The sequence below is a fragment of the Lissotriton vulgaris genome, chromosome 3_1 (assembly GCF_964263255.1).
Source record: "Lissotriton vulgaris chromosome 3_1, aLisVul1.2, whole genome shotgun sequence".
Classification (NCBI taxonomy): domain Eukaryota; kingdom Metazoa; phylum Chordata; class Amphibia; order Caudata; family Salamandridae; genus Lissotriton; species Lissotriton vulgaris.
Genome location: NC_141689.1, coordinates 1099882497 through 1099954585, shown reverse-complemented (window position 1 = coordinate 1099954585; position 72089 = coordinate 1099882497).

Below are 72089 nucleotides of genomic sequence, written 5' to 3'. Positions count from 1 at the left end.
ATTCGACCAGTGATGTACCTTGGGCAGATAAGCAAGGAGGTTGGTACCTGTCTTTTCCTGGTTCTCAAAGTAGTCTTTAGCCAAAACATTTTTAAGTTTCCACTTTTGGATGTTGGCTATCTAGGCACATTTAGCACCATTTCTAAAGGTCTAGGACTGGTGGGACACCACTTGGAGAGTCAGGATTCAGTCAGGGATGGGTGAAGGTACTTGTTCAAGATGGAGAAATGCCTTTTGTGTCCCTGTGGCTCTGAACAGGAAGGTTAGCAAACTAGGGGGGATAGGTATAAGGAAGTGGTGGAGCGTGTCGTTAGCCTCCTTGGCTTAACGAAACGGTTTGCCACTTCTGAAACACAAGGCTGTCCCGAATCTACAAAAATTAAGTGCAGCCTTGGGTTTCCCCCTGCTTTGATGCTAAGTTTGGCAACTTAGCGCCAATACAGGCACTCTTGCACCAGAGTGCAAGGGTGTCTGCGTGCAGGGGAGGATTGTTTATGTATAGGAAGGTGTCCCTTCCTGCATATAAACAATGCTAAAATGCCATTCTGTCACTTTCATGTGTGCTGCTTCTTTCAGCACAAATGAAAGTGATGAATTTGCATTTTTTTAAAGGTTTGTGTTGGACTTGGCCCTTTTGGCAGGTTCACCCCCAAACATTTTAGCTTTTGCCTAGCCTGTTTCTGTAACCTGGTGTTGGTGACTTTAGGCCTCTGCGCACTTTTCCCTGTGGTCCAGGTGTAAAGTGCCTGCGCTCTCTGTGTATGTGTGGTGAGAGTGGCCTGCCCTCCCATAGGAATGCATGGGGACTATGTGTGACCATGGTAGTTCCTGATTTGTGGGGAGTGCAGGGTCGAGTTTGGTATGTGCAAACTCGTGTGATTAAATGCTGTGCGATGATGTGCGCAGATTTATTGTGTCTAGTGTGGAAGTGCCACTTCTAGAAGTTGGCATGTTTGTGCAGTGAATGTGAATTGACTTTCTGGCTTGTGATTGGCTGGAGCTGGCTGGTGTGCCTGGCTCCAGGAGTCAGGATGGGTCTGCCCCGGTGGTGAATGGAGAGATCTGCATGTTGATGGGATGGAGGAGTGCACCTAGGACCTGAATAGGGCTGGGCCTTCCCTCCACAAAACTGGCTCCACCCCCTGTGGTGTGTCTGATGTCCCTGACCCATCCTGTGAATAGGCAGAGGGGCTGAGCAAAACAAAGTGTTCAGGAACCAGTTGCATCTGGTTCGCCCCTTGCCTGCACATTTGGAAACAAAGGATTTCAGTGTGTAAAAGAGGGGCTGTGACCCCAAGTAAATGTTCTTGTTCTTGTTCCTGACTTAAATCTGCCAGGGGAGTGCTACTGATGGGGCCCAGGGGGGAGGCTTGCCTCCCTGGGCCATGCCCTGCCCCTGGCTGCCCTGCCCCTGGATGCTGGAGGACTTCTTCCTATGCTGGGGGCTGATGTGCCCCACCCTGATGCTCCAAGCCTTCTGGGATCCTGTTGGGGCTTTGTTGCTCAGCGCCCTGGTAGGGTGTTACTTTATCTGCAGGACAGCGCTCTGATTACAAGGAGGAGCGCTTTATTTTTACTGGTGATTTGCCGAGCTGCGTAGGAGCCCCGGGCTGCGCAGCACGATGCTGCTTGCCTAGGGGGAATCCCCGGCGTGGGGTTTCCCCCAAGATTGCCGGGACATTGCGGGTGCCAACCCCGCTTATTTTGATAATTACTGGCAGGTGCCCACCCTGCATGTCTCGTTGTTGTGCCCGGTGCGCAGGTGCCCACCCTGCGTCTTCATTTTGGTGTAATGGACGGCGGGTGCTCACCCGCGACTTTGGCCTCATTTTTATTGGGAGACTTGGAATTATGGGTGCCCACCCCGTTTATTGAAAAAGGAACGGGAGCCTACCCCGTATTGTGGCCCCAAAAAGAGGGAAGATTGCCGCCGCTGCCACCCGCGGCCCGCCTGGTTGGGGGCAGGGCCACTGGACGGAAGGGGAAGTGCGGCGGGAAGCAAGGAGAAAGCTGGAGCCTGCCCTGCTGGGCTCCTGTATGCCGGTGGGAGCCCTGCCCAATGCCAGGTGGAAGTGCTGATGGTGAGGCGGCCCCCCCCCCTGTCACCGAGGGTAGCCCCGTGTGTCTCGGGCATAGAGAGGGGCGGCATGCTTCGATGCCGCCTCCCGAGGTCAAGCGAGTGGAGAGCTGCCGGTATCCGCATGAGAGAGCGTGGCGTGAAGTGTCCTGCCCCCAGAGCAGGTGAGTAGTGCTCCGGTGGGGCTTTGTGGTGTGGGGGCCTGTTCCAGGCACCGTGATGGTGATGGGCGGCCCGCCTCACAGAGGGCCGCCCCAGCGAGGATAACGGAGGGCCAGTGAAGGCCCCCTGGCAGTCAGACCGGCCCCCTAGCAGCGGGCCACTCCAAGGGCATAGTCATCTACGGAGCCAGGGGGCTCCAACGCTCTTAGGTTATTCTAGGGGCCTGGCTGCTCCAACGTGGGAGAAATGTATGCTTCTCCGAGGGCCCAGGCTTTAAGGGCATAGAGCCAGAGGGACCTTTCACCCCATGTGCTGTGATCCATTGTGGGGGTAAGATATTTCTAGAGCCCCATGTGGCTCCAATGCTTTAGGGGGCATGTTTGTTTAAAGAGCCTGTGTGGCTCTAGCCTGGCCTTATTTATTTAAAGCGCCAGCACACTCCCTATACTGCGCCTAGTTAGTTAAGGGGCCCGAGGGCTCCAAGGCACATGTTCATTTTCAGAGTCTAGAGAGCTCCACCGTGTTGCACCATTATTTTAAGGGCCTGTGTCCTGTCCCCAATATTTGAGGGGATCTGCTTATTTTCAGAGCCAGATGGCTCCAACGTTCGGCGCAATTTATTCTGCGGGCCAGTGAGAGCCGGTTCCGCAGTTTTACTGATTTCCAGCTGCCCTGCAAGTAGTGGGCAGCTACACCATTTAGGCGCCATTGGAGTGAGAGTCCCTGAGAGGGACAGTGGTGACACAGTGGTGCCAGGCCTTCCACAGCTGCGCAGCACTTAGTGACAGCTGCAGCTTTTAGGCCCCGTATGATGGTTCTCAGCTGCCCAGCAAGTAGTGGGCAGCTGCAACATTTAGGTTTGCGCAGATGGCTCACCCCTGACTGGCACTGCCCTGGCAGCGCGCCCTGGACATTCTGGAAACAGGGCATTTGAGCCCCTTCTTGAGATGGCCAGTTGGCCAGGGGGCTGGTGTGGGGATAGGGCGCAAGGCCCTAATGTGATTGATGTGTTCTAAATGTGGTGCTAGGAAATGTATTTTGTATAGTATGTTTGGTGCACCCTGTATCTGATAACTCTAAATCTGTGGTTTATGATTATGAGGTTGTTTTACCTATGTAGGTTTGTGTTAGTGAGATTGTACTTCACTCTGTGCTTTACGCCCCTAAATGTGAGTTATACTTAGGAGGTAGGGTCTAACATGTTTAGACTAGTGAGGAGATTGCATAAGGTTTTTATGTAGGTGAGGTTGGCGCAGGATGTAATTGCGCCTGATGTGACTGTACATAGTGTAGTTTATGTTACAGGTTGAGGTGGAGTACAGCGAATGCCAGTAGTTGCTGGTTGATTGATGGTTTATAATTTATTTTTACTTGTACCAATTCATGCTAAGCGTTGATCCTGACAGTGGCCCACGTGGCCCTGTCCTGTGTAAATAATCCCTTGTGAATATTACCTGTGCCAGTTGGCAAATTGTATATTGTGTGATTACTATCTGATGTGTTTTGAGAATAGAAAAGTTATTTTTATATAACCTAGTGTGGAGTCCTTTTGTAGTGTGCCTGGGATGTTGTTGCTTTGTGCGTGCGCAAATGCTTTACACATTGCCTCCGGGATAAGCCTGACTGCTTGTGCCAAGCTACCAAGGGGGTGAGCAGGGGTTATCTTGGCGTGTAACTCCCTTGCCCTGACAAGAGTGGTGGTTTCTGCCTGAGTTTGGCGCAAGCCTTAGCCAACCAGAAATCCCAGTTCTAACATTGGTGATCAGCGGTGAGGATTAGGACTTGTGTTTGCGCCGTACCACAGCGACAACTGGCTACATTACAAAACTCTGCATTTTAGATAGTCACATGTTGGGGATTATTGTTTTTGATTTTGTTTTTCCTCAAGAGTATCATTTTCAAATGGTGTTCCTGCGCTTTATGTTTAGTGGCAGAAGAGAGAAAATGGCAGGGCGGGACGCCAGTAGACAGGGAGTTCATTCCTGGGTCCAGTGTCCAATCCCTGTTCCTGTCCCCAGAGGTGTGGATAAAAAAGAGAGAGGGAGTGTGGAGGAGAAATGGCTAGCTCAGGAGGGTGGTTATCGCCTGAGTGTAGTATGTGTGTCTGAAATCCCTAGTATGGTAGGATTCAGTGGTGGCAGCTAAAATGTGTCCAGTGCGTGAAGTCCCATTCCCAGTTCCCAGAGTATGGTGCCTGGTGCTCAGTAAGAGGGGTACAGGTTGAGAGTCAGAGGCAGTGAGGAACTGTCTCACCATTGTGGAGGGGGAATGTGTGTATGAGTGGTGTGTTGCCCTGGAGGAGTAGGTGTGAGTTCTTTGCTTGACAAGAAGCTTGCACTGGAGGTGTACCTCTGGTGGTGTGTGGTAGGTCCTGCAGAGGCCCTGGAGGAGTAGGTGTGAGTTCTCTGCTTGACATGAAGCTTGCATGGGAGGTGTACCTCTTGCGTGCTCGAGGTCCTGCAGAGGCACTGGACAAGAAGGTGGACCTCTGGCGGTGTGATAGGTCTTGCAGAGGCATTGGGGAGTGATTCCAACAGGATTGACGTGTGTATCTTCTTGTCCTGTGTGGGAGAAGAGGTTCATGTGTAGCCCAGCTAGGTCCCAGTAGAATGGGAAGGGTTGTAGGGGCCGACGTCCTGTCTCTGATGGAGAAGGATTGAGAGGGACTGCGTGTCTCCATGTGCGCCGAAACCCTGTCTCAGGGCCTGGAGGGTTCCCTAAGGGAGCGCCAGGTCCGGGACCTAGGCTGTACTTACAGGTCATTTGAGGAGGATCTTCCTGTATCTAGAGGACGGGGAGTTTCTGTAACTAGAACTCCAGTGGTCCTGGTGCTGGGCAGTACCGCTCCTAAGTGGAGAGTGCAGAAGTCCTGAAAAGCCCCAGTGGAAAAGCCAGTGGGTCAGGGGCCAGCCAGAAGAGCTGAGCCCCCCGTGAGTGACCATGGTATCACCACTTCTATTCTGAGATAGGCAGACTTTCGCCCGACACATTAGTGATGTGTCACCCTCAAGGGGGGGCATGTATGCTCCCCATGAAGTCCTGGTTCGCTGGGCATTCCCCGAGGAGGGGAAGACCAGGTTCGGGTTGTGGCCTGACCTGGAAGGCAGGGCATCTGTAACCAGAGTCCTGGCCAGGTTGCCTTCTAGGGGTACCCCTGTGAACATAGGAAGGACCCATCTGAAAGAAGAGGGAACCTGTGTTTCCCAGAAGGGGTTGTGCAGGCCTCGCCGGGATCCTTAGGGTCCCAGGCTGACTAGGGTAGTACTGCTGTGAGAGCAGGGAGGGCCCATCTTAGAGGAAAGGGACCCTGCTCTACAGTGGGAGGTGCAGAACTCTGAAAGGGGGTGCAGAGGGAGGGTGTCCTCGACTCTGACCCCGGTGCATCCGGTGATTGTAGATCCCAGGCGGTAGACCAGTTATGGAGAGCAGTCCTAAACTGGTGGGAGAGTTGTGTTCTGGTGGGTGCTTCCCTGGGAGGGTGCGGAACCCCAGAAGTAGAGGTAGGTTGGGGCATTCTTGCCCATGACCTCTGGTCAGCCTGAGGGTACGGACCCTAGGCTGAAGGATCAGTGGTAGTTGTAGCTTCACTGAGAGGAAGAGTGGAGAAGGCTATTGTGTGCCAGGGGTTACTGCCCCCACTCTGTGAGTTGGTCAGGACCTGTGACATCTGAATGGCGTTAGGCCTAGTCCTGGCCGTGGACCACTAGGGAGTACCAGTGGGGTATCCTAGTTGGGCCAGAGAGTTCTTGTTTGGAGGAAACCATGTGGGTTCAGAATGGCTTAGAGTCGGAGGGTGTCCCTGCCGTGCGGGCCCGCATCCGTGTTCTATCACCCAAAGCAGGGAAGCCCCTCAAGGGAGTGATTGGTCTACCCTGCGTTTTGGCTGGAAGGGGGTTGTGTTGGACGTGGCCCTTTTGGCAGGTTCACCCCGAAACTTTTTTGCTTTTGCCTAGCCTGTTTCTGTAACTTGGTGTTGGTGATTTTAGGCCTCTGCGCACTTTTCCCTGTGGTCCAGGTGTAAAGTGCGTGCGCTCTATGTGTATGTGTGGTGAGAGTGGCCTGCCCTCCCATAGGAATGCATAGGTAATATGTGTGACCATGGTAGTTCCTGATGTTCGGGGAGTGCATGGTTGAATTTGGTATGTCCGTACTCGTGAGATTAAATGCTGCACGATGATGTGCGCGGATTTATTGTGTCTAGTGGGGAATTGCCACTTCTATAAGTTGGCATGTTTGTGCAGTGAATGTCAATTGACGGTCTGGCTTGTGATTGGCTGGAGCTGGCTGGTGTGCCTGGCTCCAGGAGTCAGGATGGGTCTGCCCCGGTGGTGAAAGGAGAGACCTGCATGTTGATGGGAGGGAGGAGTGCACATAGGACCTGAATAGGGCTGGCCTTCCCTCCACAATGCTGGATCCACCCCCTGTAGTGTTTCTGATGTCCCTGACCCATCCTGTGAATAGGCGAGGGGCTGAGCAAAACAAAGTGCTCAGGAACCAGTTGCATCTGGTTCGCCCCTTGCCTGCACCTTTGGAAACAAAGGATTTCAGTGTATAAAAGAGGGGTTGTGACCCCAAGTAAATGTTCTTGTTCTTGTTCCTGACTTGAATTTGCCAGGGGCGTGCTGCTGCTGGGCCCAGGGGGAAGGCTTGCCTCCTCGGGCCCTGCCCAGCCCCTGGCTGCCCTGCCCCTGGATGCTGGAGGACTTATTCCTATGCTGGGTGATGATGTGCCCCACCTTGATGCTCCCCCCGGCATGGGCATTCCCCCGAGATTGCCGGGACATTACGGGTGCCCACCCCGCTTATTTTGATAAATGCTGGCAGGTGCCCACCCTGCTTGTCTCGTTGTTGTGCCCGGTGCGCAGGTGCCCACCCTGCGTCTTCATTTTGGTGTTATGGACGTCGGGTGGCCACCCCGCGACTTTGGCCTCATTTATATTGGGAGACTTTGAATTACGGGTGCCCACCCCGTTTATTGAAAAAGGAACGGGAGCCTACCCCGTATTGTGGCCCCCAAAAGAGGGAAGATTGCCGCCGCCGCAGCCCGTGGCCCGCCTGGTTGTGGAATGGCTGCTGGACGGAATCTGAAGTGGGGCCGGAAGCAAGGAGAAAGCTGGAGCCTGCCCCTCAGGGCTCCCGTATGCCGGTGAGAGCCTTATGCAATGCCCGGTGGAAGTGCTGACAGTGAGGCAGGCCCCCCTCCTGTCACAGAGTGTAGCCCGCGTGTCCCGGGCATAGAGAGAGGCGGCGCGCGTTGATGCCACCTCCCGAGGTCAAGAGTTTGGAGAGCTGCCGGGAGCCGCATGAGAAAGCGTGGCGCAAAGTGTCCTGCTCCCCAGAGCAGGTGAGTGGTGCTCCGGTGGGGCTTGGTGGTGTGGGGGCCTGTTCCAGGGACCGTGATGGTGAGGGGCGGCCTCGCCTGACAGAGGGCCACCCTAGCGAGGATAACGGAGGGCCAGTGAGGGCCCCATGGCAGTCAGAGTGGCCCCCTAGCAGCAGGCGGCTCCAAGGGCATAGTCATCCACGGAGCCAGGGGGCTCCAACGCACTTAAGTTATTCTAGGGGCCCAGCTGCTCCAACGTGGGGGCAATGTATGTTTCTCCGAAGGCCCAGGCTTTAAGGGCATCGAGCCAGAGGGGCCCGTGACCCCATGTGCTGTGCCCCAGTAAGGGGGCAGGTTATTTCTAGAGCCCTGTGTGGCTCCAACGCTTTAGGGGGCATGTTTATTTAAAGAGCCTGTGTGGCTCTAGCCTGGCCTTATTTATTTAAAGCACCAGCGCGCTCCCTATACTGCGTCTAGTTAGCTAAGGGGCCTAAGGGCTCCAAGGCACATGTTTATTCTCAGATCCTAGAGGGCTCCACCGTATGGCACCATTAGTTTAAGGGCCTGTGTCCTGTCCCCAGTGTTTGAGGGGACCTGCTTATTTTCAGACCCAAATGGCTCCAACGTTGGCCGCAATTTATTCTGAGGGCCAGTGAGAGCCCATGCCACAGTTTTTCTGATTTCCAGCTGCCCAGCAAGTAGTCGGCAGCTGCAACGTTTAGGTTTGCACAGATGGCGCACCCCTGACTGGCGCTGCTATGGCAGCGCGCCCTGACATTCTGGAAACAGGGCATTTGAATCCCTTCTTGAGATGGCCAGATGGCCAGGGGGCTGGTGTGGGGATAGGGCACAAGACCCTAATGTGATTGTATTGTGTATAGTATGTTTTGCGCACCCTGTATCTCATACCTCTAAATATGTGGTTTATGATTATGAGGTTGTTTTACCTATGTAGGTTTGTGTTAGTGAGATTGTACTTCACTCTGTGCTTTACGCCCCTAAATGTGAGTTATACTTAGGAGGTAGGGTCTAACATGTTTAGACTAGTGAGGAGATTGCATAAGGTGTTTATGTAGGTGAGGTTGGCGCAGGATGTAGTTTGCGCCTTATGTGACTGTACATAATGTAGTTTCTGTTACAGGTTGAGGTGGAGTACAGTGATAACCAGTAGTTGCTGGTTGGAGGTTTATGATCTATTTTTACTTGTACCAATTTATACTAAGTGTTGATCCTGACAGTGGCCCATGTGGCCCTGTCCTGTGTAAGTAATCCCTTGTGAATATTACCCGTGCCAGTTGGCACAATGTATATTGTGTGATTACCATCTGATGTGTTTTGAGAATACAAAAGTTATTTTTATATAACCTTGTGTGGAGTTCTTTTTGTAGCGTGCCTGGGATGTTGTTGCTGTGTGTGTGTGCAAATGCTTTACACATTGCCTCCGGGATAAGCCTGACTGCTCGTGCCAAGCTATCAAGGGGGTGAGCATGGGTTATCTTGGCGTGTAACTTCCTTGCCCTGACTAGAGTGGTGGTTTCTGCCTATCTTTGGCGCAAGTCTTAGCCAACCAGAAATCACAGTTCTAACAGTTTGTTTATGTACAGGAAGGGACACCTTCCTGTACATAAACAAAACATGGCATTTTGCTTTTTCCATGTATGCTGCACAAGGCAGCACACATGGAAATAGCAAAAACTAGGAGAAATAATGCATTTCTCCTTGTTTGGCCAACTTAAGCCCAGGGTCCTCCTGGTCTTAAATTTGCCGCTGCCTCCTATGCACGCCACCCTTGTACATGGGGGGGGGGGGGAAGCGTCAAATACAATGGGTGTTGTGGTGGAACGCCCACCACAACACCCACTGCATGCCCCTTTCACGCTAACCATAGTGTGAAAGGGGGCCTTATGTACAAGGCAGCGTTAAGCTACGTTAAGTGGCATAACACTGCCTTGAACATAAGGTGCAGCCTCTATCACCACCACAACATCCGTAAAAGTGACGTTGTGGTGGCGATAGGGGCTTGTACATATGCCCGTAGCTCTCATCTGTCACTTTGAAATAAATGAAGCATAGTAATTGGATATAAGCCAATGTAACCATGTTTAATGGGAGTGAGCACAGGTAATTAGGAACTGGTTAGCAGTGGTAAGGTGTACAGAGTCCTAAGGCCAACAAAAATAAGTCCAGCAAAAAAGGAGGCAGTGAGGCAAAAGTTTTAGGGGAAGACCACCCTATGGTTGACAGGTCTAACAAATGTTAACACTTATTTGAATACAATTGGAATACCAACTTTTCCTTATGACAGATCTGCTAAGAAATTAAACTCTGTTTTCATACCCAACTAATAATGATTTTGTAGTCATTGTTGAGGTCACAGGAAGCTTCTTTTAGGTCAGCCAGATAAGGTCAATTCTTTCAATCCTCAATTTCTCCATGCTCTGTGATTGGCTGTTCAGTGAATTAGCTCCTATGCTCCCAATTAATTTCTAGCAGAACTGGCATAAGGAGAAGTTGAAAAGCCAACTTTTTTTTAAATCTATTTGTTTATGGATTTTGTAGTGTACTGAAAATGAAGATTGAATTACACTGTACTTTGGAGTGAGATTTATTTTACGATCGAGAAAGCAAAAACGAGATGATAAACATCTATGAAGCTGATTAGAAGTAGGGACTAGAACGAACAGTGAAGAAGTAATGAAGCATTAAATGCTTTTAAGTGATCTCATTACTATGGTGGTTATTTAAAATTTGACGGATGCAGGACAAGAGGTTTCGAGAAAGAAATGGTCCTTAATAGGACCACCTCGAGTTAAGGGCCTTTTTTTAAAGTTTGAAAAAACTGAAAAACCTCCGATACGGAGCAGAATTCACTGGTCGAATTTTCCCCACAATATTAGCCCTAAGAGGGAGGAATGAACTTTAGTTACCCAACTGAAGAAAAATACCAGGAAATGCAATTCATACCAACACTTGTACAACTTTTATAAAAGCAAGTAGAGTTTGACGGTCCTAGGGAAATCTGAAAACAAGTGATTCTAGCCTTAGTTATGGAAACAATATACACTAGACAAGCAAAGTAATACGTAGTAAATAAAACGGTCTCCACCGGAGCCTATCTAAATGTCTCTCATACATTACAGCTATTTGGTTTTGGTATCGATCTAATAATACAAGCTGGCACACAAGCTTTTGTTCACACGCAACAAGCGTGCAAATAGTTAATCTGTTAGTCAGAACTGGCTTGAAAACGTGTAAAGCGTGCTGTTTGCCATTTAGTTGTTTAAACTTGTCGAGGGTTGGATGGTGATGGTGAAACTCGAATTTTTGCATCTTTCTGAAATTCTACACTCGCCTTTGATTTTCTTTCAGTTTTTCTTGTCAAGCCCTTTTTACCGGATTGTTAAAGATGACGACGTGCTTTGTAAAACCTCTCCTCTTGATGGTTCAGCAGAGAGTGACTAAAACTCAATAATGATACTTACTTTGCACGCTTGGGGCTATGGGTTCTGTGTGGTGTTGCCGTGTCAGGGCGAGCAATCCTTTTTATAAGCTGAAGTACATGATGAGAAATATCTCAAATTTATGTCTTAAAAAATGTAATGTTCAGTGGTAATTGCGAGTCAAACATGCCAACATTGTGTATTAATTGAATTAATTTTGTAATTAAATTTACATTCTTGCACTATCGGTCCTTCCTCTTTTTTTTAAAAAATTTTGGTACTTCTCTGTAATTGGCAAAGTTCAAAGAGACGAGAAAATGAATCATAAAGGTGGCTACATTTATCACGCGCACTGTGAAAAGTGACTCATTTATGGTCGCTAATAACAGGTTTTATTTGTATTGCCTGATTTGTTGTCACTCATTTTTAACGAGGTGGAAAGGATGAGAGGCTACCTCACTGGCAGATTGCATAGGGGCGCTAGAGAAGCCAGTTTTACAGCAGCAAATCGATGGGCCAGAGTGTGCAATGAAGATCCATATGGGTAAAGGTGTAATAGTTGAGAAGACACATGGAGGCAGATTTACTATCAAGTCACACAACTCAGCAATACAACTTGCTGCGCTGTGTTGCATGATGGGTAGAGGGCAGAAATACCCCATTTCTACTAAGATATGGCACATATTTGTTTTTTCCCTACACTGGTGCACTGAGAGTAGTCTGGTGCCAACGCAGGACCCCATGCGGCCTCAATGCAAGGGTGCCTTAGTTACACCTTCCTGCTCAAAGACAATCTTCTGAGACTTTTTTTCCACACGTGGAAAAAAGAAATAGTGAGGAGAAAAACATATATTTCTCCTTGTTAAATCTCATCTGTGACGGCACAGCATTTTGACGCATTCTCAGGTTTACTGTTCTTAGTAAATATGCAAATGTGCCGAAATCCATGGATTGATGCATGGGAAAACCCGCGCCACCCACTGCATGCCCTCCCAGGGCAGAGTAAAGCAAGGCAGTGACTTGCGCTGTGTTGTGTTACTCCAGATTTACTAAGCCAAACTCCTCCAGAAGGCGAGTCCTCCTCCCCCCACCCTCAATTTTAACTGTGTCCTTTTGCTTCTAAATTACACCACTGACAATGTGCTTTTGGTGCCTTAAAAGGTCCCCGTTTATTCAAACATACCATGATTGTACATTGTGCAATTTTATTGGTCATTCATAAACATTCATTGTCTTTGTAATGATCTTTGTACATTCCTTGTCGTTATGCACTCCCAGATAGTCTGTTTGTGGGGGGCCCAATTATCCGGGCCTCAGTGTCTGAGGTTCCAGGCTTTAACTTGCTACCGAATTTGGTGGGTGTCCGTCAGGACCTGCCCGGTCTGCAAGTGCCGTTCCGCTTGACCCGGACCCCTTGTTGGCCCCTCGCCTACTCCTCAGGGCTCCTGCTGTGTGGCATTCCAAGGACCCTGTGTGAGCATTTCATCTGTTCTGCCTGAGGCTGTATCCTGACATTTCACTCCCTCAGTATCCCTGCCGTGAGTCATCCCAAGGACCCTGTGGGAGCATCACATCTTCTCTGTCTGTGGCAGTGTGTCAGAATCAGAATCAGAAAAATCTTTATTCGGTTAATTACACAAAACAACCATAAAAGCACAATTTAGTAAAAACATCATCATAAAAAAAACAGATATCTAAAATCCTCTTATCCAGAAATAAGAACACATTTGATCTAGTACAAAGATTTACAGAGTTTCTAGGCATTTTAACCCTCCATACTGTTTCTAAATTTTAGGGCTAGTTTTCAAAAGCTGATTACAAATAAAGTGCATTCATCTTTTAGCAGCTGTAGATAGCAAAGTGCAGGTCTAACCTGGGTAAAATTCAATTTTTTAAGAAGAGGTTTGAGATAAATCCTCCGAGGTGTATCATACAATGAACAAATAAATAAAAAGTGCACCAAGTCCTGCGGAGACACATGGTTGCAGCCGCAGGACGGTAGCACTTGGCCTTGATGGCTACCTTTAGGGACTGCTAGCTGTAAATGAAAAAGACCCAGACGAAACCTAATTAACAAGAAACAATCAAAGCTTGACATTGGCCAGGACAAGTAGGGTTCCATACAGAATGTGGTTTGTAAAACAACATATTTTCGGACACTACTTTTATTTAGTTCAACCTCCTCACGCTGTAGGTTCTGCATGAGAGAAAATGTGTTCTTTACAAACTCTACATCAGCTATAGTAATAGAGTCAGGGTTCAGAAAAAGTTCAGGGCGCACTAAAGCCAGGAAGCAATTTTTCAAATATTTTACCATGGGATTATTAACATATTGTCCCATGATAAAACTTCTCTCAAAAGCTGGTGGTTTAACAGTAAATCCTTGTTAAGCCAACATTTCAACCAGCATGTTAAGGGTCGTAGTGCTATGATGTCACTTAAATAGGGAGAACCAAGTTCTTCGTGCACTATAAAGTTGGCAGTTCCCCTCGGGACCCCCAACAGCTGTTTCAAGAAATTATTTTCAGCTACCACCAAATCATTAATAGCTATGTGCCCCCATAACTCACTTCCATAACAGCCTATTGCCACGCTCTTGGCCTGATAAATTTTTAGCAGCGTGGCAATTGGCCGTTTGCCCATTTTCCTTGCAAAATTAAAAATAGCCGCATTATCTCCCCCTTTTTCCTCTGTATGGCAGGTCCCCATTTTAGTTGGTTGTCAAACAGGACCCCCAGGTATTAGAAGGTTTTTGTTGTAGGGATCTTCTCCCCGTTTACATGAAATGGGAGCGTCTTATTATGTCCTTTACCTACATTCATTACGAAGGATTTTGAGTTATTAATGGCAAAATCCTGGGTTTTCATAAAACTGAAAAAAGGTGTCAAGCAACAATTGGAGACCTTTCGCGGTCCTAGCCAACAAAACAGCATCGTCCGCATAAAGGAGGACCGGTAACCCTTTGCGCCCAACATAAGGGTAATCAGCGCCTGTATTTAAAAGATTGTTCTCTAAATTATTAATATATAAGTTAAAAAAAACGGGGCCAAGATACAGCCCTGTCTTACACCCCGGTGTACCCCGAATTCCCTGGTTACCTTCAAGTCTTGGGAATATCGAACATTAGCCCGGGTGTCCTGGTGTAGATCCACCAGAAGGTTGATCAGGTTATGTTCTACTCCCATGTTTCCCATGGCCTCCCATAACTTTGCCCGGTTGACACATTCAAAGGCCGAGGAAAGGTCCATAAAGGCCATATGAATTGTGCCCTGACGTGCCAACGTATATTTTCCCATAATTATGTACAGGTTGAGGCACTGTGAGATGGTGGAGTGACCTGGTCTAAAACCATACTGAATCGGGGAAATTATATTGGTTTCTTCAGCCCAGGCTGTTAACCTGTTCAAATTACACCTCCCACTACTTTGACCACCGAATCGATTAGGGATATTGGCCTGTAGCAGGTCGTGCTATTTCAATCCCCTTTTTAAAAACTGGGACTATCGTGGATACCCCTCAAGACTTAGGGCATCCGCGATTTACACCTGCGTTAAGTACAGCAGAGAGAACGGGCGCCCATAATGATACCCTAGATTTAAAAAGGTCCGGGGGCAGGCCATCAGGCCCGGGTGCTTTATTACTTGATAGGCCCATAATACCTTTTTTCACCTCACAAATAGAAAATAGCAGAGGGTTGTCACCTTGATTGCCTCTTTTATATTCTGGCTGTGATGTTTCACTGTAGAAAATGGCACTAAAATGGGAGACCCACTCTTCTTCTAATATGTGCGTACCTATAGAAGAGTCGCCTGGGGATTCAAACAGGGGTTTATTAATGATTCCCCAAAATTTTGCGCTATTTCCAAGTGTTATGGGATCTAACAGCTTTTCCCAGATGGAAGCTTTCACTTCTGCTTTACGTACAGCCAGAACCTTTTTGTAGGTAAGGCGGGCTACCCTAATACTTAGCAGATCCCTCGGTCTGGCTTTTGACGCCGTCTTTAGGTCACGACTTGCCCTCGAGCAAGAGTAACATTTTTGATTGCCAAATATATATAGAAAGAATTCAGAACTGAGTGATTGGTCAGACAACATTGCTTGAAATAAACGACCATGCGAGGAGGAGTCAAGCCTATTCGCCAAAATTCTAAAGTTCTTAAGCTGGAAGGCATAACAGTACATCAAAAGATCAGGTAGAGCGAGGCCGCCCAGCTTCAGCCCCCTTCTTAATTTCCTCCAAGCAATTCTGGGTGATTTTGAAGCCCAAATGAATGAACCTATTTTTCCTTGTAGGTTAGCAATGTCTTTATGGTCGAATAATAATGGTATATTGTTAAACAAGAATGTTATTTTTGGGAGAATGGTCATTTTTATAAGGTTCATTCTTCCATAGATGTTTAAAGGTAGAGTCGCCCACCTCGATAGTAGCTTACTGACTTCCTTTACTACCACCTGCCAGCTGGTTTTGGCGGTGTCAGCTAGTTTATGTGTAAGCTGTATTCCTAAATACCTCATTTTTTGTTTGACGCCCTGTACTGGGGGGGTAGTATTCCAACTCATAATTTCAGTCTTCTCCTTATTTATTTTATACCCCGAGACCCTTCCGAAGTCTTCTGACAGTTTGAATAGTAAGGGGATCGATTCTATGGGGTTAATGGTATATAGGAGAAGATTGTCTGCATATAATGCAGTCTTAAGTTCGACTTCCCCATTTTAAAGGGCAGAATATTGGGGTCTGATCTCAAGGAACATACAAAAGGCTCTATGTAAATATCAAACAATAAGGGGGAAAGGGGACAACACTGCCCTGTGCCTCTGGAGATGTTAAACCAGACCGTCATACCGCCATTAATCAATACTCTTGCACAAGGGTCCTTTAAGGACCTATACCAGGAGGTGGGCGATATTCAACTTGAGGCAGTTGATTCTTGGTTGGACCAAATAGACCTCCCCCAATTACCTAAGGAGGCAAAGAGTTTAATGGCCAGTGAGATCACAGAAGGGGAAGTCAGGGCGCAAGTGAAGAAGATGAGCCGGGGGAAAGCGGCTGGCCCTGATGGCCTACCAATAGAAGTTTACAAAGACAATCTAGAATTAATTCTGCCCACCCTCGTATCACTTTTTAACAGGATCCTTTTTCAGGGAGAAAGTACACCCTCCTCCTGGCTCGAAGCTACAATTGTATTAATTGCAAAGCCAAATAAGGATCCTCAGAGGATAGAATCATATAGGCCGATCTCCCTTTTGAACTCCGATCTTAAAATCTTCTCGGGGTTATTAGCTTCCAGGTTAGCAAAAGTAATAAAATCAATAATCCATCAAGATCAGAGAGGTTTTATACCAGGTCGACAGCTCAATGAGCTTACCTTTCAGGTTTTGGGGGCTATAGATATCGCAGAAGAACAACGCCTCCCCCTTACAATAGTGGCGATAGATGCCGCGAAGGCGTTCGACCTGGTAAATTGGGTTTTTCTTTGGGAGACAATGGTTAGGATGAGGTTCCCACCCATGTTTGTGGAGGGAATTAAATCTTTATAGAAGAACCCTCGAGCAAGAGTGATCAAACCATTTAGGGTCACTACATGCCCGACCTGTGGAGGGTATGGTTAGCATTGTCCCAACTTTTGAGACAATGCCATCATAGGCTAAGAGAATTTCCTGGGCTGAACATACTGGAGAGACGCAGGTTGATAACTCGATATTGCACGTGTTATTAATCTGTTCGTACAATTGGGCCGAGTTCACCTTTACCCACTTTAGGCGTCTTTTGCCATCCGTACATTTTAGGACCCCGCTATCCACCCTTTTTTTTGGCACATTTAGAATCTTGCCTCCTAGATGAATGCAGACCGGGTTGTGGTCACTAAATGGGTTCTCAAGAATTTTAAAATCTGACACATGGGTGCTGAGAGTACTAGAAAGAAATATGTGATCAATATAGGAGCCCACCGCACTGCCTTTGTATGTGGGAACTTCATGAAGAATATGATAGTCCACCTGGGACATGGCAGTGATAAGATCAAATTCATGCATAAAGTTGTTCAGCAAATTACCCCGGGGGTATGATCAAAATGAAAACCTTCTAGTCTGTTGCAACCCATTAAACCGGCTACGGTGTTTGTTGGGTTCCCACAGGGATGTACATTAAAATCCCCTGCAATGACAATCTGGGGTGAAAGTCTCTCTGTGTTATCCCTAAGAAAACTGCCTAGTTCAGCAATCTTACAGTCCCCATTTTTGTTAACAGAATTGTAAAAATTGATCAAGGTTATTGAATCTTTCCCATTTTTGACAGACAGTATTTAGATGTCATTATCACAGAAAGAAAGTCTTATACCAGAACATGTTAGTGCTAGATCATTGTACACGGCCAGTCCCCCTCTAGCTCTGCCACTCCTGGACGGCTCGGCTGGCACAAAGAAGCTTTTGTACCCTTCTATAAATATGTTGTTTCCTACCAGCCATGTTTCTTGTAGGCAGATTACTGGATAAGATTTTATAAAAGTCACCCACATTGGGTCATTGATTTTACCCGCTAGTCCAGCAATGTTCCATGATTATGTTGTGCCTTCTTGTAATTGCTTCTGTTCGGGCCAGGACTTCATCCCCTGTATTTTTTCCAGGTAAAACCACAGAACTTGCCTCGATAATATCCCCTGCATCTATTTCCGATTCAGGGTAAATGATCCGTTCACTTGCTGGCGTTTGCATTTGTTCACAAGTCTGTGCGGGCATAGCAACGGCTGACTCAACGTATGTCAACGGATCGTTGGCTGACATCAATGGTCCTATGAGCTCCTTGATTCCATTTATTTCCACAGATGTAACATTCAGCAGTTGTTTTGAAGCGACCTGTGGTGCTAAATCGTGAGCCAGAACGTCCTGCGGCTTATCCCAGTTTACATCTAGGGGGGTGTCTGTTGTTGATATTAGGGACTTTTCGTGATGTCAATCTACTCCCTCAAGGCCTTCCTGCTGATGGAAGGCGTCAAAGCGAGTGTATGTGGGTACCCTATACTGGGTGTCATAGTAATCATAGTGACCACTTCCAAAGGCATAATTTGGGCACATGATATCCTTGGCCAGTGACAAATTATCGTGGTGAGTATAATACCTGGGTCTGTGTGTGTGCTGGCGATATGTGTTTATTTGGGCCGGGAGGGACGGGGGATAGAAATAGCTGAGATCTACTGTCTGGATCCTGCTTTCTAGGTAGCCTTCCCTCCAACCGCTAATGTAGTTTGCCACCCGCCGATCTTTAAAGTTTATTACAATGCAGTCACCTTCATAGTTCTTTTTTCTCTGTCCTACCCAGTTTAATCCCCTAACATGTAGGATTTGTCCGCTTATAAAGGGGGGGATGGGCCTATGTCTGGTTAGCCAATGACTAACCTTGTTTTTTAATTCTAGATGACCTTCAAACTTTCCTGTATCTAGTGTGGGTACTCCTATCATTACCACCGTGAAGGGGTGGGAATCCGAGGGTAAGTCAATGCGTGAAAACTTGCTAACTGGTGCCTTACTAACTGGTGCCGATCTTTCGGGTTGAACCTGCTGACTAATGCTATTGACGTTGTCGTTATTTAAACCCTCTGCTGCCCACTCACTCTCGTCCCCCCCTTCTGTAGTTTCTGAACCTGCCTTACTAGTCAGCACATTTAAGGGGACCATCTCATCTGTGCCCCCACCTGTTATCACTGGAGGAACTATTAGGGGTTCTTTATACCCCTTATCTAAAAGTTTTGGTAACTGCGATTGTTTAGCCAATTTACACATGCCAGATGTGGCTACGAGGGTGTTTTTAATAATTAGAGGGCACATCGGCTTGGCTTTGTTTTTATGATGGTTCTGGGTTTGGGGAGTTTTGACATACTTCATAAGAATTTCATTATTTCGCAGGTGAACTTCTCCCATCTTTTCTAATTTCTCATCTAACACGATTACTCTTTGTAATAAAGGTAATATAAGGGTTTTCATTAAATGTTCGATTTTTTGAATGAGAGTCTCCTCAAAAGTGTTGTTATCACTTGTCTTGTTGATCGGGTTAGTGTCAATATCAATGATCTCAAGGGCTATATTACTCTCAGAGGCTGCCAGCTGACTTTGGTCTACTGATTTGGGAGTTTGTACTACGATGTTAGAGTCTCTCTGTGCTGGACTCACAGATAACCCCTGGGCAAGCATGTAAGGGGTCAGGGACAACCTGCTTTCCCGAGTGACAAAGTCAGATGGGGGAATTTGAGATGATGGGGTTAACTGTTTGTTCTCTGTGTCAGGGAAGCCTGCATAAGATTCCATAAGGATAGAGTCTTGAGAATATGCCGTGTGGGTAGATGAATTTACCTGCATATGCAGATCCTGGGTTGGCTGAGTGGAAAGGCACATACTTGGGGGTAATCAAAGACGCCTCTCCGTGGTCTCTATCGCATTGACGACAACCCCTATGGTCTTTGCGAGCATTCTATCAATCGCGGTAAGGCTTGGGAGAGGTGTAGTAACTTGAGGCCTTTTCCTTGAAGTGGAACGGGTCGACATAGGTGTACTTCTGCTCTTACTCATTTTGATGGTAAAATGACTTGATATAAAATAGTTAGAATAGTTATACGTAGACCCTTCTACAGCGTACCGCTCAGGGTTTATATACAGACAGAGCGATTAAATTGGAGCAGTTGAAGAAGCAAGTGATATTAATATATACACGGGAAATATGAAGAGGCACCTTTGTCGAAGTCTCTGTAGATCCAGGGGGGGTGGCCCAGCCCAGTCTCTTCCGTCCTCTGAGGGCCACATAGGGCCCGCCCTTTGCCGAGCTTTGCCCGGCGTCCCGATATGCGGGGGTGATGCCAATTTCAAGCGCCTCCTGGCACGAAAATCCCTGTCGCGGCTTCCTGCCGCAAGGCAGCTTGAGGCTTGTGGTTCCGCCGCACCGCGACCGCGCTGAGGGCTTCTGTGGCAGCGGGGGCGGTGAGGAACCAACGGAGAAGGTAGCAGCGTCCCGCCCGGCCAAGAGAGCACAGCCAGGTAGGGGATTGCGGGTTATGGCAAGTTGTGGCTCCAGATACCCGCTCCGCCGGGGCTGATGCCAATTTCAAGCGCCTCCTGGCGCGAAAATCCCTGTAGCGGCTTCCTGCCGCAAGGCAGCTTGGGGCTTGTGGTTCTGCCTCACCCCGACCGCGCTGAGGGCTTCTGTGGCAGCGCTGGCGGTGAGGAACCAACGGAGAAGGTAGCAGCGTCCCGCCCGGCGAAGAGAGCACAGCCAGGTAGGGGATTGCGGGTTATGGCAAGTTGTGGCTCCAGACACAGTGTCTCATTCTTAGATCCCTCAGTGCCCCTGCCGTGATTCATCCCAAGGACACTGTGGGAGCCTTCCATCTACTTCTAGTAATTTTTCTTCTCTTTTGTATATCTTTCCTAGGTTTCTTCCGCCACGCTACCTACGGTTTCATGATCAGAGGGAGCTCCTCCTGCTCTCCCTTTTCTTCATTCTTTATAAAAATCCATTTGCTCTAGTACACCCATGATGTTTAGCAGGAACATATCCATCCCCACCCGAGTCAGGTGCACACCAAACCCCAGATGATAACCTGGGGTTCTCAAGTTGATGAAACCATGTATCACGAACCCCCAGCCGATGGCCCTACATTTCTTTGCCATGGTGATATTCAGTTTATGTCTGGACTTCCACCACCCCCAGATCCAAGGCCCCTCTCCATGCTCTGCACAATATTATCTCTGAAAAAATTACTTAGGCTGGGCGCACCAGTCTTGCCATGGCTGTGAGGCCTCCTTGCATTTTTTCCAGGAGGCCCCTCCTTCCTATTGCTGCCAAGTCATTTCCCCCTAGCTGGACCACCACCGCATCCGGTCTACCACTTTGCCCCATAGCTTCCAGCACTGCGGGGAGCAGTTGTTCCCATTTCATCCCTGATCACCTCAGGCAGATTACTTCAGTGTCCCGAAGCTAGATTCAGCCGAACTTGCGTCTGGCCACCGCCTACCATTGCTCTTGCATTATGTAGGAGTGCTCCACGATCCAGTCTTCTTGCGCTGCTCGGCCAGACCTAAACAGTGGGGGAGGTGGGTGAAACCGGACTGAGTACATTGTGGGGCGTACGTAACGATTGAACGCGCCGGATGCCCATCGCCCTATCCCCTTGATCTGGTCAGTTCCCAAACCTAGCTCTGCAGTCGTGGTGGCTACCCCAATTCAGAAGGAGTGGGACCCAAATACCTTAGCCAGGAGCCCTACCTTATCTAGTGTCTTCCTCATCACTGCTATGAATTGGAACCGGCTCAAGTACGACCAGTCCCCATGCGTTAGCAGCGGCCCCTGTTTGTGTTCCCTGGGTTGCATATACCTTCAAACTAAGCACACTGTGCAGCATGATTTGTCCCTGAAGCAATTCATCCTGCTCCACTTCCCTCTGCATGCCTGGTCCATTTCTGACTGCCTCACGAAGATGTTCATGTGTCCCTACCCTAGTTCTATGTTGGCCTTGTGTATACAGTTGGCATGTGTGCATTCCTCCATGAAAGTGATACAAAGAGGGACAATGTGTTGGAAGGTTGGGCCAACCTGATCAAATGGGAGGGGAGAAGCTGTCACCCACCACACTTGTACTTCAAAGGACCAGCCTCAGCACACACACAAGAAACTTCACACTGGCTATTTGTAACTCGAGTCCTTCTGGAACCAGGGCAGGGGATGGAAGGAAATTCCAGAACCAGATGTTGGGAGAAGTTTAGAAGTTTTTATGACTTCAAAAATGGTCTCAAGTATAAGTATTGGACCCTCAGACCAACTCTTCAGTATGCTTCTGGACCTGGGGATACTACGGAAGAATAACTGCCCTGCTTCCAGAGGACTGCCCTTTTTCTGGAGGTCGGCCCTGTTGTCTGAGAAGGATGACTAAACCTAGTCCCGTCATGAATAGCTACCTGAAGGGACTCCAGGGATCAACTGACTGACTTCCTGTTCAGAGTTAGAGGTATATAACAAGCTCTTGAGGCCTCCCTGCAACTTCCGAGCTGGCCTGCTGCAATGTGACCTGCCTGGAACTGCCTGAGCTCTGCTGGCCTCTGCAAGAGTGAGTCTCTGATCCCAAAGAGGTGCCTCTCCCCAGGACCTTAGTTGACATCAGATTGCACTCCTCTGACTAAAAGGGAGAAATCCTGAATCCAGACGTGCAAGTTCATGCCACCCTGGCTGATCGCCAATGTGAAACTCTGGTGAACCTGAATCTTCTTGTTATAGTGACTGCCAGAGAAGACGCAACATTTGCACTTCATGCTACAGCATCGACAGCCCATGGTGAACGTCAATGCGAAGCTCCAGCAATGGCCATCGCAACATCTGACTGGACATCCAACAGGAGCTTCGTGCAACATCCACAGCCATCCATGACTCCCGGTCTGCTATTTTTGCTACAGCTATAACCACCCACAGTGCTCTCTTCGCTCCTCTGCCCCTGCCACCGCAAACTGGACTCTTCTTGCCTACTTTGAGACAGTAACTTTTTCAGCGGAACTAACTTAGTCCCTGTCTCCAGCCCCTGCTCCATTGTGGTACGCCTGAACTTGTAGCTTTCACCTGGTCTTGCACAACCACATAAACCCAAGTGCATTTAAGGGCTATACTTTCTTTACATCTTTTGGAATTGTTTATTTCCAGTTCCACTAACTGTATTTCTTGTTGTTTGGGTGTCAAATAATGTATTTACTATCACTCTATTTTTCTAAATTGGTGTGGGATTTTGTTTTGTAATCTGTTTTAACGTTATTACTGTATGTGTGCTGCATCAAATACTTTACATATTTCTTCTGTTAACCCTGACTGCTTTTGTGCCAGGCTACCAGAGGGTTAAACAAAGGTTAATTCCGTGACTTTTGTGATTTACCCAGAGAAGGATTGTGGTTGTTGCTTGAATAGGGTTAACATGCCCCACAACCAATAACCCAATATCCCACATTCATCAACGTTTTCACAAATCCAGTGTTTGCAACTTATATGTAGTGAATGCACTCAGATGTACACAACATAGAGGGACATTTTTACACATACATGAACACATACTGAAAGAAGAACATTGATAAAATTCAAAGTATGGGGGAAGAGAATTATCCAAGTGCAGGTGAGCCATGAGTGATCTGCGGCATATGCAGGCCTATCGTGGCCTGTTGAGACACGGCGCCGCAGCCCCAGACCCCTAAAGATAAAGAAGTGGTGTCAGCGCACTAATCTGCTGAGTGACAATGAACTGGCTGGCTGCACGCTTTGCCAAAGAGGGCCCTGGGGGACCAGGGTCAGCGAAGACAATAGTGCCTGCACCAGCGGCAAAAAGACCTGACAGAGTACGATTGCAAATGCCTTTAGTGCATGGTACGTGACTTAGGACACTGGCGTGCTCCTGATGGCCTCCTTGGCTGCTGGACTTTGTTGACGTGGGTGCACCACAATGGAGCTGCTGGTCCATGTGGAGACAGTGATGTGGCTGGGGCCTGCTATGCTGCAGATTTAGAATTGGTGGCATGGAACGAGGGTTGCAGCCTGGCTTACAAACAACGCTGGAAGGTGATAATCGGAGAACCTGCACAAGCTGCTCCTAGTAAGACGTGTGCGGAGAGCGTGGGCTTACAGACCTGAGTGCGTTGAGCCCATAACCTGAAGCAGGGGTTGCCTCGGCTCTGGTAAGGAATGTGCACAACTATTTAGGACAATATTGTGGCGTCGGGGACACAGGGGTAATGGAGGCCTATGCCACGTAGTGGGGACTGGCCTTTTCATTTGTGCGTCTCCTTCGATCTTGGGTGGCACTTGGGTTTAGTTCAGGTGGGCACCATGAGGGTGCAGCTGGCACACAGTCTCTTGGCACTTTCTTGAGCAACAAGTGCGCCGGGGCACAACGCGTGGTTGAAGGAGGCGTTTGCCAATACGCGCTTAAGAATTGGGATAGACATTCCTCTGCATCTTCTCTTTTCTCCACCCCAATCTGAAGTGCGCGATTCAAAGTTCGCATGAACCTCTCGACTTCCCTGTTTGTCTGGGGCCATTGTGGGGTGATTTTCCTGTGATGGATGCCTCTTGTGGTGAGATAGGCCTGAAAATCCTTCCCTTGAAAGGGTGGGCCGTTGTCCGATCTTATCTCTTCCGGTAGGCCCATCATGGCAAACACTTTTTCCATGGCCTTTTTCACATGTGTGAATGCAGTGGAGGGCACCACCTCCACGAACAGGAATTGTGAGTAGGAGTCGATCAGCATGAGGGTGTGTCGTCCGTCTGTGGGCCCCCCACATCTGTTGTCTTGACTGCTGTTCTGCGGCCGTGAGGGCACTGACCCAGTCCAGAAAATGTTTCCAGTTGCGATTTGTGAGGGTGGCCTTCACCCAGTTAAGGCACTCGTCTTCCTCAGTGGCCTTCCCGATGACTTCTAGTGTGAGGGCCACTGGGCAAGCCTCTTGCGACAGCATCCTTACGAATTCTTTGACCTCCTCCGTGTCTACTGACCCCTGCTCTGTGGCAGTGGTCCCGGGGTGTCTTGATAGGAAGTCAGCCGGGTTGTCTGCTCCGGAATGGTATATGACTTCAAAACGATAGGTCTGCAGTTGGATGGCCCACCTTTCGATTCGGGGAGGGGCCAGTCTGGCCGTCCCCGCAAACAGCGGCACCAAGGGCTTGTGGTCTGACACGACCTTGAACTCATGGCCATACAGGTATAGGTGAAAGTGTTGGCCTGCCCACTTAATGGCCAGGGCCTCCCGCTCGATCTGCGCGTACCTCATTTCAGTTGCCGTCAATGCCCGACTAGCATAGGCAGTGGGCACCCACTCGTGTGCTTCTGTTTCCTGCATGAGGACAGCCCCGAGGCCAACTGGGCTCACATCCACAACCACTTCTGTGCGCCGATGTGACCGGAAGTAAGCCATGACTTTGTCGTCGATCATTGCATTTTTGATAGCCGTGAAGGCCTCGTCTTCTCTTGCAGACCATGTCCATGGTTGGCCTGACTTGGTTAGCATGCGTAGCGGCTCTGAGAGGGACGCCAGACCGGGGATGAAGCGGCCACAATAAATGGGCATTCCTAGGAAGCTCCTCACTTCGGTTGGGATGTTGATTTAGGCACCAACCTGATTGCTTCAGCTTTCTTTGGATCTACTTGAAGTCCTTCTCTGGAGAATATGTATCCAAAGAATTCTACTGACAGTTAATAAGAGGAGCACTTATCCCGATGTAAGGTGAGACCGTGATCAGCCAGGCATTGTAAGGTGGCCCGGAGGTGTGTATAGTGCTCTTCTAGTGTCTTTGAAAAAACAAGTATGTCGTCACTTAGATTTATAACTCCGGACAATCCTGAGAGCGTCTCCCTAATGGTGTTTTGGAAAACTTTGGCGGCCGACGACACGCCGAAGCTCAACCGCTTGTACCTCCGAAGTACGACGTGTGTGGAGAAGGTGGTTATGTTGCGGCTATCTGGGTGTAGCTCGAGCTGGTGATACCCGGCGTTTAGGTCTGCTACAATGTCGTCCATCGTGGGCGGCAGGTGCCTCTCTCTTTTCACTGCCTTGTTGGGTAGGCGCATGTCTACGCACAGGCGTATAGCGCCCGGCTGTTTCGGCTTCGGGGCTATCACTAGGGGCGATACCCACAGAGTCGGGCCGACACCTTCTCTATGACGCCCGAATCTTCGAGTTTTCGCAACTCTTCTTCTACCTGCGGCCGCAGATGAAACAGTACCCTTTTTTGCCTTAGGGCTGTCGGTCTGATGGTGGGGTCCACATGGAGCTTGAACGTCTACCCTTTTAGGCAGCCGAGTCCTTGAAACAGGGCAGGGAAATCTTTCAGCATTGCGTCTGCGTGCAATTCTTGCACACTTGCCGTGCAAAGAACACCAGTTGGAGGTCTTCGGCCGTATGGCAGCTGAGCAGTGTGCCGCGTCTTCCACCCGTTACGTGGAACCTCGTCTTTACCTCTTGGTCATTACAGGCAGCTACTACTTCAATCACTCCACGCAGTGGAAGCGGGTCATCACTGTCGTAGGTATAGATCTTGGCCTTTGATGAAGATAGTGGCGGGCGTGGAGACAGTTGTTCATATTGTGCACTATCCATTACGTTTACCGACGCCCCTGTGTCGATGAGTGCTTGTACAGGGGAACCGACTATGGATATCTCACACATGGGGGTTGGCCTCCTTCTCGAACCCTCTCTCCCTACGAAGGATACAAAGAAAAAATCATCATCATCGTCTTCAAGGCGAAACGCTGACTGCCATGCGTCGCTACATGGTCCTGGGTCCTCCAGTGACAGCTGTTGCATGGAATGTGCGGGGCTCTTCACACTCGGTCCGGGGCAATGACTGCCACTGCTGCGGCACATTCTCGCGAAGTGGTTCATTTTTCCGCAGTTCGAGCATACTTTGGTTGGGACATTCACCGCCACTCCAGGTCGGTCTAGGACAGCCTGCATCTCATCGGCCCAGGCATTGGAGAGCTCATGCGATCTCGCAAGAACGAGGATTTCATCCAGGGAGATCCACGGTTGCCTGAGGATGAGGCGTCTGAGTTGCACTGACCTGCAACCCTGGATGAGTTGCGCGTGTATCTCTAGTCGTTGGTCCGGCAGTTCGCAAGCCAACGCCAGCTTCCGCAGCCTTGCGTAGAATGTGTCGATCGATTCCGTCTAGCCTTGTCGCGCTCGGCGCAACTTGAACCATTCGTAGTCTGGATTCACTCTGGGGTCAAAGTATCGGTTAAGTGCTCTGACCGCGGCGTCGTAGTCATGGTCTCCGCCTCTGTCCGGCAGTGTTTCGAAGAGCTCGTAGAGTTCATCTCCCCCGTAACACATCAGCAGTGAGTGTTTTGCTCTTCCATCGGTCTCTCTAACTCCGACGAAGTAGTGATCCAGCCTCCCTATCCACAGACGCCATCTCGCTGCGGCCGTGAATGGGTCTGAGAGTTCGCTGAATGGGGTAAGGGGAACTGCAAGACTGTGTCTGGGAGGAGCCGGCGCAGCAGCCGCCCCTGGGCCAGCGGCATTCACGGCAACTTGAGGTGGCGCAGCAGCCTGAGGCCCGGCCAGTTGTGGAGCCTGTTGTTCCGTTGGCATTACAGCGGCGCCGCCGTCGTTCACAGGCTGCATGCTTGTGCAGAGTGGTAGGCCGGCATGTGGTCGCTGCCTGAGCAGCGGAACTGTGTCCTGCTATGAGGAATGTGGGCGGGGCATCTCCCCGGTGCGTCCGCATGCTGGTCTTCGCTATGAGGCGCAGTGTGTTGTACTGGGCCCTTGCGTGTGGTGCCTGGAGGTATTCACCAATGTGTGGTGCCAGTGGTGGGAGCGATGTGGGCAGGCAGCTAGATTGGTTGCGCCGTCGATAGCCCTCTCTCTATGTGCACAGAGAAACACGTGGTGTGCTGTGAGGTGTTCCCCTCTCTGTGGTGGGCTCAGGGAAGATTTGTAAGTGCCGCTCTGAGGCACCCTTGTCCAATGGGCCTCACTGGTGTAGGCACTATCTGCATGTTGCCGCCTGCTTTCCTGGCGGGGCCCAACCTGAACACAGGCAATGTCCACGTGTGGGGCCGGCAGCAGTGGATCTGGGCATGAGGGCCGATCCCTCCCCCCGATGTCCAGCTTCCGTCCACCCGATGCGTGGGCAAATGCTGGGCCAAGACTATTACCCCGATGCGCCCGTGCGCGAGCCGATGTCCGTTCGTGCGCCAGGTACGTCCAGGGCGCGGGGGCCGAGATAGTCCCCCCAAAGTGCCTGACAGCAGATGGGGACGCACGCCTGCGGCGTATGCATAGGCAGACCACCCAGGGATGCAGCTGCGGGACGTAGCGGTGTTGGGGCCGCGGGCTGAACAGGGCTGCACACCCGGGCCGCAAACCTCGTTGGGATAGAGGTGCGGGCTCACCTGTAGCGCTACGGCCTGGCGCAGGTCCGACGCCGGGACACTCAAACAGGCACACGGTCCGACGAAGGGCAGCAGGGCATGTTTCCCCTTGTGGCAGCCTCACGCCGAGGGCTCAAGCGCGACAGGCGCAAGCCCTCCAGGCAGGAGGCCAAACGGCAGGACACTTTTGCGGGGCTAGGGGTGGGATGAGACCCGCCTCGTCGCCAGTGTGGTGTCGGGGACACAGGGGTAATGGAGGCCCATGCCACGTAGTGGGGCCTAACTGTTTCGACAATAAAGACACGGACACTCTCTACTAGTTAGGGCCAAAGACCACGAGCGGTCTTCCGCCCGTTTATTTATACCCAGGGGCTACCCCGCCCCTGAGGTGTATGCGTGCGTGTGTGCGTCTGTAAACGGGCCGGGTGCTCCGGCTCCGTTACTACATCCATGGGCAGAGGAGTGACAGCGAGGGCTGCATTAGTGTGGTAAAATAGGCTCCAAGGCACCCAGGCCAGCGTTACCTAGGGCAGGTAGAAGTCAGACAATCGTTGCTGCAGGCCCCTGTTTGACAGCAGAGCAGAGCACCATTTGAATTGTACCCACTGTATGGTGTGGGGCTTGACTGCATGCACCCTGACACCAATGATAATCGTAACTGACTGCTGAGGTGCCATAAGCAGGTGCCAGGCACGTGATTGAAAGGAGACAATTGACAAGTGCATAAAAAGCTGAACCTGTGGATGTAGAATTAACAGGAACAGCGGGGCAAATACACCAAGGAATAACATGTAAATACAATACATGAGGCTGACTGTGATCTCGAGGTGCCTGGGCTGTACTAGCAGCATGTGTGACTTGGCAAAGTAAAATTGTGCTGAAGGAATGATATATGAAGTAATCGCACGCACAAGATCACTTCCAACTGAATGCTAACCGTCAACCTGCACTGAGGGTGCGCGATATGACAGTGCGTCACTGGAACCGGGACATCGGAGGTGAGTGCAGAGCAGAGCAGAGCCCTGGGGCCTTATTTATGAGGCCTTGCGTCAGTTTTGCGCTGCGGATGCGTCACTTTTTGTGACGCATCTGCGACGTAAAACATGCGCCTTGTTGCGCCATATTTAAAAAGTGACGCATCTAGGTAGATGCGTCACTTTTTAAACCCCTGCGCCAGATTATACCTGCGTCAGGTATAATGTATGCAGAGGGGGCGTTCCCCCGCAAAAAGCCTCGTAATAGTGACGCAGTGAAATCTATGAGATTTCACTGCGTCACTTTTAGGATGCTGTTGCGTCAAAATCTTGTGCCTGCCTCACAGCAGGCGTAAGACTGACGCAAGCCCTTTCACATGGGGCTTTCCCCATGTGAAAGGACGCATTGCTGGAGATGCGTCACTTTTGTGACACACTCCAGCAATGCGTCACTTTTGCGCTTACAGATGCGTCAGAAATACTGACGTATCTGTAAGTCCTTGCGACATGATGCGTCATACATTAAATATGACGCATCATTGGTGTCGCAAGGAGTGCGCTGTGAAAAGTGGCGCATCGCTGTTTTCACGCAGCGATGCGTCACTTTTCATAAATGAGGCCCCATATACCTACCAGCTCCAATCGGCATCAGCGTGGTGTAAGTGTGCAGGGCTCAAGGGCTGGGAGTGCTTGGGGACCGAATTGCTGGTAAAGAAGGGGAATTTGGATCGCAATCAAACTCTGTTGAATTTTGAAACCAGCTCCACAAAAAAATTTCTCAGGATATACCGCCGGAGGGCGGCAACCTCCAGGCATGCATTGACCAACCATGCTGGAGACTACCCTACAAGTGATGCAGGTGAGTTTACAATCAACTGATGGAAAAATAGATGCACTAAATCTCCGAATGTAAAATATCACTATCAAACTAGAGCCACGAGAATCAAGACTGCAGAGCAAAGAATATCAATGACTGTATACAATGGCAATGAAATGCATTAAAAATGCTTTAACATGGAAAAAGTGTTGGAGGCCATTTAAGCATAAAATGGGTACCTTAAAGTCCGGTAATGCCACAATAATCTGTGGATAACAGGTGTGCCAATGTCCACTAGCCCTGGGCAGAGTTTGCAGTGTTGCTCTCTGCAGAATCCCGCTAGTGGCTAGAACATCCCACTGCGCTACGCAGAGTTCCATGGGTGGGCGGAGTTTTCTCAGGTGCCTGTTTGCTTTGCATTTTCCATTAAACTCAATGTGGAGTACATCTTTGCATTCCTAATTGGTCGCAACTGGAACCGTGCGGTTTGCATGGGCGTGGCCATCTTGTTTTCTACCCTGGTTCTGCTGCTAGACCTAATCTTCAATCCCTCTAATCTTTAAAATCCTGGACCCTCCTAATTAATCTATTCCTTATTTTTATATATTGTATTAGTGTGTGTTATTGTGCATTTTATGTTCTTTTAAATCATGTTTTTAATCACATTTTATATTTTGTTTACTTTACCCATTACTTCCTTATTTCTTCTTTCCTTTTCCTTCCATTTCCTGTGTCTTTTCTAATCTTTATCCACTCATTGCCATTGGAGAGCAGGGTCATCGACCTTGCTGGCAGCGCTGCCGCCTAGGTGTGCGGCACCGGTCAATCTTTTAGCAAGGAGGAGGTGGCAGCACTATGTTGTTTGTGCAGTGCCACCTCCCCTCCATGTTGACAGCAGGCCTGGAAGTGGACACCACCTGTGAGAGCATCGACTGCATTGAGGGAGGGTGCACCAGTGTGTGCAGTGCACCAGCTAGCTTTGGAGCACCATCCAGCAGCTGTCCCACCATTGTGCGGATATTCTTGACAGGGAGCAGGACCTGCTCGGTACTGAGATTCCAGTGCTCGGTGAGTATTAATTGAGGGCTCGATTCACAGAACTAACGTAAGACAAAATCCTAAACTTACTACTTTTGGTATTTATGGAAGTTAGGATTTTGTCTTAAGTTTGTCTTAAGACAGACTTAAGACAGACTTAAGACAAAATCCTAATTTAAGTCTGTCTTAAGTCTGTCTTAAGTCTGTCTTAAGACAAACTTAAGACAAAATCCTAACTTCTGTGAATACCAAAAGTAGTAAGTTTAGGATTTTGTCTTAAGTTAGTTCTGTGAATCGGGCCCTATATGTTGTGTTTATGTTCTAATATTTTTTTTTCAAATAGCAGCTCACAATCCGAGCTAAGCTACATTTAGTTTATGGTAAGAATATTATTATTATGTGATTCAGTTTCTGCTAGATAGCTGCTCAGCTCTACCTAATCATACTCATCATTGGTGCTTGCTTTGGCTGAATAATTAAAAAGCCATTGCAGACTCTACTATCCTCCTGTCACCATAGTGAATCAGTGATATCAGTGAGTTAGGATTCTCTATGACTTTGTCTATATACCTCATACAGTTCTAAGCTATTTTACAGCGATGTGTAGTATGCATCTACGTTGTCCATCAAGGGGGTTGAGAAATTAGAATAAAATCAAATTTCAATCATTGCAATGCATTAGTTCAAAATGTAGTTTTTGTTAAAGAAAATTGGAATACGGATTTTAGGATTACTATGAGCAACTTAAAGATTGTCGATAGACTCGAAATTAGTACTATAGGCGATCTGTTTTAGAGTAGTACAATGTGACTGCACTTGCTGTCACAATAATTTTGTGGAGATTAACCAAATCCCTAATATATATTTTTTTATTCGTCTTCAGTTCTTACATCATCACCCAAAGACAAGAAGAAGGACACTGTGGAGATGGCCTGTGAGTAGTTAGTCAGCAAGAGGTGCTGACAACCAGCGCTGTTGCCAAGGACTCTGCTATCCCCAGAGTGCCCTATTATTTATTATTATCATTTCCCTAATGTTCGGTTTCATGATAGTTATGGGCTTAGGGTAGAATCTTGGGGTACTCTAATGTTAGTGCTGGGTTCCAGGACAGGAGTTGCTGCCTGGAGGCTGGTGTTGCTGGTGAGAAAGGAAGTTGCTCTGAAACCCTTACCTGCCATCTTACTTTCCTGTGGCGACGAGGACGGGATGGATATACACCTTTTTTTCCTCTGCCCACTATGCTACATATGCATTTTTCCTTGTTTATTTTTTAGGTGGAGCTTAGGCAGCACATGCGCTGCTCTCTGAGGCATGCTCTATTAGAGTATGGACTTGAAGCTCCGCCCACTCTCCACCCATTTATTTTATTGGCTTGTGCTACTGTCCTTTGTAAATTCTGCCTTCCAATTTGTTATTAGGCTTGTTAGTCCCTCCCTAGTTGTCTTTATTTGTAACCTTAATTCACACAAAAGAGGAAGGGTGAGGGTAACAGACTGTCCTACTCCAGACCCCCAGTCAATACTTTTATACACCTGAAGGAGTAGGGAGTGGTAAAAGTCTCTCTGTATATGTGGTGACGTGTGAAATGTGTCTTAATACTGCTCTCACTCATACAATTATGTGACATGCTTCATTATAGGGCTGCTACAAAACACCCATGCGGAGCAATAGGGTAGGGGAAGACACAACACAACACAACACAACACAAAAGAGAAACAAATAATGTCTAAAGTGACTGGGATCACCAGAAGTGAAAGTGCAGTGTAGATTAAAACTAGCTCGGAGGTGTCGCTGTGCCTAAACTTTATTCCTGGACCCTCCATCCAGGATTAAAAACGTGAAGGATAGTGGTAATTGGGAGATGCTATGTGCTCCTCACACCCCTCCTTACTGCCAAATCGTCACTATGTTTCAGCCGTTTGTTTGTGCCCCACGTTCAGGGTCACACCAGCCTTCGTCAGGGCTCTACTGTTCCCAGAGTTTATATATATATATCTCACCTCGTTTCCTGAGATGAGCGGGTGTCAGAACCTCTTGTTCTGGCTCCGAGGTACTCTCTAGAGAGTACTCTGTTGATGTACGAGTTTACCCCTAAACAATGTTAAAACTAGCAAGAGACAGGGTGAGATCCCCTGTAGTCACACTTACATCAAGGTGGGTGCTCTCCTCTTGACTGCTCATCTTCTCTCACAGTGTACATGTGTAACCTCCCATGAGGACTGTCCCTTTTACTTCTGTTCTTACACAGTATGTCTTATTTAGCCTGTAAGCACTATTTTCTTTTAGGAGTCTCTCCTACTGCAGGCATGACTTGCTTTCCTACAACATTTAGAGCGTCATGCGCCCTTGCACTTTCCAAGCAGCGCAGGAAAATGGCAGACGCTTCTTTGAAATGAAATAGGTCTTGCCATAACAAGAGTTTGAGCTATTGGCATTGTAACTGACAATGCCTTTTATTTATGTGTTAATTATCAAAACAGATAAATAAAAGGCATTGTCATTTACAGTGCAATCGCTTAAACTCACATGCTTGTTTCATACTGTTTGCTTTTTTCCAACCCCCCTATTCAATTTTTGTTTCATTCTGGTTATCCTTGCATTATCCTTTTTTCTTATTTCTTGTTTTATTTATTTTTGGTAGCTGACTTTTTCCTGTCTGTGCTAGCCCCTAGTTCACTTATCTTGTGGTTTATTGGTAATACTCTTCCCCACTCTCCTATATATGTTGTGATACTATAAGACTGAGAACATTGACACCCCCAATGTTGTGTGCTGTGTAATTCATTTATACAGTATATCAGCAGTTTCCATGACAGTATATTATGGCAGGAATGTTTGAGGTCCCATTGCATTTGCCAACCAACAGCATATGTCTTTTATTGACCATTATTCCACCCCTTCATTGTGCTTCACTGACTGAGTCATCATGATCATCATCGGTTATAGATCTGTCACTCTATTACGAAAAGTTTTTGATTGGCTTCACTACCTGGCTTGTTTACCATTGTAAATCAACCAAATGCCCAGAGTGATATTTTTATTAGAAGATACTGAAGGGCTAACCAAACTGTAGTGATAATTTGTAGTTGTATTTTTTTGATTGAAAATATTAAGGGGAGGTGTATCTGGCATCTAAAATATGTATGATGTTTTATCGTAGCCATACAGACCACCAGTGATGCTGGCTCAATTGTCGCTGCAGTAGGAGAGTCAGTTGGAGATAAGAAGCTGCGGAAGGGACAGGCATCGGTAAGTCACATAATTGTTTGCTTATTGACATTTACTATTATACTCATTAGCTAGTATTAGGATGTCATTAACTTGTGACCATGAACCCCCCCAGCTTTACCAGCTGCAGAAGTGGTTGAGCTATTATGGGTTCTTCTATCCGCAACTCAGCAAAAGCTCACATAATGAGTCTTGATGGCTTGAGGGAAACATCAAAGAATTGAAGGTTAAAAGAAATGTTGGCTGAAATTGATATATAAGTGAAAGGGTGAGTGGGTCAAAGGGTGAGTAGGTGGTTAAAGGAGTGGATGGGTGAAAGGATGGTTGGAAGAAAGGGTGGATAGTGAATGAATGGATATTGGATTGGAAATGTTGGTGCTCTTCTCATGGAGAGGTGCATGCTCCTCACCTACTTCGCTTACTTTGTTTATGTGGGGTTACAAAGCTATGGTTGAAAGTAGGGGATATGTTTTTTAAATTGTTGTTCTACTACCTTGACTAACTGTATTTGTTATGTGAGGCAGATGTATCCCACCCATCATCATTCATCGCCCCCCCTCCCAGCCCCTGGCATTTTGCCACCCATGACCGAAATGCAGTGTGGTACAATTTGTGACTGCAGTTTTCAGTGCACTGCAAACTGAACACACAAGGTGCATTTCCAATTCACCCACTCAGTCACCTCTTAGTACATCACTCCTTTAATTTTTCCTAAATTCTTCTATCCCAGCCTACCAAAAAATAGAAAAATATATTCTTGGCATGTGCCATATTTGAATTTATAAAGTGAAGTGTTTCCAAAGTATATTTCATGGTTTACCATAACAGATGTATTTTACTCCTGTTCAGATTTTTCCCTTTCACCTTCCATTGACTAGTACAGTGACTGAATAATCCAAAGATGATGAATCTATGATCAGTAGAGGGACAGTGACCCCCCTATTCTATATCAAAAGGTCTACTCTACCTGCCTAATCCCTCTACCTTACCCTGCAGTACAGTAAGTCAAGTTTCCTTTTCTTACTGCCCAACAAATTAATTTGTTGGAAATAATATGTGGTGGTGGGCAAGGACAGTGAGTAAAATGGGAGTAAGTGCCTGATTTGATGTCAATGTTAGACCATGGGATATGCTGTGACAATGTGCCATATATATCTATATAGACCATTCCTTTCCCTGTAGTTCAGTGCATAACTTCAATATCTACTTACGGCAGACAGGATAACATCCGCATTTCATACGTCAGGTGTGTGATATAGTGTCATATTTATTATTCAACTTCCACTTTGGAGTCAGAGTAGAAAGAGAAAGCCATTTGGAGAAGAGCAGGGACATTGGAATTAAAAATAGATATTGTCATCTACAGGTGCCCCAGCTTTAGACAGTATTCTAAAGCAACAAGGGGACCCAAAAACAGTCGACCAGGGACCTTGGGAATCAATTATTTTAAACAACAGTGGTCCCTAGAAAGGTACAAAATATGAAACTAAGTAATAAATATAAGCTCAATCGTAGCTATATTAAGTGGACATGTCTAGCCCGACAGAGGTCTGAAATTTACATGTAAGCAATAAAGACAGTAGTTACACAGTGATACATAAAATGGGACACACGTCTGTGTCCTACTTAGCCAGTAGAGTACACAACAGGGGAAAACAAACAACAGGGGGCTCAGGCAAAGCTTTTTGGTTTGTTACACATAGACAATACTACAAAGTGTCATGAAAACAAATCACAATGAACACCTTTACAGCGAAATAAACTAACGTTTTTGGCATATAAGATGTTTTAAAGTGTCAACAGCATTTCTGGCACATGTTGATAAATGGCACACTATTTTATATTTTTGTATTTTTCAATTGTGAGAATATTAACCAGAAAGTGAAACGTCTGGGATTTAGTTTTTAATAATAGATATTACAACCTGGTGAAACTAAGAACTGAATATTCTATTGGATTATAAGCCCCACCCCATGTGTCTGTTTTATGCTCTCCAATTGTAGCTCAGTTCGACGTATTTAAAAGGAACTGAAATTATATGTGTGTTTACCACTATGAACATTGAAAAAGGCACAAATGCCTAAATGCATCTGCTCATGTAATTGGGAAATAAAGCTCAATACAGACCCCTTGAGTGCCTGTCCTTCTTGATTAGAGGAGTTGGTTGATGTATTCATGAGTTCCACCATCACGTTATGGCACCCGCCTCAACGGTGTTCGGCAGCAGTGGTGAAAGTTGTGAAATTAATTAATAGTGCTGCCAGAACTGCCGCATTTGGAGAAAATTGGTTCAGAGGACAGTGACTCATGTCACAGATTATTGAATTTGAGGACAATGGTCATTGGACTGGATTCCTGTGCCCTGGGGACCTATGATTACCATAAGATCTTTGTGGCAGGCGAGGGGCAATAGGAATATTTTCTATTTCCTAGCTCTGTGGAGGCACAGCAGTTGGATATGGCGTGCAGAATTTTAGTTGTGCCTACTCAGAACTCAGAACTGCTACCATGAGAGAGTGAGGTAGCCCATACAGAGTGAGATTGTGTGGGGAAAGGATTACAATGACAATACTATTTCTGGCACATGTTGATAAATGCAACACTAGTTTGTATTTTTGTATTTTTCAATTGTAAGACTATTAACCAGAAAGTGAAATGACCGCCATTTGGGTTTAATAACAGACATTGCAACATGTTGAATCTAAGATCCGAATACTGTTGCACTTGCCAGACTGGTAAGTGTCCCTCAGAATGCACTGCATAAGTCACGAAGTAAAGAATTTATAACAACTCGTCTTGAAATAAAATGGCATGTTGGAGCAACTATTTTTAAATTTGGATTCAAGTTGATTTAATGTTTTCCATTTGGACTTGAGGCAGTGCACTCTGAGGGACACTTACCAGTCTGGTAAGTGCAACAGTATTCAGTATTCACACACCCAGCTTTAGAGGGTGATACCTTGGTGCTCGCCCCCACAGTGTTTATAATTTCAAACAATATTTGGATTAACCCGTTGTTAGAGACTAACGGTGCGCCGTTTCCATTACCTCTTGAATCTAAGAACCAAACATTCTAATGGATTATGAGCCACACCCTATGTGCCTGCTTTACGCTCTCCAATGGTTGCTCAAATTGACATATTTAAAAGGATTTGAAATTATATGTGCTTTTACCACTATGAGTGCCTGTCCTTTTAGTTGGAGGAGTTGGTTGATGTATTCATGAGTTCCGCCATCACATTATGGCACCCGTCTCAAAGGTGTTAGACAGACGCGGTGTAAGTTGTGAAATGAATATTTATATATATATATATATATATATATATATATATATATATATATATATATATATATATATATATATATACACATATTAATTAAAGAAACATAGCTACATATCTTTGCATTACATTACCCTGTGCTTAGATGAAATGTTTAAATTGCCACATAGATACATTCTGTTGAGAAAATCAATATTGACCAAACAGAATGATATTCTAGTATTCAATTCATACTGCTTCCTGTTGCATAGTGATATCAGCTAGTGGTCTGTTTACAGTCAGCATACTCATAATTAAGGGACCGATTCACAGAACTAACTTAAAACAAAATCCTAAACTTACAACCATTGTGGTGTTCACAGAAGGCACTTACTCATTTTGGTATTCACAGAAGGCCCTTACTCATTTTGGTATTCACAGAAGTTAGGAATCCTAACTTTAGGACTCCTAAATGCCTTCTGTGAATACTGAAAGCCTTAAAGTTAGGATTTTTCTCAGCACTGCGCAACCATTGCTGCATCATTTTTCCTTGTTGGAAACTTCTCCACCTATTTTGAAAACTCATCCACACACACTAGCAATATTTCAAATTATTCACACAGAAGCAACATGCATCTACTTATTCATCCCCCCTTGTGCAATATCAGAGGGTCCCTGCAAAGTCTTGTAAGGGAAAGGATCATACTGCATGGGGCCACAGACCTCTCATCCCATTAGACCCAGAATCCCCTCATTATTCAGCTCACATCCAGCATCAATCTACACTCTCTATTCATCTGGTGTTGCACTGGGCTTTCTTCACATTCGCTCACAATAATTATCCATGAAGGAGGAGCAGAATTTGTGGAATTATTTTATTTATTTAACCAGGATGCTTGTATCCGGTTCAGGGAAGACCTGACTTGGCAGCTCGGGCAGGACTGTTCCCATGAGGCACAGGGTCAAGACTGATTTGCATATAGCTTGGTCTTAACTGAGGTGGCGAAGTGAGCTAAAGAATAATGATGGATTCAACCCAGATCTGTGAATGGGGGTGAGTGTCTGAAAAGTTTCTGCGCTCCATCGATCATATCTTGTATTTGCTGTGTTCACCCTAAGTTGGCAGGGTATGCGCAGATGTAGGTCCCTTGCTCACTTTGCCACTGAATTCAAGCTAGCCTGGCTGATGAAGGGTGTTACCCAAAAAACGGTTCCAATATGCTTGGTTTCAGTCCAGGAAAGACCTGGCTTGGCAGTTCGGTTGGACGGTTTCCATGAGGCACAGGGTCAAGACTGATTTGCATATAGCTGGGTCTGAACTGAGGTGGCGAAGTGAGCTAAAGAATGATGATGGATTCAACCCAGATCTGTGACTGGGGATGAGAGTCTGCAAAGTTTCAGCGCTCCATCCATCATCTCCTTGTATTTGCTGTGTTCGCCCTAAGTTGGCAGGGTATGCCAAGACGTGGGTCCCTTGCTCACTTTGCCACTGAATTCAAGCTAGCCTGGCTGATGAAGGGTGTTACCCAAAAAACGGTTCCAATATGCTTGGTTTCAGTCCAGGAAAGACCTGGCTTGGCAGTTCGGTTGGACGGTTTCCATGAGGCACAGGGTCAAGACTGATTTGCATATAGCTGGGTCTGAACTGAGGTGGCGAAATGAGCTAAAGAATGATGATGGATTCAACCCAGATCTGTGACTGGGGATGAGAGTCTGCAAAGTTTCAGCGCTCCATCCATCATCTCCTTGTGTTTGCTTTGTTCACCCTAAGTTGGCAGGGTATGCAAAGACGTGGGTCCCCTGCTCACTTTGCCACTGGATTCAATCTAGCCAGGCTGATGAAGGTGTTACCCAGAAAACAGTCCCAGGATGCTTGTTTTACAGTTCAGGGAAGACCTGGCTTAGCAGTTTGGGCTGGACTATTCCCATGAGGCACAGGGTCAAGACTGATTTGTATATAGCTGGGTCTGAAGAGAGGTAGCGAAGTCAGCTAAATAATGATGATGGATTCAGCGAACCCTGCTCTGTAATTTGTGTCTATCAGTTTGCTGGAGGAACCATCAGTGCACCATTCATACAGTCTGACTTTTCGAATGGTATCTGATCTTGGTGTGGTGCCGATTTCTACAATCTCAACACCAACATGCTTAGTGGTCTTATCAGAATATCCTATTTCAGGAAATAGTGTTGTTACATAAACAGGTGGGGTATAACCTGTCTGCCTGCCAGCAGAAGAATGTTGTGTTGCTCCAGATGGCAACTACAACTGTACCAAATGTGGCCCTTAGACAATACAAGTATAGTCCAACACAATGGGAGCCATCCTCTCCATCATCAAAGCAGCCGACACCCAGTCACTGCTGAAGACAAAGTCACATAGTAGATCCCACAGTTCTTTTTTTGGGCTGTGTAAGCACACCATTTGCAACACCACATCATTTGCAATGCAATTTTGCTCTGAAACATAGAGATGGAAAGGCAGTTTGTAGTCAAGCAGTCCCCATGCTGGCGCTGTAAACAATTTCTCTTTCAATTCTCTTTCAAGTTCATTAGTAGTAGCATCTGCATTCAGAGATCCACTGGTGGCTGAAGTTTATTATCCCTAGGAAGGACATCATTCCTCTCTTGGTGGACAGGGACTTCATGCCCTGAATCAATTTTATTCTGTCCGGTGACATACAGCGTGTACCTTGGAATATCACATAACGCAGGTAAGTCACCTTTTTTGCAGAACTGGGATTTTGATAATGAGGCTTTGTGTCCTCTATCCGGGATGTAGTTCAGAAGAGCGACAGTGTCTTTTTCACAGGTCTCAAGTGATGGAGATGCCACAAGGAGGCCATCAGCGTACTGCAAGACGATGCTACCACCTTGCAGTCACAGGTGGTCCAAGTCTCTCTTTAGTGCCTCCGCATTGACCCTGGGATTCTCAGTGAAATAAGTATACCTGGTATCTTTTAGGGTGACGGCAAAGAGGCTTTCACTCTGTGGATAGACTTTAATGCTAAAATCCGATGAGAAGAGAAGAATACTCTGCCTGTACAAGTATAAATTATATATAGTATTGGTGTCAGGCTCAAAAGGTTCTAGGGCAACCACAAGTTAATATTCTAATCATTTTATCTGGACAGCATGTTTTCACCAAGCAACTCTTTTTTAAATATCACTTTATGGGGACAGGTCTTTAAGGAAGTGTAATATCCATAGTTCTTTGTCCTGAAGTCTTTTGACCATGAGGACTCAATGGTTATGGTAGAGCCATTTTCTTCAGCTATAGACACATGTTGTTCTGAAGCTTGCACTAAAGTGATCTCTGTTTTTGTGGTCTTAGTCCAATGCTTACGGCACACCCTACTTTTCCTACATATAATGTCCTTGAGCAACTCTATTGTCCAGGACAAATGTTTGTCTGCCATGTTGGTGTACTATTCAGGTACTGGCCCTGTGACAAATGCTACAGTACAGTGTATGGGCTCAGGTACTAGTCTTAACTGTACTAAATGAGCGACCAAGTCACTCTCAATGTCTGGACTGTATTGAAGCAGTTCTTAAAACATGCTATTAGCAGTAAATGCTATATTCTAACCTGTCCTCAGGTATTTGTAAGTAATCCCATTTATTGAAAAATACAGTGTTGCAGAAATTGTGCAGAGTAGGTGTATCCCCAGCAAATGGGTGGGGTGCATCCATATTGAAATGGGTTGGGTGTTCCGCTATGCTGATGCTTTGTTTTTCCTGAAAAGCATCCCTAATGTAGCGCGGCTTCTGTTGTAAGTCTCTCGGCAGGAGCAAGAATAATACTGATCCCTACTCTTGTAGATTCTCTGTATACATCTTCATGAAGTCAGAACCCAAACCTTTATAGGACATTGTCACAAAATCAGGGACAAACGTTCAGGAGTCCTCCTCCCTTTAACGCAATCGTGTGCATGTGTATAAAGTCACGGCCCATCATCCTCCCCAGCCCAACTATATGCTCGTGCATCCACCAAACTTGTTCAACCTGTTTCTTACAGTGCTCCCCTGCCATTACTGCCTGAGGCCATGCTCCAAAAACACATTGTCAAACAAAAGAATAGAAACCACAAGTGCTTTATTTTCAGAATTGTTATCCACTCAGACCAATGTAATGATTTTGTCTGCATCCAGGAGCTTACAGTAGAACCTAATTACTCCACCGACCTTTTCATAAAATTTTGTTTAACTCACAGGAAAACCAATCGACTAAAGCCCTCACTTCTATTGTTGCGCAGTTCCCAATTCAGGCACTAAGACAAAGCACTTTAGGCCGCACATGGGGTATTGTTAGCGCTGTATAAATAACCATACAAAACAATGTATGAAGAACAAGATAATACAATGCAATGCCTTGGCGGCCATGTGTCCTAGTGGCTAGAGCTGCTGACATTGGAATAAGGGGAAGCCAGCTCTAATACTATCTTCTCTCCACATCATGTGACTGTGCATACATCATGTATTCGCCCCGCGCCCCCCCAAAAAAACTTTCAACGTCATTTGGTTCTGTTGTAAAGGCGCCTAAAGCCCTTGGACCAGGTTCACACTATAAATAAATGGTGCTGAATGCTGCGTGATTTACACCATATAATGTGCACTTTAGTGTTTATTTGCAGCGTGAAGAATCTTTAAACATAGGATTGCAATTATAAACAAACTGACCTTTCATTTCAAGTGGGCTTGCTAAGCTTTTCAAATGAGAGGAGAGATTGGAGATTTTCAGCCTACCAGTCTTGTGGGAAGGTTTCTCTTGTTAGCCTTCACTTAGAATGTGAATACCATGGTTCTCCAAACTTTTCTTTAATAAGAGCTGCTTATGTTCAATGACAATCATTCAGAATTTCTATTATTATTAGTGAATTACACTTCAGACAAGATTACAGTAGTGCCACCCCATTGCAAGATTACCAGCTGTGACCACCTCAGTGCGTGATGGACAGCAGTTATGCAAACAATTCTTTGGCCATACCTAACAGCCACAGCTGCAATGCCCTTGGCACGAAGATAAAAATACAAGGTATATAATATTTATTCAACCAAGCAAAAGCTTCTTATTTAGTAGGCTGAGCGGGACACTGGAGAGCTACTAAAAGGCAAATGGAGAGCTACCAGTAGCTCCTCAGCTACTCGTTGGAGCAGCCTAGTGTATACAGATTCCAGAAACTGGCAGAAAGCTTAAGCCTAAGTATTGCCAGGAGCACTCATTTCATCACAACAATGCACTTTTATAGGATCGTCACAGCATGCCATCTTTAAGGGTGCCTGTCAGTGGTGGCTGGTGACATTTGAAAGTGGTGGCCGTAAAAGTTCTGGATGAGTGACCTGTTGTGAGCACAAAAAGAGGTGGCCATTGGTGCATTTTCAAACAAATTTGAAAAGCGAGAAGGTTTATAAATCAATGTGTAGTTATGACATCAACAAAGAGATTTCATATGAGAATGATGTAAGTTGTTGCATATTTAGTATAACCACAGAACTCAAGTCCGGCCTTGGTGTTCATCCCCTTGAATCTGTTAGTTTTTGTTTCTGTCCTGACAAATGGCTTGAATTTTATTGTGTGCATTTCGAAGACCCTTCTTTCATGAAAGAAGTTAATGTAGGCTGCAAGCCATTTGTCAGGTCATAAACAAACACTGGGCTGTAAACTAAGTTGGACTGTGGGATTTATAGGCATATTAGCAAGGGCCATATCGCCACTTTAGCAGCACTTTTTGCCGCTAAAGTGGCGATATTTTTAATCGCCCTGTCGCTAGCAGCACTTAGCGACCGCTTTTAGGCGATTGCAACCAGTTTTTGGCCCGCTTTGCATGTTAGGGATATTTATCGCTAATAACATGCAAAGTGGGCGTACCTAAACTGTTAGCGACTGAAAGCAGTCGCTAACACAGCTATCACCTATTAGCAAGGCAGGCTTAGCGATAAAAAAATTGCGCTAAGCGCGATTATCGCTTTAATCTAACGCCTGCTAAAAATATGACTTACCTGTTTATCCAATGGAGGTGGATTTTCAGGTTAAGTCCCCATTGGCGTTAATGTGTGAATATGACTGGATATTCATGCATTTCGCCACTATCGATGGATATTTTAGCACAATGGAGGAAAACGTTGCTAATAGCAGGATTTCTCCGCTAACATATTCAGCAATAAAAAAAAATGCGCTAAGCGCTTTTAGCGATAAATATTGCTATTTCTTGCTAATATGCCCCTTAATCCTTACCTTGATGTGCAGGCTTGACACAGTCACAGCTATGTGCACTGTGAAATTTTCATTTGTACAATACACATACGGTGTCAGGGCAGTAAGGCAGTTTGAAAACAACATGGCCTTTCCTTTGAAAAAAGTTTGATGTGCATTGTGCAGTAGCTTTGATTTGAATGAATGCCCAGGTGAAGCACGGAGCTACCAGTAGCCAGCCAGCAGAGGGCAGAATACGCCTACAGTGAATCTTTAAATCATTTGTAGATGAAGTGAGAACATTTAAAGATGCTTTTCTCTTGGTCTGCTTGCCTAGAAAAATAAATTAACATGTGCTTAACATATTGAGATATGTAGCCATATTAGTCTTTAGCAGCTAGACATTTTGTGCAAACTGGAAACAACGCCCCCTCCCAGCTAAGTCAACCCCCAAATTCTTTACAAAGACAATCCCCTGCCATGAACTAAAGATCGCAGAGTGACAGAAGCAGACTTGATTCAAGGCAGCACATGTTCTTTGCATAGTGCCAGCCGGGGGTGGGGAGGGGGGGCGGGGGGGGCTTGGCGCAGCTGTGGTGCTGGCTGCCATCTGCAGTCTCTGCTTCTAGACGCCTTGTCAGATGCGAGCTGCTCAGCAGCAGCATATGCCACTGTGGTAGATAGAGGTGGGCAAGCTGTGAAATGAAAGGAAGGGAAGGGTCGTTTGGCTTGACTCTGATGGAAGCTGAAATAGTGGGGGATATATTGAAAACAGAGAGGGGACATGAGGTATTCGGGAGTTGTAGCAGTATCTCAATTCATTGACTCCAGTATGGCTTTCTTTGCATGATTTATGATTTGACAAGTGTTGTCAACCATTACAAACCTACAGAGCCACACCAGTTCTCTCTCTTTCTCCTTCCAAAAATGTCTCACTTTCTTGCCTTTTTCTCGTCCTTTCCCTCAGCTGCCCCTTGCCCCGTTCGCCTCAAATTTCTCTCTCCCAGTTTGCCTCCTCTTTTTCTCCTCTCTCTTTATGCTCAATGTCATCACTCTCTTTTCTTTTAACCCTCCCTTGTCTGCGTATCCCCCTTGCCTCCGTTTTCTGTATCACATCCACTGGCATTTACTCCCCTCTCTCATCTTCTCTCTCACTCTCTTGTATTGATCCCTCCACCTCTTCCTGACATCAACCCCTTCCTTTTCTCCTTTTATCTGTCTGGCGTCTTTCCATCTGTTCTTCCCGTTCCTCACCTTTTCTCTTGCTCCTTTTCTCATTGTCTTTTTCCTCCTTCTCTTGCCCCTGCTATCTCCTTTCTATGCTTCTGGCAATCTTTTCTCTTTCTTTCTTTCATCTTTCTATCCCTCTATTGTTACATTCTCTCCTCTCTCTGTGTCGCCCCTCTCCTCCCTCTTCCATTTCTCACCCGCTTCCAAATACCTTAGAAGCTCATAATTTCTTCACAATGGTCCTTTTTAACTCCCATCTCTCTCTTTTCTTCTATTCCTGGTTTCCCATCTCTCATGCCATGCCCTCTTCACCTTTTCTGTCTCTTCTCTCTCTTTCTCTACTCTATTCTATTCCATGGCCCTCCACATCATGGCTAGAGCTGCCGAGTTTGGAGCTGGGGAACCAGGTTCGAGCCTTGGCGTTGGCTCAGCATCCTGTGATTCTGGGCAATCCCTTCATCTCCCGTGCATACCAAAAGATTAATGTGGCATTGTGTAACCTAACTGGTGCTCATGCAAAGTGCTCCAATACCTTCGGGTTGTGTTTGCGCTATATAAATCTGCAAAAAAGGAAAAAAAAAAAACCTACCTAGTTTTCTATCTTGTATAGTTGTATCCACCCATTTCCCTTCTCTCCTCTACCCTCTGATGCTGCAGGCTCGGCATCCTGGCAGGACATACACGCTGACCCGGCAAAATCATCGTCATGTGTGGCAGAGGGGGAAGGTTGAAAAGTATGGAGGGTGTTGGAAGGCAGCAGCAGCCTGACCCGTTGGTGGGAAGTGGCTACAGACATTTTGTAACAGGCCGAAGGGGTTGGGAGTAGGAGGGGTGCAAGGTTTGGAGGGGCTGGAAGGATAGGGAGCAGGAGACATGTACCGGCCTGGGACTAGAGGTTGGGGAGCAGGAGAGGTGCATGGCTAATGTTAACTTTTTTAGAGCATTTTAAATGATCAATGTACGTCCCAGGACACAGCTCCGAGGCTACTGCACGGTGGTATGCAGCAATTGTATCCCCCTCCCGCCCCAAGTAAAATAAATAAATACAATCTGCCTGTGTCATTGTTAACCAGTCAGGGAGCCCAAGTGAAGTCGAACTGTAGACAGTGACACTTACCTAGTATTACTCATCCCTGCAGTCCCTTGATTTTCATGCAGGCGAATCCCAGCTTGCAACAGCTGTATATTATTGCACAGGGCAAGGGCCCTGTCTACCTCCATAGCCTGCTGTCCTTGTACCAGCCAAACAGTCAGCTAAGATCTTTGGGATGTATGCTCTTCCAAGTTCCCCACATTTATCGAGCAAGGATGGGGGGGGCGCTCTTTTAGGTAGTTGGCCAGTAAGTATTGGAACGCGCTGCCGCTGGAACTCCGGATGGAGCCATCAGAGATGAGATTCAGGCTGAAACGAAAAACTCACCTCTTCCCTAAATAATCTGGGAGTACCGTGCGCCTTTCGCTACCAGAATTTCTTTGCTATTTTAGGTGAGTCTAAGCCATCTGAGTCTACACACCGCGGGGACACACTGTTCCTAGTGTAACCAGGCGCTTTATAAACTTGGTTATTATTATTATTATTATTATCAGAGGGCGAGGGCATCCAACAAGGTGCAGCACAGAGGGTTGGGTGTGAAATGGCCACGGTGCACTCACCCTTCCCTAAAATAGGCCTCCTTGGGCCCTGCACAGACTCTGACATTCACTGGATGAATCCTTTCTATGGCTGCTGGTTGGAACTGCCCGAACAATGTGCTGCCCATGCTGTGATAATCATTGCTATTTACACACCCATTGCATGTGTAAATGACCGGCAGCTTATCTGAGGGGGTGAAAGAAAATTTAGGAGAAGGAGCACTTCCCTAACTAATCCCGACGTTGCTCTCATGCTGTTAGCCAGCTTGAGAACAGTGCCGGGATTAGTTGGAGTGGGCTAGATCACCGCTCATCCTGACACTAGAGGACTGTGCTGTCTATCCACTCAGCTGTATAACAGCTCGGACTGGAGAAGTTTAAGCTGCGCATGTCAGGCTGCCCTTCTCAAAACACCCGGCCAAAGTGGCAAGCGCAGTTTAAACGGGTTTTGCCAGACACACCTCCTCCCTGCTCCCAGGCTGCACTGCAGCAATTGCCATACCCCACAATGCCCTATCAGTTGACTCCGGCAGCTGGCAGAGCAGAAAATATAATGGTAATAAAGTCACTTGAATGGTGCTTTATTTTTCACCTTTGCTGTGTCAACAGCAGGGGATGCAATGCTTCCTCACCCAACTGGAGAAGCCGCCCCTGGTGCCTGTGCTGCAGTACAGAGGGCTGTCTCTTTTGGAATACATCTGTTGACGCTGACAGTCATACTTCCAGGAGGAGCATGAATTTTAGACAACACATCACAGATGTTTTAGTACGGTGGTGTTTCATTAAAAAAGTTATACTCATCCTCAGAAAGAATTTTTGACAGTATTCCAAATTTGAAGTTATTTCAGTGTATGTCTGTGGGCACCAAAAGAACAAACTATGTTGCAATTTGTTTGTCCCCATAAAAATGGAGGGTGGTTGGAATCGATACAAAATGTCCTGAATGGGAGAGTTATTCAATAAAACGGTAGAAGATCTGTATCTGTAAAGCATGAATGTTATCATCTGAACGTTGCGGCTTTACAGTCTATGACACACGTAGTGCCTGGCACATGTTCACAAGGATAGCACTGCTTTTGACCTTAAATTGCAGTAATTCCTGAATTTCTTTCTACATTTACCCTACTAACAAATATATATTTTGTATTGTTAGTATTGTTTTCAATTAAACGCAGTCTCGAAAATAAAATTGTATAAATATTGTTCTCACGTACCATTACATATGCAAACGTTTGACTGTTATTAATCCTCTGGTTATGCCATCATTCGAACAGAAGGTAAATGGGGGCAGGGGCTTACTGGGGAATGTTCAAAATGGAATACTGGGAAAGTGAAACTGTGTTACTGTTACTGTGTTACTGCATGCTATTTCATTGCCTTGATGGTAAATTTGCAATGCTTGCTCTAAACAACTTTTACCACCATTTCAAGAAAACTGGATTCTGAAGATGGTAATTGTAAGAAAAAGGGGTTTTGAGGGGGGGGGGGGGGGACCCTTCTCAAGCAACAGCCATAATCCTTGTCAAGGTGAACCATGAAAATCACAAAATTAACCTCTGCTTAACCCTTGGGTAGTTTTCCACAAAAGCGATCAGGTTTAACTTAGAGGCACTGGGTAGGCACTACTTGGTGATCAGGAGGGATGTATGACGTTACAACGCATACTTTAACAACGCATACCATTACAACGCAATTTTTACAACGCAAGATCCTTTAAAACGAATGCCTTTACAATGCATGACATTACATCGCAGATGCTATTACAACGCATGCCATTACAACGTAAGTATAGGTAAGTATATAATTTTAAATAAAAATGTAATTAATAAATATTTTATTAATTTAATTTATTTAAGTAATTTTTTAATGTATTTGTAAATATATATATATATTTTTAAAAAACAGTGTAGGTGTTTAAAAATAATATTCTAATTCCAGGGGGGAGTAATAGTAGGGTAAGTGCTGGATAATGTAGGGGTAAAAATAACTATTCTAACTCCAGGGGGGTGTAATAGTAGGTTAAGTGCTGGATAGTGTAGGGGTAAAAATTACTATTCTAACTCCAGGGGGTGTAATAGTAGGGTAAGTGCTGGATAGTGTAGGGGTAAAAATTACTATTCTAACTCCAGAGGGGTGTAATAGTAGGGTAAGTGCTGGATAATGTAGGGGTAAAAATTACTATTCTAACTCCAGGGGGGTGTAATAGTAAGGTAAGTGCTGGATAGTGTAGGGGTAAAAATTACTATTCTAACTCCAGGGGGGTGTAATAGTAGGGTAACTGCTGGATAGTGTAGGGGTAAAAATTACTATTCTAACTCCAGGGGGGTGTAATAGTAGGGTAAGTGCTGGATAGTGTAGGGGTAAAAATTACATATATTTTTTTATTTTTAGAACTTTTTTAAAAATAATATTAAAATTACTTAAATTAATTGATTTAATTTATTTAAAGTACTTTGTTTATTAATAATTATTTTTATTGTTAATATTTATTAAATTATTAATATTTAATTAATTAAATATTGTTTTACAATTAAAGAAATGTTTTAATAAAATGATATACTTACCTATACTTACGTTGTAATGGCATGCGTTGTAATAGCATCTGCTATGTAATGTCATGCGTTGTAAAGGCATTCATTGTAAAGGATCCTGCGTTGTAGTAGTTGCGTTGTAAAAGTAGTCCGTTGTAATAGTTGCGTTGTAACGGTTGTTTCCCGATCAGGAGCTCTCTCCAGTAGAGGCCAGCACAGCTCAGGCAGGTCCACTTACAGATCCAGGTAGATCAAGTTGCAGATCCAGGCAAGGCCTTTATTAGCAGATCAGCTGGACAGGAAGGCCACTGGAGCTTTAGCTCAAAACAGGCAGTCCGCCAACGGACCCTTGGAGTCACTCAGTTTGGCCTGGGTTGTAGGGAGCAAGTCTAGTCTTTCTTTTCTGAAAGCAGGGCAGGCCTCAAGCAGCAAAGCAGCCCTCTAGAAACAAGGCAGGCCTCAGACCAGTCCTCTGGGGAACAAAGCAGGTCTCAAGTAGCAGGGAGGTAGTCTGAGGTACAAGGCAGTCCTTCTTCTATAATCTCCACAGGTTCAGAAGTGTACTAAAGAGTTGGTCTGGGGCTCCAATATTTTTACCAGGTGCCAGTCTTTGAAGTGGTGAAAACATGTAGGCCAACACCCCACCTGTTTCTGGAAATTGCTTCTCTCTCCTGCTCAGGCTCCAAGTGGTCTAGGGTGACCATAGGGTGGTGTCATGTTCCTATGTGAGTGGCCCTCTCCCAGCTACACCCAGGTCATCTTGTTCAATGTCTGGACCTAATAAGCATTTCTAATTGGGGAGCAAATAAAAGGCAGATGGAAACTCATAGAAGGCCTCAGAAAGTTTAGTTCTGCAATTGGCAACTTCATAAAAGTGGCATTTTCAAAAATGAAATCTAAAACCCAATTAAAAAGGGGTGAACAACCTAAATATTGATTCAGAAATATCCACTGCCCAGAATATCGAATACAAAATATAGAATAGACAGAATATCGAATTACCAAAATATAGTTGGTTAGAATATCGAATTTAACGTAAGAAATATTGCTTCCCATAATATCGAAGTTAAAATATCATTTTCCTTAATATTGATTTTTTTTTAGTGTTATGTATGCTGGTATATGTGTTAAAAATATATATTATATTTGTAATCTGTTTAATTTTTTGAAAATAATGAATGTTTTGTTATTTAATTTTTTGTGTAATTTAATTCCGTAGCGGGCTGTGGGTTTATAGGGTAATAGGGTGGGAAATAATGTAATTATAGTAAATTAATTATTAGTTTTTATGAATTAATATTTATTTTTAATTTAATTTTGCGTTTTAGTTCTGTAGCGGGTTGTGGATTTATAGGGGAATAGGGTGGGAAGTAATTTAATTGTAATTAAGTAAATATGTATTTTTGTTTGTATGTATTGATAATTATTTCATTGTTAATTAGTTAATTGGTAATTATGTTTTATTAATTGGTAATTAAGTTCTAATTAATTGACTAATTGATAATTACGTTAATTGTTTTAATTTATTATTTTGAATGGGTTGTGGGTTATAGGAGAATAGGGTGGGATGTAATTTTATGGTAATTAAGTAAATATGTATTTATAATTATATGTATTGATAATTAACTAATTATTAATTAGTTATTAATTGGTAATTAATTTTTTTAATTGGTATTTTTTTATCTTATTACATTTTTGGTATTGAAAAGTAATTGGTTGTGAATTAATTATTATTATTATTATTAATAATTATTAAATATTTTGTAATTGGTAATTAATTTAAATTAATTTTAAATTGGCTGTCCAATGATTTCCCTACTGTTACGCTCTCTGGAGTGGGAATTGTAATATTTTCCCCTACGGTATCCAACGCTTTCCCTACGGTTGCACTCTCTGGAGTCGGAATAGTAATTTTTACCCTTCCCCTATCCAACGCTTTCCCTACTGTTGCAGTCTCTGCAGTGGGAATAGTAATTTTTACCCTCCCGCTATCCAACGCTTTCCCTACTGTTCCACTCTCTGGAGTGGGAATAGTCCTTTTTACCCTCCCGCTATCCAACACTTTCCCTACTGTAGCACTCTTTGGAGTGGGTATAGTAATTTTTACCCTCCTGCTATCCAACGCTTTCCCTACTGTTGCTTTCTCCGGAGGGGGAATTGTAATTTTTAGTGCTTGTAATCAAAATGGAGAGTGAGAAACTAGAGTAGCTAGTTTGTTTCCCCTAGGGATATGTCTTAATCATCAAGAGCTAGATACTTGTAAAAATGTTCTGTGTCTGTTAGGTCAAAAGTATTGTTCTGGGGAAGGAGTAAAAAACTATGTGTTTCTTATGAAGGCCCTCACCCACCAACCTAGTTGGTGGCATGCTTCATCATCGGGCCCCACCCAAGGCACTGAGTGTGCCTCGGGTGTGCTATGACACCTGATTACAGCGGAGCTGGTTTTGTAAAGTGAGTGTGCAGTGAGGTGACTTGAGTGGGGTTAAAAAGGTTGTCCTAGAGGTCCGAGTTAAATGATTTATTGATGAACCCTAGGCAGAGTTAAAAACAGGGCATTTGGACATGGTTGGAGAGGCTTATGGTCTCCGAGGTCCTGTGTGGTCAACTAGTTTCAGCCAGGCCTTGGTTAGAAACTGGCTTTCTTCAGGACCTAAGTGTGATGGGGTGAATAAGCGGCTACCTGTGATGAGCACCTTATGTGTAGCACTCGCTAAGGTGCTGTATGTGTACCTGTGAAGAAAAATAAGACAAACACAAAGACACATAATTCATAAGTCACATCATGTAAACACACAATAGCGGAAAAGGTGCCTGGTGCCTGAATAGTGAACAACTCAACCGACAGTGTGAGCGGCACGTGCCGGTTGTGGGTAAAATGCTGTGTAGTAAATACTATTCGGTATAGGTGCTAGTGCCTGGGGCGGAGATGCAATAGGCACCGGTGATGAATGCTAAAATTGTCATAATGAGAGCTTACTTTTTATTTGCAAAAGACAAACATCAGGTGTCTCGGGTGGTGATTCGCAATAATAGACCTTTCTAGAGGGGTTCAGAGAGATAGGTATGAGTATGTGAGCCAGGAGATGGGGGCTCTCAGCAGGCAGTAAAAAATGCGCACTCGGAGTGAACCCATGGCAGTACCCCAATTTCAAGGCTCTCCACAACTCCCATTTACTTGGATAAATCGCTGGATCGGCTGTTGCACCTCAAGTTCACCCGCCTTGAGTTCCGTGGATAGGAGGAATAAGAGGCCAGACTGTTTAAGTGGGCTGGTTGGCACACAGCTGCATCTCATAGAGGGTAGTTGGCCACATGATCAGCCTCACTGTGTGAGCAGCCCCTAGTTAGAAAGAAACGAAAAAAGGCACAGAAGACAGACTCACCCTGGCTATGTCTGTACTGAAAAGCCCAATCTAAAGTGCTTTAAATGGTGTAGATGCACTTTGAAATAATGATAATTAAATAAAAATTAGGACGAGGAACGGCGTGTAGCATTAGATCAAGGTTACCGTAACTGACATGGGCGTGGTGGGCAGGTCCTATCAAGCGTGTCATCAGTTGCTATGGGGCTGCTTGTCTGTATGCGCTAGCTCAGTCTGTCATGGTTGTAGTGGGCTGGTCCTGGCTCCCGCGTCATCGGTTGCTATCGGACAGCTTGCTGTATGTGTTAGCACTGTCAATAAGGTGCGGTGCAGGAGAGACCTCATATGTACATTTGTGGTTTTACGCAATGAAGTTGTGTGCTCCCAGTGGTTTAAACAATGCAGTGATTTTATGTTTTTGGGAGCATAGCAGCCTCCAAATATATTCTAGTGTATGAATACCCAGTTCTAAAAGCGCAAGTGGTCTTTCAGACTGCTCACTTTCATATAGGAAAAGAGGGGGGTGTCCAGTTTCTGGTGCCGGTGTTAAGGATTCTCCAGTTCTTCGTATTATTTTGGCTACTTGGTTGGAGATGCCATTATACGTGGTGACGCAGGTTAGCTACCTGAGACACCAGTACCTCTTTTCCTACAACAAAGCGAGCAGCATGAAAGAACAACTAGTCTCAACTCGCCCGAAACCCCAAACGCCTGCACCCAGAAACACGTTACATATAACTTGGGGCCTACCACGGGTGACCGGCCATTACCCCTGCGGTGACTGTAGTGTCTTCCACTTGAAAATACACAGCAAAACCCTGGAGCTGGAACCAGATAAAACATGGTAACATGTGACGCATACCAACTGCAACTCCCCCGACCTAATATATCTGATTGATTGCCCATGCAAACTCAGGTATACCAGCATGACGACAAGGTAAGTACGAACCAGAATTCTGGAACACAGGAGCACGATCTGGTGCAAAAAGTCCAATAGCAAACTCATGGACCACTATTTGCAAACAGGTCATACACCAAATGACATGACCTGGACAGTCATCAAACAAATACCACCAAATCAGATCAATAATGAGAAAACACTACTCAGTAAAGAGCAACGCTGGATTTATCGTCTTTCAACCAACATTCATGGGTTGAAAGACAAGATACCATGGAATAGCCTGAGCCGTTGAGCCGACTCCCCTACTAATGAGAGGAGGCGCATCCAAACACACAAGCTCCTATCCTACTCCTCTTAGGCTCCCAGTGCCGCAAACATAACTACCACCGACCATGAGCCCATTTTCCCAGTAACCAACATCAGAACACTCATACTGGCCCCGCACTGCTGTCCCTACCAACAGAAAGCCGCTACCTGAAGGGTAACATCCTACTCCCAAGGGTGATCCGCATTTATTGTGGCCACTATGTATGGCATCATACTTAGCCACTCAGCCAAGCGAGACGTGATTACATCACTTGTGCTTTTAGAATTGGGTATTCATACACTAGAATAGATTCGGTGGCTGCTATGCTCCCAAAAACATAAAATCACTGCATTGTTAAAATCACTGGGTGAACACAACTTCATTGCGTAAAACCACACTTGTACATATGACGTCTCTCCTGCACCGTGCCTTATAGACAGTGCTAGCGCGTGCAGCCAAGCAGTCCGATAGCAACCGATGAAGCGGGAGTCAGGACCAGCCCACTACAACCATGATAGACAAAGCTAGTGCGTACAGACAAGCAGCCCCATAGCAACTGATGACGCGCTTGTTAAGACCTGCCCACCATGCCCATTTCAATTACGGCAACCTCGATCTAATGCTGCACGACGTTCGTCGCCTTAATTTTAATTTAATTATAATTATTTCAAAGTGCATCTACACCATTTAAAGCACTTTAGATTGGGCATTTCAGTACAGACTTAGCCAAGGTGAGTCTGTCTTCTGTGCCTTTTTCTGTTTCTTTCCAACTAGACGATGCTCACACGGTGCCGCTGATCATGTGGGCAACCACGCCTCTGCCCTCTACGAGATGCAGCTGTGTTCCGACCAGCCTACTTAAACAGCCCAGCCTCTCATTCCTCCTATCCACGGAGCTCGAGGCGTGTGAACTTGAGGTGCAACAGCCAATCCAGCGCTTTATCCAAGTAAGTGGTAGTTGTGGAGAGCCTCGCAAATGTGGTACCGAGTGCACATTTTTTACTGCCTGCTGAGAGCCCCCATCTCCTGGCTCACATACTCAGACCTGTCTCTCTGAACCCCTCTAGAAAGGTGTATTATTGTGGATCACCGCCCGAGACTCATGATGTTTGTCTTTTGCAAATAAAAAGTAAGCTCTCATTATGACAAGTTTAGCGTTCATCACCCATACATTTTGCAACTCCGCCCCAGGTGCAAAGATATGGTGAATGTTGTCTTTTTAAGTGCACTTGTGCACTATTGGGAGCCATGAATCAATACACACATCCTTGTGCCATAGTGGAAGGGTGTATTCATTCTCTTATATACAGGTCATATACCGTATAGCATCCCTCCCAGTACAAAAACAATGTTTTAAGTCCTTTTACACTCTGTATGTGTGCTGTACAATGCAGCACACATGCAAAAATGGAAAAACGAGGAGTGATAAAAAACATTTCTTCTGGTTATGCATGCCTCAAGGAGACATAAGATTTTGGTGCAAGTTCCTATCTACAAATGTTTGTAGATTACGTCAAACCCCATGGATGGTTGTATGAGAATGCCCATGCACCACTCACGGAACGCCCCTTGACACAAAATAACATACTGCGATAAGCGCAACATTGCATTACTTTGGGTTACTATCCAATGCAAATTCAAATTTGTGGTGAATATTAAATACCACCCTAGCAATTTGAACCAGGAGTCCATCACAAAAGTGAAAGTTAAGTAACTCAAAGCTTTAGTAAACCAGGGCCTGACCGTCAGTAAGTATGAGTGAGTGAGAATGACCAAGATTGTGAGTGTTCTACTGTACTCTACATCACTCTACTCTACTTCACTCTAACCCACTATACTTCATGCTACTCTATGTCACTCCACTCTGCGCCCCTGCACTCTAGTCTACGCAACTCTAGTTTACTTTACGCCACTCCACTGTAGTCTATTACACTCCACTCTACACAACCCCATGGTACTATACTTTACACTAATCTCTTCCACGCCACACCACTCTTCTCTATTCCACTCTACTCCACAAAATGCCACTCTACAGCACTCTATACCATTACACTCTTCTCCACTCCACACTAAACCAGGCCATTCTACATCACTCCATGTCACTCTACTTCAAGTCTCTCTACTCTATACCACTCCACTCACCTTCACACAATACCAATCTACAGCACTCTATGCCACTTTACTCTACGCCACTCCAATCGGCACCACTCCACTTTTCTCTGTGTCACTCTGGTCCATACCACTCTTTGCCTTTGCAACTATATGACACTCTATTCTACACCTCTCTATTCTATGACACTCAATGCCACTCCACTCTATGCCACTCTACTCTATGCCACTCTACTCAATGCCACTCACCTCTAATCCATGCCACTGTACTCTATGCTACTCTACTCTACACCACTCCACTCTACTCTATGCCACTCTGCTCCATGCCACTCTATTCTATGCCACTCCACAAAATGCTACTCTACAGCACTCTATGCCATTACACTCTATGCTGCTGTACTCTTCGCCACTCCACTCTAGACCACACCACTCTACATCACTCCATGCCACTATATTTCATGTCTCTCTACTCTATGCCACTCCACTCCCCTCCCCTCCAGGCAATGCCACTCTACAGAACTCATGCCACTCTACTCTATGCCACTCAACTCTATGCCACTCCAATCTGGACCACTCCAATCTTCTCTGTGGCACTCTGCTCCACTCCACTCTATGCCTTCCTAAATCAATGATGTTCTATTCTACACCTCTCTACTCTGTGACACTCAATGCCACTATACTCCACACACCTCCACTCCACTCTATGCTACACTACTCTATGCCACTCTCTTCTACTCCACCCCATGCCACACCACTCTACTCTACACCACTCTACAGTACGGCACTCCTCTCTACTCTATAACACTCCACTTTACTCTATGCTACTCTACTCTATGCCACTCCACTCTACTCTATGCCACTCTGCTCCATGCCACTCTACTTTACATAACCCCACTCTATGCCAGTCACTCTATGTTAATCCACTCTGCTCTACACCATTCCACTCTACTCTATGCCACTCTAATCTATGCCACTCCAAATTACACAAATCTACTCCAAACCACCCTACTCCATGACACCTCACTCCATACCTCTCTATTTTATGACACTCTACTCTATGCCACTCCCCACCACTCCACTGCACTCTACACAATGCCACCATATTCCACTCCACTCTATGCCAATCCATCTGTGTCACTCCAGCCCATTCCACTCAACTCCACTCCACACAATGCCACTCTATGACACTGTGTACCGGTCTACTTTATGCCATTCTATTCTACGCCACTCTATTCCACTTCACTCCACTCCAGTGTAGCCACTCTACACCAGTCCAATCTACGCCGCTCCACTCTATGCAAATCGACTCTATACAGCTCCATGCCACACCACTGCTCTCCACACGACACAATGCCACGTTATGCTACTCCAATCTATGCCACTCCACTCTCCATCACTCCACGCTATGCCACTCTATGCTAAGCCACTCTATGCTATGCCACTCTACATCAATCTACTCTACCCAATTCTACTCTGCCCACTCTAGTCTATGGCACTCTACTCTATGCCACTTTACTCTACACCACTCCACTCTGTGCCACTTTATACCATTCCATTTCACTCTACACTGCTGTACTATACACACTGTACTCGGTGCACCTTTACTGCACAGCACTCTATTTTATTCTATGCCACTCTACTCCACACCACTGTACACAACTCTGCTTCATGCCACTCTACAGTATTCCAGTTTATTGCACAAATAAGTCTACGTCACTCCATACCATTCTACTCAATGACACTCCATACTATGTGACTCTATTCTACTATACACCACTCTACCCTACGCCACTCCACTCCACTATCCTCAACACCGCTTTCCTCTACACCAGTGGTTCCCAAACTTTTGACTCCTGAGGACCCCCATTGAGTCACCACTGGAAGCCGGGGACCCCCAAGCAATTTGTATGAGTAAAATTTCAAATATTAAAACAGTAATTCGAAAAAAAATTACACTTGTGCATACAAAACAAAATCTCATAGTACTAAGGATTTTGGGGCCAGATGTACAACCATTTAATTTAGCGCCTCGCAATTGACGACACATGACAAGTGGCAAATTGCGAGTCACTAACTGAAATGTACAACAGTGTGTTTAACACTGTTTGGGATTCCCAATGGGGCCGCAAATTGCGAGGTTCAATAATATTAATTAGCCTCTCACAATTTGCGAGCCCATTGGGAATGCCGGCCCTCCCAAGTATGGTGGCCTGCTGGGCTCTGCAGGCCACCATGTCTGGGACTGCTTTTAAATAAAGCAGTTTTAAAAAGAAAATGCAGCCCATTTACCATGCATTTAAAGAAAAAGGAAATTAAACATTTTCGTTGAATTTTCTAAGGGCAGTCAGAGGTCCCTTGGACCACTGCCTGTCCTTAAAAAATTATTTTGCATGCATTTGCAAAGGGGAATTGGTCCGCTGAGGACCCCTTCCCATTTGCAAATGCATTACCATCTACTTGAAGTAGGTGGTAATTGCGAATGTTTTGCGACCGCAAAACATTTGTACATGGTTTTGAGACTCGCTATTTGGAAGGAAATGCCCCTTCCAAATAGCAAGTTGCAAAACGTATTTAGCGAGTCGCAAACAAATTGCGACTCGCGAAATAGGCAATTTACATGGCCCAAAACGTTTTTGCATGCGCAAACGGGTTCGCGACATTGAATCATACATGTAAATCAGTGTGTATATAAAATGTTTAAAGAGTGTTTGGTCTGGAAAAGCACAAACTCAGGATTCAGAACATAACACAGTGGCTAGCACTGACTTTAACAATAAAAATGTATTTCCACCCAAATAAACCTTTTTAGCAGCATCAGGATAATGAATAACTGGGGACAAACATAAGTTACTAACTGGTACCATGCAGTTTGCAAGCCGCTCTTTGATGACAGTTTATAGGTCCCTCTGCTACATTACAATTGTCACTTGTGAAGTGCACAGTAACGAAGGAATCTCTATGACAAAAGAAGTAACCACAAACCTATGCACATAAAATACTGCGTTTTAAAATGCATGTTACACGTTCTTTGGAATAGTCACATTAACCCTCTGTGCTACCTTAGTTAAGTCAAAGCTGCCACTGAACAAAACTCTCCTCACGCTCCAGCAGGTACATTAATCACTGGCATGATCTTGACACTTTTATAGTTGCTGGAAAGCTGCTAATTATACAAGAAACTTTTCTGTGCTTTTAAAACTGTTGCCGGGGGCGTGGCTTGGTGCCCGACGTGAATGGCGGTGTCCGGGTGAGGCTCCTCGGACGGTCCGGTGTACGGCATCTCTACTGACTCGCTCAGCCCTTGCTCGAACCCTATACAGAGATGTCAGGACGTCGGAATATCTACTCCTCCTTCCCTGATATTTGTGGCTTCGCCGGAGTGCGACATTTTGATTTACGAACTATGTAAGTTGCGCAGCTGCATTGCCGCGCTACGACCGCCATTTTGTTTCTCCTTCAGCTGAGCTCCGTCACCGTATCAATGGTTTTCTTGGAACTCTGTGGTGATTTCTCCTTCATTCTCATTTTCCTTTATTCCTTGGAAGTATGATACTTTCTACGCGCATTTTTCAGTAATTTTCTCTACTCTTTCTGACTGACTTTCCCTCGGCGGCCATTTTGTCGCTCCACCGACCTACGAAGACTGTCTACCTCAGTTTCACCTATAATGCAGCTATTTATGGGTAGATCTAAAAGTAATATGACTGCAACGCCCACCAAGCATATTTTCATTAAAAACTCGAAGATTTTTACTGAGTTTTCTCGAACCCAATCTACCTTATCTTCTCTTTCTGAAGACGAGATGGCGGCGTCCGAGACTCCTACAGCACCTACTGGGAAATCTCTCACAAAGCGCCTCAGGCAAAATCCCCCTTCACCTCCGAAGCCATCATCTCCTGTTTCGATGGAGTTATTATTGGAGGAAATCCGGGCTCTGCGCCCTTTTATGGAAGACACGAATGCGAAACTCCAAGTCCTTACCGATTCCTGGTCGCAGCTCGACTCCAGGGTTACAACTGTGGAGCAATCGCTTTCTTCTCTAACAAATGACTGTGCGAAGATATCTCCTCTACATTCTCAAGTGTCTACCCTTCAGCGTCAGGTGGAGGAGCTTGAAAACCGTAATAGGCACAACAACCTTCGTATCTACGGCCTTGAGGAAGGACAAGAGGGGACAGACCCTATTGGTTTCTTCAAATCCTTCATCCCCAAAGTTCTTCGTATGCCAGAAGGTACCATGTTGAACATTCAAAGAGCACATAGATTAGGTCGCCCTCCGTCTTCGACCTCTCCTTCTCAGAAGCCTAGAGGGGTGATCCTGTATTTCCTGGAATACACGGACCTTTTGAAAGTCCTTTCAGCAGCAAAATCCTCTCAGCGCGTTACCTGGTCCGGATCTACTTTATTCTTTGCTCAGGATTACGCCAAGGCCACAGCTGCTAGGAGGAAGGCCTTCTTGGATTTAAGACCTGCTCTTAGGGAAATGGGTGCTCGTTATGTCCTTTTTCACCCGTGCCTTTTTAAAGTTACTTATAATAACAAGACTACAACGTTTGAGGACCCTCTTCGCCTTCGAAGCTTCATCAACGCTCTTCTTGCTGATCCTATGGAATCCTCCTCCTCCGCTGTTGGCTGACTTTATGTTCCCTACCCCTCACTGTTTTCTCATCTCGTCCTGTTGCGTTTCCTGGTTTTATTGCTGACGCATGTTTTTCCCCTGTTGTCGTATCTGTGACAATTGTTCTCCTATTTTTCTCCACAGTTTCTCCCTCCTCTTGCTGCGATGCCTCCCGGCCCTCCGTCCTGTTTCTCCCCGGTACACCTGTCACTCCGTTTGGTTCCTCCTTCCCCTTGTTTCTTTTGAATCCGTCATTTGTAAGTATGTCACAATTTCATGTTATTATCTGGTTGTTCTGTTTTCTTTTTCTCTCTCTGTCTCTTTCTCTTTGCTCTTTCTTCTACTCCTCATTTTTCTTGTTATCTCCTCAGCTGATATTCCACCCATTTTCTTCCTACTTCTTCTTCGTTTTCCTTCTCCCTCCACTTCTTCCTTCATTTCTTTCTTCATCTTTTTTACTCCCCTTCATTCTCGATTTTATCATATCCTTCTCTTTTCCTGCCTCATTTTCTCCTTTGAATACAATTCTCCCTTTGGCACTATGTATTGCATTGTTTGCTTTATTTTCTTTGTTTATACTTTCACTGCATATCATTCAGAGTTACATCTTGGAATGTTAAAGGTTTAAATAGCCCAATTAAAAGACAGCGTGTTTTAGCTCATTTGGCTAAGTTAAAAACTGATGTCGCCATGTTACAAGAGACCCACCTTAGTAATACTGAATCGTCTAAGCTAAAAAGATTATGGGTTGGTCATGCTTTTTCTTCTCCTTCTTTAGGGAAAAAGAATGGCGTAGTTATACTTGTTCATAAAAAATTTGCTGTTACTGATTCTCATTTTGAAATTGATACTGATGGTCGTTTTGTCCTATTACGAATGAAGATTGACAATGTGCCTATTGTTATTTTTAATGTTTATGCCCCAGTTAATGTTGACCATACCTTTTGGCCCCTTATCTCAGATAAATTAATTTCTCTAACTGATAATTATGTTATTTTTGGTGGTGACTGCAACCAAATTCATGATCCCTTCCTTGACAGACACTCCCCAGTTACTTTTGTCCGTTCCAAAATGCATAACCAGTTTACTTCCACTGTTCGTCGTAATTCCCTTACTGATATTTGGAGACTCTGCCATCCGGATCTCCGAGAATACAGTTATTTTTCCCCTCCTCACAAGACTCAATCTCGTATCGACTACCTTTTCCTTAGTAAATCCCTTACCCAATGTGTCCTTAATTCTGAAATTGGCTCCATTCTCATTTCTGACCATGCCCCTGTCCTTGTAGACTTTGACCTGATACCCTTCTCATCCTCACCTGGCAGATGGCGTTTCAATAACTCTCTCTTAACTGACCCCAAGTTAAGTAACTCAAAGCTTTAGTAAACCAGGGCCTGACCGTCAGTAAGTATGAGTGAGTGAGAATGACCAAGATTGTGAGTGTTCTACTGTACTCTACATCACTCTACTCTACTTCACTCTAACCCACTATACTTCATGCTACTCTATGTCACTCCACTCTGCGCCCCTGCACTCTAGTCTACGCAACTCTAGTTTACTTTACGCCACTCCACTGTAGTCTATGACACTCCACTCTACACAACCCCATGGTACTATACTTTACACTAATCTCTTCCACGCCACGCCACTCTTCTCTATTCCACTCTACTCCACAAAATGCCACTCTACAGCACTCTATACCATTACACTCTTCTCCACTCCACACTAAACCAGACCATTCTACATCACTCTATGTCACTCTACTTCAAGTCTCTCTACTCTATACCACTCCACTCACCTTCACACAATACCAATCTACAGCACTCTATGCCACTTTACTCTACGCCACTCCAATCGGCACCACTCCACTTTTCTCTGTGTCACTCTGGTCCATACCACTCTTTGCCTTCGCAACTATATGACACTCTATTCTACACCTCTCTATTCTATGACACTCAATGCCACTTCACTCTATGCCACTCTACTCTATGCCACTCTACTCAATGCCACTCACCTCTAATCCATGCCACTGTACTCTATGCTACTCTACTCTACTCTACACCACTCCACTCTACTCTATGCCACTCTGCTCCATGCCACTCTATTCTATGCCACTCCACAAAATGCTACTCTACAGCACTCTATGCCATTACACTCTATGCTGCTGTACTCTTCGCCACTCCACTCTAGACCACACCACTCTACATCACTCCATGCCACTATATTTCATGTCTCTCTACTCTATGCCACTCCACTCCCCTCCCCTCCAGGCAATGCCACTCTACAGCACTCATGCCACTCTACTCTATGCCACTCAACTCTATGCCACTTCAATCTGGACCACTCCAATCTTCTCTGTGGCACTCTGCTCCACTCCACTCTATGCCTTCCTAACTCAATGATGTTCTATTCTACACCTCTCTACTCTGTGACACTCAATGCCACTATACTCCACACACCTCCACTCCACTCTATGCTACACTACTCTATGCCACTCTCTTCTACTCCACCCCATGCCACACCACTCTACTCTACACCACTCTACAGTACGGCACTCCTCTCTACTCTATAACACTCCACTTTACTCTATGCTACTCTACTCTATGCCACTCCACTCTACTCTATGCCACTCTGCTCCATGCTACTCTACTTTACATAACCCCACTCTATGCCAGTCACTCTATGTTAATCCACTCTGCTCTTCACCATTCCACTCTATTCTATGCCACTCTAATCTATGCCACTCCAAATTACACAAATCTACTCCAAACCACCCTACTCCATGACACCTCACTCCATACCTCTCTATTTTATGACACTCTACTCTATGCCACTCCCCACCACTCCACTGCACTCTACACAATGCCACCATATTCCACTCCACTCTGTGCCAATCCATCTGTGTCACTCCAGCCCATTCCACTCAACTCCACTCCACACAATGCCACTCTATGACACTCTGTACCGGTCTACTTTATGCCATTCTATTCTACGCCACTCTATTCCACTTCACTCCACTCCAGTGTAGCCACTCTACACCAGTCCACTCTACGCCGCTCCACTCTATGCAAATCGACTCTATACAGCTCCATGCCACACCACTGCTCTCCACACGACACAATGCCACGTTATGCTACTCCAATCTATGCCACTCCACTCTCCATCACTCCACGCTATGCCACTCTATGCTAAGCCACTCTATGCTATGCCACTCTACATCAATCTACTCTACCCAATTCTACTCTACCCACTCTAGTCTATGGCACTCTACTCTATGCCACTTTACTCTACACCACTCCACTCTGTGCCACTTTATACCATTCCATTTCACTCTACACTGCTGTACTATACACACTGTACTCGGTGCACCTTTACTGCACAGCACTCTATTTTATTCTATGCCACTCTACTCCACACCACTGTACACAACTCTGCTTCATGCCACTCTACAGTATTCCAGTTTATTGCACAAATAAGTCTACGTCACTCCATACCATTCTACTCAATGACACTCCATACTATGTGACTCTATTCTACTATACACCACTCTACCCTACGCCACTCCACTCCACTATCCTCAACACCGCTTTCCTCTACACCAGTGGTTCCCAAACTTTTGACTCCTGAGGACCCCCATTGAGTCACCACTGGAAGCCGGGGACCCCCAAGCAATTTGTATGAGTAAAATTTCAAATATTAAAACAGTAATTCGAAAAAAAATTACACTTGTGCATACAAAACAAAATCTCATAGTACTAAGGATTTTGGGGCCAGATGTACAACCATTTCATTTAGCGCCTTGCAATTGACGACACATGGCAAGTGGCAAATTGCGAGTCACTAACTGAAATGTACAACAGTGTGTTTAACACTGTTTGGGATTCCCAATGGGGTTGCAAATTGCGAGGTTCAATAATATTAATTAGCCTCTCGCAATTTGCGAGCCCATTGGGAATGCCGGCCCTCCCAAGTATGGTGGCCTGCTGGGCTCTGCAGGCCACCATGTCTGGGACTGCTTTTAAATAAAGCAGTTTTAAAAAGAAAATGCAGCCCATTTACCATGCATTTAAAGAAAAAGGAAATTAAACATTTTCGTAGAATTTTCTAAGGGCAGTCAGAGGTCCCTTGGACCACTGCCTGTCCTTAAAAAATTATTTTGCATGCATTTGCAAAGGGGAATTGGTCCGCTGAGGACAACTTCCCATTTGCAAATGCATTACCATCTACTTGAAGTAGGTGGTAATTGCGAATGTTTTGCGACCGCAAAACATTTGTACATGGTTTTGAGACTCGCTATTTGGAAGGAAATGCCCCTTCCTAATAGCAAGTTGCAAAACGTATTTAGCGAGTCGCAAACAAATTGCGACTCGTGAAATAGGCAATTTACATGGCCCAAAACGTTTTTGCATGCGCAAACGGGTTCGCGACATTGAATCATACATGTAAATCAGTAAATCAGTGTGTATATAAAATGTTTAAAGAGTGCTTGGTCTGGAAAAGCACAAACTCAGGATTCAGAACATAACACAGTGGCTAGCACTGACTTTAACAATAAAAATGTATTTCCACCCAAATAAACCTTTTTAGCAGCATCAGGATAATGAATAACTGGGGACAAACATAAGTTACTAACTGGTACCATGCAGTTTGCAAGCCGCTCTTTGATGACAGTTTATAGGTCCCTCTGCTACATTACAATTGTCACTTGTGAAGTGCACAGTAACGAAGGAATCTCTATGACAAAAGAAGTAACCACAAACCTATGCACATAAAATACTGCGTTTTAAAATGCATGTTACATGTTCTTTGCAGTAGTCACATTAACACTCTGTGCTACCTTAGTTAAGTCAAAGCTGCCACTGAACAAAACTCTCCTCACGCTCCAGCAGGTACATTAATCACTGGCATGATCTTGACACTTTTATTGTTGCTGGAAAGCTGCTAATTATACAAGAAACTTTTCTGTGCTTTTAAAACTGTTGCCGGGGGCGTGTCTTGGTGCCCGACGTGAATGGCGGTGTCCGGGTGAGGCTCCTCGGACGGTCCGGTGTACGGCATCTCTACTGACTCGCTCAGCCCTTGCTCGAACCCTATACAGAGATGTCAGGACGTCGGAACATCTACTCCTCCTTCCCTGATATTTGTGGCTTCGCCGGAGTGCGACATTTTGATTTACGAACTATGTAAGTTGCGCAGCTGCATTGCCGCGCTACGACCGCCATTTTGTTTCTCCTTCAGCTGAGCTCCGTCACCGTATCAATGGTTTTCTTGGAACTCTGTGGTGATTTCTCCTTCATTCTCATTTTCCTTTATTCCTTGGAGGTATGATACTTTCTACGCGCATTTTTCAGTAATTTTCTCTACTCTTTCTGACTGACTTTCCCTCGGCGGCCATTTTGTCGCTCCACCGACCTATGAAGACTGTCTGCCTCAGTTTCACCTATAACGCAGCTATTTATGGGTAGATCTAAAAGTAATATGACTGCAACGCCCACCAAGCATATTTTCATTAAAAACTCGAAGATTTTTACTGAGTTTTCTCGAACCCAATCTACCTTATCTTCTCTTTCTGAAGACGAGATGGCGGCGTCCGAGACTCCTACAGCACCTACTGGGAAATCTCTCACAAAGCGCCTCAGGCAAAATCCCCCTTCACCTCCGAAGCCATCATCTCCTGTTTCGATGGAGTTATTATTGGAGGAAATCCGGGCTCTGCGCCCTTTTATGGAAGACACGAATGCGAAACTCCAAGTCCTTACCGATTCCTGGTCGCAGCTCGACTCCAGGGTTACAACTGTGGAGCAATCGCTTTCTTCTCTAACAAATGACTGTGCGAAGATATCTCCTCTACATTCTCAAGTGTCTACCCTTCAGCGTCAGGTGGAGGAGCTTGAAAACCGTAATAGGCACAACAACCTTCGTATCTACGGCCTTGAGGAAGGACAAGAGGGACAGACCCTATTGGTTTCTTCAAATCCTTCATCCCCAAAGTTCTTCGTATGCCAGAAGGTACCATGTTGAACATTCAAAGAGCACATAGATTAGGTCGCCCTCCGTCTTCGACCTCTCCTTCTCAGAAGCCTAGAGGGGTGATCCTGTATTTCCTGGAATACACGGACCTTTTGAAAGTCCTTTCAGCAGCAAAATCCTCTCAGCGCGTAACCTGGTCCGGATCTACTTTATTCTTTGCTCAGGATTACGCCAAGGCCACAGCTGCTAGGAGGAAGGCCTTCTTGGATTTAAGACCTGCTCTTAGGGAAATGGGTGCTCGTTATGGCCTTTTTCACCCGTGCCTTTTTAAAGTTACTTATAATAACAAGACTACAACGTTTGAGGACCCTCTTCGCCTTCGAAGCTTCATCAACGCTCTTCATGCTGATCCTATGGAATCCTCCTCCTCCGCTGTTGGGTGACTTTATGTTCCCTACCCCTCACTGTTTTCTCATCTCGTCCTGTTGCGTTTCCTGGTTTTATTGCTGACGCATGTTTTTCCCCTGTTGTCGTATCTGTGACAATTGTTCTCCTATTTTTCTCCACAGTTTCTCCCTCCTCTTGCTGCGATGCCTCCCGGCCCTCCGTCCTGTTTCTCCCCGGTACACCTGTCACTCCGTTTGGTTCCTCCTTCCCCTTGTTTCTTTTGAATCCGTCATTTGTAAGTATGTCACAATTTCATGTTATTATCTGGTTGTTCTGTTTTCTTTTTCTCTCTCTGTCTCTTTCTCTTTGCTCTTTATTCTACTCCTCATTTTTTCTTGTTATCTCCTCAGCTGATATTCCACCCATTTTCTTCCTACTTCTTCTTCGTTTTCCTTCTCCCTCCACTTCTTCCTTCATTTCTTTCTTCATCTTTTTTACTCCCCTTCATTCTCGATTTTATCATATCCTTCTCTTTTCCTGCCTCATTTTCTCCTTTGAATACAATTCTCCCTTTGGCACTATGTATTGCATTGTTTGCTTTATTTTCTTTGTTCATACTTTCACTGCATATCATTCAGAGTTACATCTTGGAATGTTAAAGGTTTAAATAGCCCAATTAAAAGACAGCGTGTTTTAGCTCATTTGGCTAAGTTAAAAACTGATGTCGCCATGTTACAAGAGACCCACCTTAGTAATACTGAATCGTCTAAGCTAAAAAGATTATGGGTTGGTCATGCTTTTTCTTCTCCTTCTTTAGGGAAAAAGAATGGCGTAGTTATACTTGTTCATAAAAAATTTGCTGTTACTGATTCTCATTTTGAAATTGATACTGATGGTCGTTTTGTCCTATTACGAATGAAGATTGACAATGTGCCTATTGTTATTTTTAATGTTTATGCCCCAGTTAATGTTGACCATACCTTTTGGCCCCTTATCTCAGATAAATTAATTTCTCTAACTGATAATTATGTTATTTTTGGTGGTGACTGCAACCAAATTCATGATCCCTTCCTTGACAGACACTCCCCAGTTACTTTTGTCCGTTCCAAAATGCATAACCAGTTTACTTCCACTGTTCGTCGTAATTCCCTTACTGATATTTGGAGACTCTGCCATCCGGATCTCCGAGAATACAGTTATTTTTCCCCTCCTCACAAGACTCAATCTCGTATCGACTACCTTTTCCTTAGTAAATCCCTTACCCAATGTGTCCTTAATTCTGAAATTGGCTCCATTCTCATTTCTGACCATGCCCCTGTCCTTGTAGACTTTGACCTGATACCCTTCTCATCCTCACCTGGCAGATGGCGTTTCAATAACTCTCTCTTAACTGACCCCAAGTTAAGTAACTCAAAGCTTTAGTAAACCAGGTCCTGACCGTCAGTAAGTATGAGTGAGTGAGAATGACCAAGATTGTGAGTGTTCTAATGTACTCTACATCACTCTACTCTACTTCACTCTAACCCACTATACTTCATGCTACTCTATGTCACTCCACTCTGCGCCCCTGCACTCTAGTCTACGCAACTCTAGTTTACTTTACGCCACTCCACTGTAGTCTATGACACTCCACTCTACACAACCCCATGGTACTATACTTTACACTAATCTCTTCCACGCCACGCCACTCTTCTCTATTCCACTCTACTCCACAAAATGCCACTCTACAGCACTCTATACCATTACACTCTTCTCCACTCCACACTAAACCAGACCATTCTACATCACTCCATGTCACTCTACTTCAAGTCTCTCTACTCTATACCACTCCACTCACCTTCACACAATACCAATCTACAGCACTCTATGCCACTTTACTCTACGCCACTCCAATCGGCACCACTCCACTTTTCTCTGTGTCACTCTGGTCCATACCACTCTTTGCCTTCGCAACTATATGACACTCTATTCTACACCTCTCTATTCTATGACACTCAATGCCACTTCACTCTATGCCACTCTACTCTATGCCACTCTACTCAATGCCACTCACCTCTAATCCATGCCACTGTACTCTATGCTACTCTACTCTACTCTACACCACTCCACTCTACTCTATGCCACTCTGCTCCATGCCACTCTATTCTATGCCACTCCACAAAATGCTACTCTACAGCACTCTATGCCATTACACTCTATGCTGCTGTACTCTTCGCCACTCCACTCTAGACCACACCACTCTACATCACTCCATGCCACTATATTTCATGTCTCTCTACTCTATGCCACTCCACTCCCCTCCCCTCCAGGCAATGCCACTCTACAGCACTCATGCCACTCTACTCTATGCCACTCAACTCTATGCCACTCCAATCTGGACCACTCCAATCTTCTCTGTGGCACTCTGCTCCACTCCACTCTATGCCTTCCTAACTCAATGATGTTCTATTCTACACCTCTCTACTCTGTGACACTCAATGCCACTATACTCCACACACCTCCACTCCACTCTATGCTACACTACTCTATGCCACTCTCTTCTACTCCACCCCATGCCACACCACTCTACTCTACACCACTCTACAGTACGGCACTCCTCTCTACTCTATAACACTCCACTTTACTCTATGCTACTCTACTCTATGCCACTCCACTCTACTCTATGCCACTCTGCTCCATGCTACTCTACTTTACATAACCCCACTCTATGCCAGTCACTCTATGTTAATCCACTCTGCTCTACACCATTCCACTCTATTCTATGCCACTCTAATCTATGCCACTCCAAATTACACAAATCTACTCCAAACCACCCTACTCCATGACACCTCACTCCATACCTCTCTATTTTATGACACTCTACTCTATGCCACTCCCCACCACTCCATTGCACTCTACACAATGCCACCATATTCCACTCCACTCTGTGCCAATCCATCTGTGTCACTCCAGCCCATTCCACTCAACTCCACTCCACACAATGCCACTCTATGACACTGTGTACCGGTCTACTTTATGCCATTCTATTCTACGCCACTCTATTCCACTTCACTCCACTCCAGTGTAGCCACTCTACACCAGTCCACTCTACGCCGCTCCACTCTATGCAAATCGACTCTATACAGCTCCATGCCACACCACTGCTCTCCACACGACACAATGCCACGTTATGCTACTCCAATCTATGCCACTCCACTCTCCATCACTCCACGCTATGCCACTCTATGCTAAGCCACTCTATGCTATGCCACTCTACATCAATCTACTCTACCCAATTCTACTCTACCCACTCTAGTCTATGGCACTCTACTCTATGCCACTTTACTCTACACCACTCCACTCTGTGCCACTTTATACCATTCCATTTCACTCTACACTGCTGTACTATACACACTGTACTCGGTGCACCTTTACTGCACAGCGCTCTATTTTATTCTATGCCACTCTACTCCACACCACTGTACACAACTCTGCTTCATGCCACTCTACAGTATTCCAGTTTATTGCACAAATAAGTCTACGTCACTCCATACCATTCTACTCAATGACACTCCATACTATGTGACTCTATTCTACTATACACCACTCTACCCTACGCCACTCCACTCCACTATCCTCAACACCGCTTTCCTCTACACCAGTGGTTCCCAAACTGTTGACTCCTGAGGACCCCCATTGAGTCACCACTGGAAGCCGGGGACCCCCAAGCAATTTGTATGAGTAAAATTTCAAATATTAAAACAGTAATTCGAAAAAAAATTACACTTGTGCATACAAAACAAAATCTCATAGTACTAAGGATTTTGGGGCCAGATGTACAACCATTTCATTTAGCGCCTTGCAATTGACGACACATGGCAAGTGGCAAATTGCGAGTAACTAACTGAAATGTACAACAGTGTGTTTAACACTGTTTGGGATTCCCAATGGGGTCGCAAATTGCGAGGTTCAATAATATTAATTAGCCTCTCGCGATTTGCGAGCCCATTGGGAATGCCGGCCCTCCCAAGTATGGTGGCCTGCTGGGCTCTGCAGGCCACCATGTCTGGGACTGCTTTTAAATAAAGCAGTTTTAAAAAGAAAATGCAGCCCATTTACCATGCATTTAAAGAAAAAGGAAATTAAACATTTTCGTAGAATTTTCTAAGGGCAGTCAGAGGTCCCTTGGACCACTGCCTGTCCTTAAAAAATTATTTTGCATGCATTTGCAAAGGGGAATTGGTCCGCTGAGGACAACTTCCCATTTGCAAATGCATTACCATCTACTTGAAGTAGGTGGTAATTGCGAATGTTTTGCGACCGCAAAACATTTGTACATGGTTTTGAGACTCGCTATTTGGAAGGAAATGCCCCTTCCAAATAGCAAGTTGCAAAACGTATTTAGCGAGTCGCAAACAAATTGCGACTCGTGAAATAGGCAATTTACATGGCCCAAAACGTTTTTGCATGCGCAAACGGGTTCGCGACATTGAATCATACATGTAAATCAGTAAATCAGTGTGTATATAAAATGTTTAAAGAGTGCTTGGTCTGGAAAAGCACAAACTCAGGATTCAGAACATAACACAGTGGCTAGCACTGACTTTAACAATAAAAATGTATTTCCACCCAAATAAACCTTTTTAGCAGCATCAGGATAATGAATAACTGGGGACAAACATAAGTTACTAACTGGTACCATGCAGTTTGCAAGCCGCTCTTTGATGACAGTTTATAGGTTCCTCTGCTACATTACAATTGTCACTTGTGAAGTGCACAGTAACGAAGGAATCTCTATGACAAAAGAAGTAACCACAAACCTATGCACATAAAATACTGCGTTTTAAAATGCATGTTACATGTTCTTTGCAGTAGTCACATTAACCCTCTGTGCTACCTTAGTTAAGTCAAAGCTGCCACTGAACAAAACTCTCCTCACGCTCCAGCAGGTACATTAATCACTGGCATGATCTTGACACTTTTATTGTTGCTGGAAAGCTGCTAATTATACAAGAAACTTTTCTGTGCTTTTAAAACTGTTGCCGGGGGCGTGGCTTGGTGCCCGACGTGAATGGCGGTGTCCGGGTGAGGCTCCTCGGACGGTCCGGTGTACGGCATCTCTACTGACTCGCTCAGCCCTTGCTCGAACCCTATACAGAGATGTCAGGACGTCGGAATATCTACTCCTCCTTCCCTGATATTTGTGGCTTCGCCGGAGTGCGACATTTTGATTTACGAACTATGTAAGTTGCGCAGCTGCATTGCCGCGCTACGACCGCCATTTTGTTTCTCCTTCAGCTGAGCTCCGTCACCGTATCAATGGTTTTCTTGGAACTCTGTGGTGATTTCTCCTTCATTCTCATTTTCCTTTATTCCTTGGAGGTATGATACTTTCTACGCGCATTTTTCAGTAATTTTCTCTACTCTTTCTGACTGACTTTCCCTCGGCGGCCATTTTGTCGCTCCACCGACCTACGAAGACTGTCTGCCTCAGTTTCACCTATAACGCAGCTATTTATAGGTAGATCTAAAAGTAATACGACTGCAACGCCCACCAAGCATATTTTCATTAAAAACTCGAAGATTTTTACTGAGTTTTCTCGAACCCAATCTACCTTATCTTCTCTTTCTGAAGACGAGATGGCGGCGTCCGAGACTCCTACAGCAC